Below are 72089 nucleotides of genomic sequence, written 5' to 3'. Positions count from 1 at the left end.
TGCGTTGTACCCATTGAAATTTAGTCTCAAGAAGTGTAGATATTGGGACAATAAAAAACAACTTCTATTAGTTTGAATTTTTGCAGATTTTTTAATTTTAAGTTTGAAAAATAAAATTGAAAAATTTCGAAAAGTTTTTGAACATTAAAAGGATGGGCCTGACAAGACTCTATTTCCGATTTTTTTATTTCAAATTCAAAATTTTTCAAGCATTTTTGAACACTTAAAAGTTATGAACAATTTTTGGAACGTAGAACTTTGTGTCCTACAAAACGGTAATTACAATAGGGATATTCTCTCTGTCTTTCAAAACATTTTTAAACTCTGTTTTCGTTTTATGTTTTAAAATTGGAAAAAAAATTGGAAAAATGTTTCAAGCTTTCTTGAACTCTTAAAAGTTATGAACAACTTTTTGAACGTAAAACTTTATGTCCTACAAAACTGTAATTACAATAGGGATATTCTCTCTGTCGTTCAAAACATTTTTAAACTCTGTTTTCGTTTTATTTTTTAAAATTCGAAAAAAAATTGCAAAAATGTTTCAAACTTTTTTGAACTCTCAAAAGTTATGAACAACTTTTGGAACGTAGAACTTTATGTGTTACAAGACGGTAGTTACAATAGGGGTATTCTCTCTGTCTTTCAAAACGTTTTTAAACATTTAAAAGATTAAGCTAGACAACGCTGTTTTCGTTTTGATTTAAAATTCGAAAAAAAAATTGGAAACATTTTCTAAAATTTTTGAACTCTTAAAATCGATGAACAAAGCTTGTAGAGTATGTACTACAAAACTGTTACAACTGTTTTTTAATAAAAAATTTCGAAATGTTTTTGAACTTTTAAATGATTTAACCAAAGTTTGCGATATAGATTGCTATGTAATTGGATTTCCATAAAAAAAATATTGAAATTAAAACGAAATTATTTGCATGGTTAAAACATGCCAAGCATCAATCGATTTGACATAGTGCAGTATTCGAAAATTTTTAAATCTATGTGTGTAGTATAAGAAATTAAGATGCCAATATTTTACTACTTTCCAGATAAAGCAAATTAAAAATTTCCCGGTTGCAATACAACAAACAAAAAAATCTTGTCCATTTTCTCGTACAGAAGAATTATTCGAACATAATATATATTCGAAATACGTATAGTCCTAGCGATCTAGAAAGCAAAGTATTAAGCACGTACTAAATTTTGAATATTTGTTTTTGTTTTACTGTAACTTTTAATAAAGTCTATCATTACCTAATGAAATAATGCGGACAATTAAAAAAATATATATTTGTAAGATAGAGTATCGGTTTCTTAGTCATACAAATGTTCGGCTCTACAGTCATCCTTCTCTACGAACAGTTTTTTGAATACTAAGCCCTCCCAAGCCTTTGTCAGTATGTTTGTCTCTTTGTAATGCTAGAAGTAACATCTAATATTTTTTTTTTGAACTGTGAACACGCACTCCATTTTGTTCTTGACCTAATATATATTATCCTCTATAAAATCTTCCACATTCTATATTATAAATATACAAAAAAGAAACATTCTCCATTATTTTACTACTTTATTATAGCAAATCAATATTATCATTATACCTATACTTATATATAAAACTTAAAAATACTATGCGAACATAGTAAATAACGAAATAGTTCGCAAAACAAACAAAGAAATAAAGAGAAATACACATATGTAATTTAAAGCATGATTTGAATTTTTTCTTGGGAGGGAAGGGGAGTTGTTTCAAATGAGATCCTTAAGAATGGAGACGAGAATACTACAGGAGAACAGACAAGCAAGGTGAGATCATCCCTATGTTCTAGAACCACTATGGGCACTTGTAGCATATGTGAGGTCCTCACGGACTTGCCAGTGCAACCTAACCATCCCAAGGTTCGAAGAAATGAAAGAAATCCCGCAGCAGTCGGGCTAGTACATGTGTCAGAAATTGGTTTTATTGTAGCCTAGCGAACTCGTATCGGGCAATGCACTGCACTCATCGGTCATGGAAAATAGATAAACAGCGAATTGCTTATATACAAGTTTTAAATTATAAGATCTCGATGCACAGCGATCTATTCCGGATGTTTACTCCATATCCCTGGAGGTTAAGAGTCACGCCACCCAGGCAAGGGCTGCGATACGCAATCCTTTGAATCATTAGAGGTATTTTAGTCGCCTCTTACGACAGGCATACCTGCCGCGGGCATATTCTCAGCCCCCTAACCCACTGGGTTAGGCCTGTCTTTTCCCTGAGCCATCAATCCAGTGTTGTCTGAACTGCTTTCTTTCTCAGTTACTGCTCAAAGATATCAGCCTACGTTTTTCCGTCATCAAATTTTTATACATCCATCAACCAGGCCTCTGCGTCGGGGCCTGCTTATCGAATCCCTTTTTGCCCTGGACACCTCAAAGTTTCGCGAGATTCTGAGCGTATGGAGCATTGTATCACAGCAATGCTGCAAAATTGGATTTCCTATGATTTTTTTTTATTGCCTGCATATGCCCTACCAGCTTTCCCATCCTTAGTTTAAAAATATTTTCAAGGATTAATGCAGCGAGTGTTACCTCTTTCTCTAAGGAACTAAATGGATCAGCAGGAGACGTTCTTATCGCAGTGATTATGATAAACTAGTCGATGCGGTTTGCTTAATTTTATTATTGCTGTTCTTTGCGTGGTCTGCGGCCACCAAACTAAGGCAGCATAGGTGAGTATTGTCTTCACAATAGTATTAAATGTCCCGTATACCATTTTGGGAGATACCATCTATGTATGCAGGCGAAAAAAGCTTTGCTGCTTGGTTTAAGGTAGCATCTAGATGTTCATTCAGTATGAGGGCTCTGTCCAGTGTAACCCCTAGGTATTTTGATGCAATTGAAAATAGGATTTTGGTTCCACCCAGGAATGGCTCGGGTAGCGATAGCTTTCTTCTCCGGGGGGTAAAAGGCGCTGTGACGGTTTTGTTGGAATTGATAGACAGTCCTTTGGTATCACACCACTCTTCTATAATGCGCAGGGCTTGTTGCGTTCGGTTGGATATTGTTTCCTCGTGCATCCCTGTTATGTAGATGGCATAGACATCTGCATTCCCTTTTATATCAAATCCATTGGTAATCAGTAACTGAAGGAGGCCATCTATGACTAGCGTCCACCAAAGAGCAGTGAGTAAACCCCGTTGAAGGCATCCCCTAGTGACCACAATTGACTCAGTTGCCCCTTACAGCTCAATGCGGATTTGTCTTCTCTTTAGCGTGGACAGCACTCAGCAGGCGCGATAACCTCCGAAGTGATTTTAGGCCGAGCTTCTCTTCCAATTTGCGTCGTGCGCCTTTTTAATTTTTGCTACAAATTGGCGGGACAGATGAGTTTTCACTGAGAGCTTTTCATGGCAGAAATACACTCGGAGTGCTTGCCAAACACTGCCGAGGGGCGACCCCGCTTAGAAAAATTTTCTTCTTGCTTGCAATTATTCAAATGATTAATTCATTGACTATTTTAATTACTATTGCACTTCAAACTGTGGTGCAACCCGAATCGATTATTTTTTTTCGAATTTGATGCACATTTCGTTTCAACGATTTCGAACCGCACCACAGAATAACCTCCTGGAATTTAGCTCATTACGTTGATTCGTTTCTGAAAATAAGGTCGAATGTATTAGTTACTTAATTGGCGCTTAAACGTTTAAACGGTTATGGCATTTTAAAAAGGTGCACCAATCGCGAGTGAACTACAAAACAATATATATTATTTTTTGTTTATTATTATTATTTATTATATATTTCACAGTTGTATTGTTTCTCATTCATGATTTCATTATAAGTTGTTGTAATATAAGTGTTCTTCAACATTTTCCTTAATTGTAATTTTTTTTTTCTTTACTTCTAAATACTCCAAATAATTATAAATATGTATGTTGCAATAAATAATATTTTTTTCACTATTTGTATTTAAATTTACTGCTATTGTATGTTGTTTACTGAATTTACAATTTTTAAAAAAAAATTTTTTTTTAATGTTCCTCAATCGATTTTCAATTTTTTGCATATACTCGTACGTCAGCTGTTTGCATAGAATTATTTTTTTATATGTATCTTATCTCTCCTAAACACCAAAATTTCTTTTAAATTAATATAGTGTTTTCTCTTCTGTTTATTTATGTTTATTTAAGTTTGTAATATATTTATAAAAAAAAGTTGAGAAGCAACACAACGCAAAAAAATATTTACATATCGATGGATTTAATTCTTTTATTTAATTTTTGTTTTAATATTTAAGGAACGCACAAAAACAGGACTCTATTTATACACCGAAATATGCTATATAAAAATATAAAAATAAATATATATTGCTTTATATGTGACTAGATATACATGCATATTTAAAATTCATTCTCTTAATTTACTAAATATTTTAACTCTATTAAATTTCAAATAAAATAATTTAAAAAGGTAAAATGAAATAAAGTAATGGATCGAGATATTAAATTTTGAGCATTTGTTTTTTAAATTATGATCTTTTAGTCAAGTTTTAAAACTAGTGAAAAGTAAAGAAAATTATAAAAATGTAAATTATAATGCCTACTCGCAAAAAAGTTTAAATAAATCACCAATTCGGTGTGAAAAATTTAATATAAAAGATTTTATTTAGCTATTAGTTTTTCCATTCACTGCGCAAAATTTTTTTGATTACAAACTTCAATTTTAAAGTTTGAGTTATATATAACTTAACTGCAATTTGTGTTTTTTTGGTATGTTTGTTTTTCTATTCTAAATTTTAATATCAATGTATTGTATATATTATCTATTGTTTTTTTTATTAATTTACTTTTATATAACTACTACAAGGAGTACGACAACATTTAACACAGAATATAAGATTATTTTTATTTATATAATATTTATATATGTAGCAAACTTTTTAGTTACTTATACATTATGCTAATAGCGGAGAGTAATTTATGTTTTTTGCAAAAAATTTAAAAAAAAATTTAGTTTCTGCAAACTTAAAAAGTAATAAAACTAAAACATTTTTTGGCAAGAAACTTTATACACATTTTTAGATACATTTTAAGATAGAAAGCGTCGCATCAGGGTAACTTGTAAAAAACCACAAATACCAGAAAGGGTTGAAAAGGGTTCATAATATTTTTTTTTTTTATCATTTTCAATTTTTTTCAATATTTTAAGTATTTTCAAGGTTTGAAAGTTTCAAAAGGCCGATTTTTCAAAAAATATTTGTTTCTAACACTCACCATTTTTTTAACTTCTAAGTATGTAGTTTCTTTAAAACATATGGCAGCAAAATTTTACAGTTCCATAAAACACTTTCTTAAAGTTTTTCTTCATTTCCACCGTTTTTTGAATTTTAAACATTTTCAACTTTTATTCACCCATTAAAATTATTAAAAGAAAAAAAATTTAGAGATTTTTTTGTTTCTTTCAGAATTATATTTACAAAAACAAAGCGGCGAAAAATTAGAAAATTCCAAAAAAAAGCATTTCATAACCATTTTATGCTAAAAATGTCAAAATAAGCAAACAACTCGGCATACAATTAAAAAAATTTAAATTGAAAAAAACTACTGAATTCAGGAAGAAAACTTATCTGAGCAAAAATCAATCTTGCTTATTTTTTTTAGTTTTTTATACTCAGTTGAGCAGAGCTCACAGAGTATATTAAGTTTGATTGGATAACGGTTGGTTGTACATATATAAAGGAATCGAGATAGATATAGACTTCCATATATCAAAATAATCAGGATCGAAAAAAAATTTGATTGAGCCATGTCCGTCCGTCCGTCCGTCCGTCCGTCCGTCCGTCCGTCCGTCCGTCCGTCCGTTAACACGATAACTTGAGTAAATTTTGAGGTATCTTGATGAAATTTGGTATGTAGGTTCCTGAGCACTCATCTCAGATCGCTATTTAAAATGAACGATATCGGACTATAACCACGCCCACTTTTTCGATACCGAAAATTTCGAAAAACCGAAAAAGTGCGATAATTCATTACAAAAGACCGACAAAGCGACGAAACTTGGTAGATGAGTTGAACTTATGACGCAGAATAGAAAATTAGTAAAATTTTGGACAATGGGCGTGGCACCGCCCACTTTTAAAAGAAGGTAATTTAAAACTTTTGCAAGGTGTAATTTGGCAGTCGTTGAAGATATCATGATGAAATTTGTCAGGAACGTTACTACTATTACTATATGTACGCTTAATAAAAATTAGCAAAATCGGGGAAGGACCACGCCCACTTTTAAAAAAAAATTTTTTTTAAAGTAAAATTTTTACAAAAAATTTAATATCTTTACAGTATATAAGTAAATTCTGTCAACATTCAACTCCAGTAATGATATGGTGCAACAAAATACAAAAATAAAAGAAAATTTCAAAATGGGCGTGGCTCCGCCCTTTTTCATTTAATTTGTCTAGGATACTTTTAACGCCATAAGTCGAACAAAAATTAACCAATCCTTTTGAAATTTGGTAGGGGAGTAGATTTTACGACGTTAACTGTTTTCTGTGAAAATGGGCGAAATCGGTTGATGCCACGCCCAGTTTTTATACACAGTCGTCCGTCCGTCCGTCCGTCTGTCCGTTAACACGATAACTTGAGTAAATTTTGAGGTATCTTCATGAAATTTGGTATATATGTTCCTGGGCACTCATCTCAGATCGCTATTTAAAATGAACGATATCGGACAATAACCACGCCCAATTTTTCGATATCGAAAATTTCGAAAAATCAAAAAAGTGCGATAATTCATTACCAAATACGCATTAAGCGATGAAACTTGGTAGATGAGTTGAGCTTATGACGCAGAATAGAAAACTAGTAAAATTTTGGCCATTGGGCGTGGCACCGCCCACTTTTAAATGAAGGTAATTTAGAAGTTTTGCAAGCTGTAATTTGGCAGTCGTTAAAGATATCATGATGAAATTTGGCAGGAACATTACCCTTATTACTTTATGTCTGCTTAATAAAAATTAGCAAAATCGGAGACCGACCACGCCCACTTTTTAAAAAAAAAAATTTTTTAATTCAAATTTTAAAAGAATGATATGGTGCAACAAAATACAAAAATAAAAGAAAATTTCAAAATGGGCGTGGCTCCGCCCTTTTTCATTTAATTTGTCTAGGATACTTTTAACGCCATAAGTCGAACAAAAATTAACCAATCCTTTTGAAATTTGGTAGGGGAGTAGATTTTACGACGTTAACTGTTTTCTGTGAAAATGGGCGAAATCGGTTGATGCCACGCCCAGTTCTTATACACAGTCGTCCGTCCGTCCGTCCGTCTGTCCGTTAACACGATAACTTGAGTAAATTTTGAGGTATCTTCATGAAATTTGGTATATATGTTCCTGGGCACTCATCTCAGATCGCTATTTAAAATGAACGATATCGGACAATAACCACGCCCAATTTTTCGATATCGAAAATTTCGAAAAATCAAAAAAGTGCGATAATTCATTACCAAATACGCATTAAGCGATGAAACTTGGTAGATGAGTTGAGCTTATGACGCAGAATAGAAAACTAGTAAAATTTTGGCCATTGGGCGTGGCACCGCCCACTTTTAAATGAAGGTAATTTAGAAGTTTTGCAAGCTGTAATTTGGCAGTCGTTAAAGATATCATGATGAAATTTGGCAGGAACATTACCCTTATTACTTTATGTCTGCTTAATAAAAATTAGCAAAATCGGAGACCGACCACGCCCACTTTTTAAAAAAAAATTTTTTTTAATTCAAATTTTAAAAGAAGAGTTAATATCTTTACAGCATATAAGTAAATTATGCCAACATTCAACTCCAGTAATGATGTGGTGCAACAAATTACAAAAATAAAAGAAAATTTCAAAATGGGCGTGGCTCCGCCCTTTTTCATTTAATTTGTCTAGGATGCTTTTAATGCCATATCTCGAACAAAAATTAACCAATCCTTGTGAAATTTGGTAGAGGCTTGGCTCCTAGGGCGGTAACTGTTTTCTGTGAAAAAGGGCGAAATCGCTTGAAGCCACGCCCAGTTTTTATACACAGTCCACCGTCTGTCCTTCCGCTCGGCCGTTAACACAATAACTTGAGCAAAAATCGATATATCTTTACTAAACTTAGCACACGTACTTATCTGAACTCACTTTATCTCGATATAAAAAATGGCCGAAATCCGACCATAACCACGCCCACTTTATCGATATCGAAAATTACGAAAAATAAAAAAATGCCATAATTCTATACCAAATACGAAAAAAGGGATGAAACATTGTAACTGGATTGGTCTATTGACGCAAAATATAACTTTGCAAAAAACTTTGTAAAATGGGTGTGACACCTACCATATTAAGTAGAAGAAAATGAAAAAGTTCTACAAGGCGAAATCAACAGCCCTTGGAATCTTGGCAGGAATACTGTTAGTGGTATTCCATATATAAATAAATTAGCAGTACCCGACAGATGATTTTCTGGATCACCTGGTCCACATTTTGGTCGATATCCCGAGAACGCCTTCACATATACATCTAAGGGCCACTCGCTTTTAAAACCCTCATTAATACCTTTAATTTGATATCCATATCGTACAAACACATTCTAGAGTCACCCCTGGCCCACCCTAATGGCGATATCTCGAAAAGGCGTCCACCTATAGACCTAATGCCCACCCCCTATTAAAATGCTCAGTAACACCTTTCGTTTGATACCCATATCGTACAAACATTCTAGAGTCACCCCTGGCCCACCCTAATAGCGATATCTCGAAAAGGCGTCCACCTATAGACCTAATGCCCACTCCCTATTAAAATGCTCAGTAACACCTTTCGTTTGATACCCATATCGTACAAACATTCTAGAGTCACCCCTGGCCCACCCTAATGGCGGTATCTCGAAAAGGCGTCCACCTATAGACCTAATGTCCACTCCCTCTTAAAATGCTCAGTAACACCTTTCGTTTGATACCCATATCGTACAAACATTCTAGAGTCACCCCTGGCCCACCCTAATGGCGATATCTCGAAAAGGCGTCCACCTATAGACCTAATGTCCACTCCCTCTTAAAATGCTCAGTAACGCCTTTCGTTTCATACCCATATCGTACACACATTCTAGAGTCACCCCTGGCCCACCTTAATGGCGATATCTCGAAAAGGCGTCCACCTATAGACCTAATGCCCACTCTCTCTTGAAATGCTCAGTAACACCTTTCGTTTGATACCCATATCGTACAAACATTCTAGAGTCACCCTTGTTCCACCTTTATGGCGATATCTCGAAAAGGCAACCACCTATTGAACTAAGGATTACTCCCTTTTAAAATACTCATTACCACCTTTCATTTGATACCCATATCGTACAAACACATTCTAGAGTCACCTCTGGCCCACCCTAATGGCGATATCTCGAAAAGGCGTCCACCTATAGACCTAATGCCCACTCCCTCTTAAAATGCTCAGTAACACCTTTCGTTTGATACCCATATCGTACAAACATTCTAGAGTCACCCCTGGCCCACCCTAATGGCGATTTCTCGAAAAGGCGTCCACCTATAGACCTAATGCCCACTCCCTCTTAAAATGCTCAGTAACACCTTTCGTTTGATACCCATATCGTACAAACAACTTCTAGAGTCACCCCTGCCCACCCTAATGACGATATCTCGAAAAGGCGTCCACCTATAGACCTCATGCCCACTCCCTCTTAAAATGCTCAGTAACACCTTTCGTTTGATATGGCGATATCTCGAAACGGCGTCGACCTATGGAACTAAGGATCACTCCTTTTCAAAATACTCATTAACAGCTTTCATTCGATACCCATATCGTACAAACATATTCTAGAGTCACCCCTGGTCCACCTTTATGGCGATTTCTCGAAAAGGCGTTCACCTATAGAACTAAAGCTCATTCCCTTTTAAAATACTCATTACCACCTTTCATTTGATACCCATATCGTACAAACGCATTCTAGAGTCACCCCTAGTCCACCTTAATGGCGATATCTCGAAAACGCGTCCACCGATAGACCTAAGGCCCACTCCCTCTTAAAATGCTCAGTAACACCTTTCATTTGATACCCATATCGTACAAACAAATTCTAGAGTCAGCCCTGGTCCACCTTTATGGCGATATCCCTAAATGGCGTCCATCAATAGAACTATGGCCTACTCTCTCTTAAAATACTCTTTAATACCTTCCATTTGATACACATGTCATACAACCACATTCCAGGGTTACCCTAGGTCCATTTTCCTACATGGTGATTTCCCTTATTTTGTCTCCATAGCTCTCAACTGAGTATGTAATGTTCGGTTGCACCCGAACTTAGCCTTCCTTACTTGTTTTTTTTTAGTTTTCTTTTTAGCTTTTTTACTTCAATTTTTTAATAATTTTTTTGAAATAATTAAAATTTTTTATTATGATATTGATATTAAAGAAATAATATAAATTCACACACGGCAGCGATTACTAGGACATATCTCCGAATTTCATTTCTTCATCAGCCAGCTTTTCGGAAGCTGAGTTTTGAACTTGAAATCTCCAAAACTCATACTTTATGCTGGTGTTGACGCTCAGTCATATGTCTCTAAGTACTTCCTTTTCTGTTGTTTTTCATTTTATACACAATCTGGTGCATACATATGAATACCATATGTTTTTCAATCGAAATTATGTGGAATATGTGTGTCTCGTTAATTAAATGCATATACATTTTTTTCTTTTTTTTCTTCTTAAATTTTTTCACATTTATAAACAAGTAGACAATTTTATGAATAAGTGAAAAATTAAACAAAAAATTTATGAAAAAATAAGCTCGGATGAAGCCGAACATTCTAACATTCTGTACTTAATTAAAGCTTTCCAAGTAAAACGCTGCTATTTTTTTTTCAGTGCCAAATGTTCAATAGAGCATAAATTGGTTGAATAGTCGGGCCGCCCTCAAAAAAAAATATTTACAAAAATAAGTCGTAGCTTTTAACTTGAAGCATAGATTTATTTGAGTAAGATGAGTCGATACCGCTTTATTGTGATTTTTTCAAAACGATTTTGTTATAATATATTCAATCATTTTTCTACATATTTAACATTTATTATTACTATTTCATATTTTATTTCTTAATTTTTTTTTTTTATTTACGCTTATATACAATTTTTCGTTCGACTTACTTAAATATGGATATTCATATGCTTCTCTTCCTTCTTTTTATTTCGCTGTTTACTCTATTTTTCACTTTATAAAATATTATTTATAAAAATTTTTTTGTTTCCAATTTTTATCAAGCGAATATAAAATTTTACATTAGAATAAAGTTAGTTTTTATTTCATTTTTTTTTTTCTTTTTTTTTTTTTTGCAAAATATTTTGTACATTTTTATTGTTAGCCATTGGATTAATAAATTGTTATGAGTTGTGCATATTTAGCATTAAATCTATTAAATTTGCAATATTTGCACATATTTATTTTAAAAAATTATTCAAGTATAAAAAAGTATACGTAAAATAAAATTTTTTTGTTAACTTTTCAGTATATTTATTATTTTTTGAAGTCTTTAATGCGTTTTTGGCTATTATCGTGTATAAAAGATCTCTTAAATATGGTAGGGGGTGGGTAATAACGCAAAATTTTAGGTGGTTGATGCATTGGCGCAAACGCACAGTAACCCTTTAGAGCATTATGAATGGCACAATATGTTATTATCATCACGACGTGATTGCAACTTTTTTTAACTCGAGCAATATTTATGACACTGCTAAATAATTAGAAATATAATAACGCAATTCACGAGTAATTGCGTATAAGGTGACAAAGTTACGCAATTGCATGATATTGCGCCCATACCAACCCGCAAAGAAAAACGGATCTTCAAGACCCGACTAAAGCGATGCCTACTTCAATATTTATAAAGAACTTGTGCATGGCAAACTAACTAAAGGCGGTGACACAATGACATTTTTCATATAGATGCGTTTAACACAAGCTTATGCATTCCAATAACATCGCCAAAATCAACCAAGGTGTTGCGTTTGTAAATATGAAGGGACTTCAAACTTGGCAATTGAAGTTTATTACGCCTTGCCCATTCACATACAAAATTTCGCGAAGCACTCCCTATACAACAAAAATACTTGCTAACATATTTTGTGTCGTATTCGATTGTTATATTGCAGTTTTTAATTGCGAAAAATGTTAGAAAATTTACCAACCAGTGGGAAAAATAATCAAATGTCAAATTCTTCTTCTTATGATTTGCTTGGAACAAAATTGGTGAGTTGGATACTTTTCAATATCAGATGGCGCTAGTGTCGCTCATTCTACCATTCTCCATAAAAATACATGCAATCTACTCATAATGTATAAGGATGCTCAAGAAATTGGTGCTCAAGAAGGATAGAAAAGGAGAGAAGATCACATGCATATACGACGCACACATGCAATTTTTATTAACTCAAGAGAAGCTTCAATGTCACCAGTGGTTACCTTACCGAAAATGTTCCTGCCGGGAATATCAGCTGTTCGAAGCGTAGCTTTGTGCATTGCATTTCAAAAGCAATAGAATTTTAGCATTGCATTCTGAAAAGTTTGTGACAGTTGCATTTGTTGTGTATATTTTACTGTTGCATTACGAATGGTATGCAATGAAAATTTGCAATGCAACGATAAAATATGATTAGTTTTGCAACAACTTGCATAGAGATTTAGATATTAAAACGTTTTGTTTAGATTTGCGCAGATTTACGTATCATACGTACCTTTATATATATATATATATGCAATAATAATAATAATAAACTAGTATCGCCTGTGGTCGAAATTCGACCAATTTGTATTTTTTTCAATTTTCGATTCAGTCAAGTTGCATTTAAATAACAATAAACTAAGTTGAAATAAAAGAATATATAATAAAATAAAATAACAAATAAAATAAATTAGCATAAAAGACAACACACAAAATTTAATGTTATATTTTTGTAGCAAATTTATTATTTCTTGTTCAGTATAAGACGTACTTTATCTAAAATGAGGATTAAATCTGCAAATGCAAAAACATTTTCGGGCAAATTTGCCATTAATTGTATAAATAAATTTAGTTAGTATCAACAAATTTAACTTAATATTTTTGATTTCATGTTCTTTTGAAAGCAACTAAAATAAAAAACAAATAATCTGTTAAATAAAGACCTATGCATTTACGTTTAAGTAAACTTTGTCCAAAAAAATAGGCCGGTTAAGTTATTACGTCTCTTTGAAGTTTTTTTGTGCGCTAACAATTATTTTAGAACAATTTTTTAAGGATTTTGGTACAGACCATATAGGTAAGTGGCAACGATGGGAAACAATATTTTATTTGAACTGAAAATGAGAGAGGCGTTTGGCGCGTACGAATATGTACATATGTAGATGAAATTTTGGGCAACGCGACAATGCAGCTTTTTGAATTTCGAATTCAGTGGGGTTTGTGAACATAATGGGTCCTACAGATGGCAATTTCAATATTTGCACAGATTTTCGAATTTAGAAAAAACTTTTTCTATTAATTATAAACAAATAGAGTAATATTTGTTAACAAAAATAGGCCTATGCACTGTGGCTGATCCATACGAATCGATTGATATAACTTTTATATGATTTTACGTACGCTAACTATGCGAAACAGCCTGTCAATTGATTGTATCGAAATTTTGTTAGCGTATTAATATATAGATTATAAATGTACTGAGTACTTTAGTTCACATATTTCATTAATTCGACTCACCATTCCGAAGCTATTGTGGTTTAGAAAAATATCAAACTCAATTTGTTGTTATTAAAATCCGCAAAACAAAAAAAAATAATAAATAAATAAATAAAAAATAATAACTTAATCAAATACATAACATACTTAATTCTAAATTTTTTTGAAAAAAAAACGGTTTAAGATTTGAAATGTTTGTCCCAAGAGTACATTTCGTAATTAAAAACAAATGTTTCTTATAAAACGCAAAAAAAATGTATACAGTACATATATAATGTTAAAATTATTTATGTGTTTGCACTTTGTATATATGGTGTTAATATTTTAAGTATATACATATGTATACCATTAGTTTTTTGTTGATTAATATAAAATTTGAGTACAAAAACCTTTTTGCGAAATTGTGTAATTATTTGTTTAACTATTTGTTATCATGTGTTTATGTAATTATCTTCTTTATGTGTGTGTAGATAGACTTTTATCAAAAGATTGTAAAAAAAAAATGTAAATAAAAGTTTCGATTAAAAAATTGTATTTACACTTAATCAAGTAGTTTTGTATATTCTACAATAATATCAGTTTATCAATAATTGTATGCGTGTTTTTTATATTAATGTATTTATAAAAACATACATAAAGTATACTATATACAAAAGTAGGTCGTTAATATATTAGCAGTGTTAGGTTTCAGTTACAATTTTAATTAATTGCGATTTTGTAGCGATTTCTCAATGTTTAGCGCTTTACCGTAATTTTTTTGACAGATGATTTAATGAATTCTCTCAATCAAGTGCTGGTAAAGCAAGAACTGTGAGAAAACAGCCATCATTGGTTTTTTCATACATTCGTTTTCTTTGCAATTTATATTTATATTTATATTTTTCGATTCGGCTGTTTCAGGCTTTTAATTTTTTTCTTAATTTTAAGTCTATTTTTGAAGACAAGTTAAACGTTTTGTTTTTTTCTTCTTTCTAAATACATTGGATCTCTGGTACCACTGGAAGACCCGCTGAAACTACTTCAAATATTAACTGCTTTTCATCTCTATACATTTTCACTTCTTTCCATATTGATTTTTAATTTTTCCTACTAAGTCTTACGATACAAAAAAAAAAAAAAAACGTTAAAATAAACCGTTTCATGGACTTCACTTCAAAATTCATTAAAAATGGAATATTTACTTAAACTGTGCTAAGAATTAAGGTTGTTTTATCTGTAGCGTCGGGACGAGTTTATATACCAGGAGGGCGATTCACTGCTCATTTCCTAATTAGAGTTGGCAGATCGCGTGATTTTTGAAGTACACCGTGATCCCTGTACCTTTTAGTCACAGAGGTATTTTCCTTGACTGACAACGCTAGAACGGCAATCTGATCCAAATCCCATTTCAAAGCTAATTTTCATAGCTTTTCAGGAGAACGTTGTAAATGTTCAAATCCTTACTTAGAACCGGAGGATTCAAATGAACTTGAAATTTGTATACATGATGTAAGTAAATATGTTTGAGTCTGTGATTGCTATTATTGGTAAAGCGCGGTATCCAGATCACAAGAAAACGCTCAAAACATTTTTTTTTTTGTTTTTCTCATTAAGCGTAATTGAGAACGGGGAGCAGATGCCGTCCGTCAGTCAGTTTCGGCGACTTCTTCCAAGCGGTCTATGAGACTTACTGCTAGTCGTTGTGACAAAATCACATGCATTTGAATATTTGCCAACTCTATACCTCACATTTCACATTGCCATCAACTTTTCTTTAATTTAGTAAAATTTTTGAATATCTCATATGGTTGCTAATAAAAATATATATAAAACTTGTTACGGAAGATACAAACACGAAAGAATAATTAAGAAGTTGTTTGGACATAGCTTATTTCAGTTCGATATCTTTAAGAACCTTAATGGATACATTGTATTAAATGCGAGATGTTTTTGTAGGGATGCGCAAAATAGTGATTTCCTGCCAAGCACGATTAAGAATAACCTTGGAATACCTGGTAGGGTCACAAAGCAAGAATTGTCAATGGTTATAAAAAAATGAAAATGAAAAAAAACGTATCGAGCACTGCGGTTTTGGTACTTCGTTGGGTACTGAATATCATAACAGTATTTGTTGCACCGTCAGAAATGTGAGCCTAAACTTAAACTCTTCGTCGGCTTTTCGTAATTTTTGAACGATTTTTGTACTAAAACGGCAACTTCACAATTTACTACTGTGGTTTTTAACTTTATTCGATCTATATATTTAAAATTATTTGAACAATAGGGGTATTCTCTCTGTCTAGAAAACCAAGATATGTAGACAATTTTTCGTTTTACTGTTAAAAGTTTTCTGGACGCAACAATAAAGTAATTTTATGAAGAATTTTCTACGCTTTCTACATTTTCAATGCTTTCTATGTATTTTCTCCCTAAAAAGTATAAGATTTAGATACCGGCTTGCAACAATGGGCAAACGATGATGAACAAGCGGATCTCGCACATGAAGAAATCCTACAATCATTCTACGTTGATGACTTCTTGATGAGCTGAGTCAACACCACCGAAGCCGTTGAACTAGCCTTGCACGTGGACACTGTTTTATCCAAGGGTGAATTTAAGTTACAGAAATTGAGCTCCAATGATAGTAAGGTTTCGTAGTAGTCTACTAACCCATTTCTTTTTAGTTATACGTTCACGGCATCTGTGGCGACGGTATTGGGGTTAAAGTGGGACTGAGTTTCAGATCAGATTAATTTATCAACTAATATTATTGCTAAACTTCACACAACAATTTTCTATGAACTCGTTCTATAAACAGTAAATGACAAGACTGACGTACGTCAAAAGAAAAAGATTGGCAAGTATGACACGTGCGACCACTGATACGTTGCCCACGTTAACCATTAAAATGAATTAAGCCAACAAAGGCAAAGAGGATCGATGAAATTTAATTAAAAAATTAACTTATTAGGAATATTTAATTAAAATTTTAATCTACGCTCTTCGACTGAGTCGTGAGTTTCTGCCTTGCCCGCCAAATAACAGAAATATTGTATCTGTTTAAGCCATAAGTACTTTTTGAAAATTTTTGGGTATTAAGTACTTTTGAGAACCAATAATCGATACTTTTAAAAATTTAGTAGATACTCAAACTATTGGCACCGATACTGTTTAGCAATTAAGCAACTCACAAGAGTCTCGCACTCGTTGTAAAGTTATAAATTTTAAATTATGTCCATGGTTTCCAATACAAAATTTTATTGAAACATAAAACATGCCATAAACGACGAATAGGAGACCTCGTGAAATGCCAATATACAATTATTTGCAACATTTTCTATCCCATCACATAGCCCCGTCACATAAGCAGTTTTTGATATAGACTCGTTTAACTCAATCTTATGCATTATGAGTAGATTGCATGTATTTTTATGAAGATTGGTAGATTAAGCGACACTGGCGCCATCTGAGATGAAAAAGTAGCCCACTTGCAACTTTTGTTGCAAACAAAACACAAGAAGAAGAATTTGACGCTTGCTTTGGGTAATGGTGCTGGCACACTTTACAAGTGAAATTACTTTTTCCACGTTTTGGTAACTTTTCTAACATTTTTCGCAATTAAAAACTGCAATATAACAAATAATTACGATACCAAATGTGTGAGCAAGTATTTTAGTTGTATAGGGAGAATGGTTATAACTTCGCAAAATTTTTTATGTGAATGGGCAAGGCGAAATAATCTTCAATTACCAAGTCTGAAGTTCCTTAATATTTATAAACGCAACATCTTGGTTGATTGTTGCGATTTTACTGGAATGCACAAGCTTGTGTTGAACGCATCTATATGAAAAATTTCATTGTGCCGCGGCCTGTAGGAAACAAGTTGAATGGCTCAACATACATACATACTTCGGCATAAAGCCTAATTATTATTAAGAAAATATAATTATGTATTTCTAGTCAAAATAAACAATACATTATTGAATCTGTTATGTTTCATTCCGCCATTGCCATTTAGTAAATTCTGCAATTCAATTTTAACATAGTACATCGACAGTTTTAAACATAAACATAAACAATTCAGTGGACCACACTATATCGGCTGCTAGATCGTAAATGCGCTAGCACAGAAATTGTTTAAAAGAGGCTTCATCTCAAAACCATAGAACATTTTTGAGATAATTTCTAAAATACTGAGTTCTTCAAGCGAATTTGAAGGGAGCTCCTAGGAGTTTGCTGAGATTGGACACTTTCGATAGATTTTTCACCCGACTCATTCACATTTTATATACAACCATAGGTACATACCTACTGAAATGCATCCCACAACTTTTCTTTAAACTTGTAGCCTCATAGTACATCCTAAATTACCCTATTTATGAAAGATCATTAATCTGGTCGCTCATTTTCTGCCCGCTATTATGAGCCGACCTTTATCAATCATTTTATATTTTATGTAAAGTCCTTATAGAGTTCTTTAACATTTAAATGCACCATTAAATCTCAGTAATTTCTATTTAGCTTTTAACTATATACTTGTATTTATTTTATTTACTTTCTATATACCTACATATGTATGTACTTTTATATGCCTATGTAACTTATATAGCTTCCATACATACCAAATGCATGGGCATAGCCATAAGTGTGTCTGCCTATCCAGATTCGTAACAACAACATTAACTGGAGACTTAAAACCTACTACAACTACTATGAAACAACGATGCTAAATGCAGCGACAACGCGTCTTTACTCTACCCGTATCCTAATTCGCAACAATTCGCCAACGTTTCCGCTGCTCCACAATTCAAACCCGCTGCAAATTAGCCTTGCGGCGGTCAAAAGCCGCTCTCCTACCTTCTATTCGAAACTTTTCTTTTCCACTTATTTGGATTTAACTAAGTTTGTTGTTAGTTTTTTTATGTCCTTTTTTGGGTCATTGCCTTTTACAGTTCCGTTACAGCATAATTGGAATCGTCGGTGATTGCGGGTGGCGGTGGTGGCGGTAAATCATCATCATCGTTCATATTATTCGCCGAACTGCCATTGTGTAGTGGTAAAGTTGCGGCACTGCCGCCGCTATTGTTACTGCTACTCGCATTGCTGCTGCTGCCGCCACTATTGTTGCTATTGTTGCTGCTACAAATGCCGTTATTGACGCCATTGTTACTAATATTGCTCTTTGAGTTGATATTATTATTGTTATTGTTAAATCCATGTCCTGGTTTTGGTGGTGAATGTATACCGACAATACAACCCCCACCACCTCCTCCACCACCCCCACTACCATTACCACCCATTGCAATCATATTACCCACATCTGTGGTGGCTTCTAGTGGTGGTGGTGGTAAAGGCAATGAAGAATCGTCATTCATTTGTCGGTTATCGCCTCCTGTTGGTACTATACCATTTGGCATTTGTTGTTGTTGCTGCTGTTGTTGTCCTCCACCCGCATGCTGTGACTCGTTATGTGAATTCGTATTTGGTGGTGGCGACGATGTTGGTGTACCAATGCGTGGCGGTGGTATGGCTTTCATTTGTGGTGGCAGTTTCATGGGTGGCCGTTGTAAAGTTCTAATTACACAATAAATTTTTGTAGGGATAAGTTATTTATAATGAACTGCTAAGATTGAATTAAAGCAGTTATTTGGTTCACGAATCAGTCAAATTCGATGTAAGCCGCAAGTTCAAGCTGTTCTATCTCTGAAGTGATATTATGATAAGGGTATTCAACACCTACGCGTATACCCAAACGGCAATCAAAGTTCTGAGCCCGACTACGGTGTGAAACTCTGGTCTGGGAGAGCCTGATTTCGTAGATTAATTAGAAACCTAATTGGGTTCATATGTATGCGGGACCAAGTTTATTTAAATATTAAATATTCTTTCTTTCAATCACGACGCAATATTTGCAGAAGAGGAAACCCATGCCAATCGGTTGGTTTGTTATTTAGCCTTCCGCACTGTTTCGGGGGAAGCGCAGTTCCCAAATATACCACTATGACCTGGGCCCCGTACTACTGTGACGCACCGAGAGTTCCCTTAATTTAGGGACTCTCTGCAAGTTTTTTCTTGCTTTGATGATGAACTCTGCTTGACTGTCAGAATAAATTAACACGGAGGTGGGGTTCTTAGATAGCAGTCATCGGGCATCATCCTAAAGTCATCGCTTGGCGAATAAAAGTCATCAAACTGATGTATGGTCAGGAATCATAAACGGAGTTGAGAGAAAATGGGCACGCCGCAGGAGGTTTAATTATAGATAAGCTGTAAGAGCTTTACGCAAATATGCGCATAGTGCAAGGAATAAAGCCCTAGTACTATGGTGGCTAGGTTACGTTAGGAAAATGAAAGAAGACGCTCTGAGTGTATTCCTATCGGCATGCATATTTGGAATCAGAGGAAGAGAGAGACCTCCACTAAGTTGAAAAAGATAAGTAGGTTGTTAAGCGCCAATAAGAGTTCTTGGGAAAGTTTGAGTTTAACTTTGAAATTATGAGGATAGCTCTACTCTCAGCAGTTTAAAGTTTAGCTCAAATCCTCCCAAGACTAGTACCGTGAGGTTCTAGGAAAACGAAGTTATGACAGGAAAAGGACTGCCCACATCCGCAACAGTTCTTTTATCTTCGGGACATTTTTTTTTGCGGATACAACAATAATAACTCCTTTTTTACAGAGTTCTGAACAATTTTAATTAACTTATGTGGTTACAGAAAGGCTCCCCGGCTGGAATTAACGCAAACTAGTTTCCGAAATGAACTGCTCTAAGTCACTAAAAAAAATGTTGAAAACATTTCTTTGTTTTCTCTACTTACTTTGAGTAATTTTGCTGTTGTTCATAAATCGATGCAACTTTTGGCGGATCAGCGTCCTTCGGTATCTCAGGCAGTGGACAGTTCAAAATCGATGGCTTATACTTCGGATCAAATTTACCACCTTGACGTAATGTCGAGCACTTGTAAACACCTTTGTCCCGATCATAAATTGCCGTATCCATGCCCGATGTAGCCGGTACTTCACGATGACGTAACCCATCTTGTGGTGACTTAATTTGATTATGTGGCTGATGAATTGGTGGCGGTGGCTGCTGTGGCTGATGTGGCGGTACATGATGTGCCGGAATCTGTGGATGAGCACCCTGTGTATTCTGACGACGCATAGTTGCCATATTCGAAACATAAATTGAACCTTGACTAACAGCCACCAATGGTTGATAAATCGAATGCTGATTACCATTAGGTTGTAAAGCGGCAATGTGTGCCGGTATTTGTTGATAGATTTGACCTTGTTGACCACCAGCCGTCAAATGATGTGGCGGCGTATGTGCAGCTGTGCCATAAGTACCATATTGTTGTGCCGCCGCTGCTGCCGCCGCCTGTTGCTGATGATAGATGGCATGCTGATGTTGTACTGCCGCAGCCACAGCAGCATGTGAATGTGGATGAGGATGATGACAATAGATCGGTTGTCCGCCGGCCAATTGTTGTACTTGCTGTGGTGTGAGTGCGGCTTGTTGTGCGGCTGCTGCTGCTGCTGCTGCTTGCTGTTGCTGGAGTGACGGCTGACTTCGTGCAGGATCGCTACAGGCTACTGATGGTGATTTTCAGTAAAAATCATTGGCTTCCAAAGTTTTGCATTGTTTGCTTAATGTAGCATATTTACCATTATTGGGACCTGCAAACAAAAAATTAGGCAGAGTATGGGTTAATAAGAGCAATCGAGTAGGTCAGTCAGCGATGGGGTATGGAGTGAGTGAGAAGAATATGTGTTTATGTTAGTGAGATGAAAGAGAAATATTAAATTGAAACTTGGAAATGGAATATACTAAGAGTTTGAAGACATGTTTTAAGAATGTTTAGTTGAATAGATGGAGGTCGATGGACTGCACTGTGCAACAACAATTTTAAAGCATATGTGTGGTAGCGGAATTAAGCCAACGCTGAATGGAAATGCCCCCATTTAATGCATCCTTCAAATTGTCCCATAATACCGGCCTAAAATAACTTTATCAAGGAATCTACAAAGCCAGGTGTCGAAGCCTTAGGGTTTGAGAGTTAGTAGATCGCCCACATTCTTCTCTATGTTTATAAAGAAAAAATGGACTACATCTGTCCTATGATAATTTTCGAAAGAAACTATAGGACTAGCTTTCCTTTCTGGGAAAATGGTTTACTTTCTCGAATAAAAAAAAAATATATGCGAAAAGACTTTTGGAGGCATCTTATTCAGCAAGCCTCTGGAATATTTTGTTCACCGAAAAGCTTCTACTATGAAGGAAATTCATTGCTGATTACTGACACCGATGCGATTGCGCATCACAGTATCAGGAGGAGCTCGGGTTGCGAAACGAAAGATGAGTCTGTAGGGTTTCTTTTTATATATTGTAAATTTACTTTAACTTATAATATATTAAAAGAAACCCTACAGAGTCTTTATTTACTTTCGTTGATATAACAGGATTGATTTCCCGATCTCTGTTACGGCGGTTTGGGAGGAGGTCTGGACTTCACCCTAGTGCGTAGGGAAATAGAAAATGGGATATAGGGTTGGGGGGTTAACAATGAGTACCCCTGATCAGCGATATGTTCGCGTCTCTTTAAATAAAGTATGTTCTGGCATGATATTTTCTAAAAGCATTTACCGGGACCTATTTTGTAAGAGACTATTTTGTATCACCCGCTGTGAGTTCGAACTTTTCCGAAACTGCGATGGACTCTCATTGTTTTTGGACAACCATTGAACTTCCAGCAGAAGAGCCCTTCAATATACCCAAGAGGAATAAACTGCCTTCGGATTGCGAGCTCGACAAGATGAGTAAGGTCGGATTTGAAGTATGAAATAAGGACAGTTGAGAAGGATGCAAGAAGAAGCTTCAAAACATCGTGAAAGGCGAAGAAAACTTCGTGTGGCTCAGAAAAACTGTGTTACCTGGAGATAATCTATGGTGGCTGAACAATGAGTAGCGAGGAATCTCTAAAGCTTTTGCTGAGCATAATTTTCCTGGCACGTGTGGGCTAATATTTAATTCAAGCCTTACAAGTCTCTGATCGCTAATGGCATTATTGGCGGATACTCAAGAGCTTCTATTTGGCTTTGGAAACATGCTAATTTAGATAGTGCCCCTTGACTTCGGTATGTACCCATGCTCAAGGCAATTAGTATAAATGGCGGTCAAAAAGCGGCAGGAGGTGAGGTAAGGTTGAACTGGCTGATCAATGAGGATCTAACAAAAACAAAATGCCCTCATAGTGTTACCAGAGGTGTGCTCGATGGCCAAACCAGTGGCAGAAAATGCACAATGAGGTAACAGAAAATTCTCTCCCATTTGAACCCTTGGAAATGTCGAAAGCTTTCCTAACGGGATAAATATATCTCAGGCCGACACAAATTTTAATTTATTTGATATTTTCAAAAACCAATTCAAAGTTTAAGCAATTGCGTACGTTATCTGTTTTACCGCTCACATCCGCAGATGGCTTCATGTCACCCACCACAAAATTGTTGTTGCACTGTGTCATAAAAAAAGTCAAAAGCCTGGCGCTAACCGCAAACACTTACCAGTCATGTGGGTAGGGCTATGATTGTGCGACGGCAAACGACCCAGCGTATGCGTGCCCATAGCCCTCATGTTCTGCTGCATGTGCGCATGTGCCATCATCTCGTGTTGCTGCTGCTGTTGTCGCTTCGATGGATGCTGCAAGGTATGCGAACCACTAATTACCGGTGGACTAAAGTGCCTGAAAAATAATTTCCCAAAAAAACAAACAAATTTAAATCAATCCCACATAAGGCTCATACTCACCCGTTATGATTACGCGGCAATGTACGTGCCGCATTCATCATTTGTTGATGATTTTGTGGTGCCGGATGCGATATGTATGACGGCTCATCGACTTGTGCATAATCATTACGTTTACGTATATAAATCCAAGTATGTGAATCAACCCAAACCATAATGGTCAATAGCAAGGCGGCAATGAAACTCGCTATCAACATGAGCACCAAACCCAAAAGACCACCCTCACACAGACCACGTGCTGCAGCCAAGAAATTATGATGCACGACTTTGCAGTCCACTAAAGCGGTGAGTTGCGTCAACAGACGTTCGCTACTATTCAAGTCGGCATTAACAGCGCCCAATTTTGGTTGTAGGCCAGACGATTTGAAGAGTACCAAAGAAATTTTCATTACTGTCGCCATAGCGCTACGTGCATTATTCAATGAATTTTGTGATTCTCGTAAACGTTGCGTAAAGGGATTGGTATGACCGGGTTCACATTGCGTGTAATGCAACAAAACATTTGTGGGAAGATCGCGCGGAGATGTGGCAACTAAGAAATCCGCTGGATTCATGCAGAGATCACCAACTGCAACTGACGATGAAAGATAAAGACCAGACATCAACCACGAACCAGTGACAGCAAGTAAACCGCAAACGCTGAATAAAATTAGTGCACAACGTGAATGACGTGCCACGCCCACTAGCAAAACGGCGCATAATACTAATAGCAGCGCTAATGTGGCTACAGTACCTGGCCAACGTATGAGCTCCCATTGATCGCCACGCTGTAAAGAGATATGTTAAAACAGGCACTAATTTCTAGAGTAAGACATACCGATAAAAAATGCGTCATAGATATGCCCAACAATGGGCGTCGTATATCACCGGCTGCATTAGTGGCCAACGTCACATTACCTTGCACAATATTTAGTGAGACGAAAAGTATGGAGAGTGCCGTCTGATTGGAAACGGGTTGATCGAATATATCAGCCAACTCAACCAGTTGTGGTCGTATGCGATTCTTTAAAGTATTCTCAAGTATGTGTGTCTGATTGCGTATAGTGGTAACCAAGTTGTCGACCTTGCGTCCAGCAGTTAGTACTTCGAGCAAGCCATTATGCAGATCGTCATTGCCATATAAACCTGCACAATTAAAGAAAGATAAGTAGGTCAAATACTTTCATTTTGATAAGGTAAGCACTTCGATCTATTTCTCCCAAGAAAAGATTCCTAACTCAAATTTATTGGCTTTAGCCGATGTTTATCGAAATCTCATGCTTTTTACCTCCCACTATAACTTTCCTGAGCTACCTTCACGTGAGAAGTCATTATTGATGATTAAAGTGCTTGACTTGAACTTCCTACGTGGTAACAGAAGCTTTAATTTACTCGATGAATGGGTGGGATGTCCAGCGGTCGAGTGATCCTTACTGAAAACGTAAACTACCATGGAAAACGAAATTAATAAAAGTAAAGTTCGTAAAACCAGGGGAAAATGGAATAGATTCCGTAAATTGGCTTAGTACGAACGGGAGTAACGGTCGCGTCAGCGAAAGCCACGCTCGCCAACGTGCGAAGCAGAGTTGAGGACAGCCTACACAACGAAATAATAAGGGACCTTTTCACAATAGGACAGAACTAAATACTCCTTGGGAACTGCAATCAGCCCCAGGTAGAATAGAACAGAAATGTTGAATGGGACAGACGAGTTTCGGGGCAATTTCCATATCCCTATAACTGTCTCAACCGGGAAATATGAGTGGCACTGGGCACACTTCTATGCTTAATCGTATGGTGGAGTTTAGTTCAAGAATTCTATTGTCGTTAGAAGCAGAAAAAGTTCTCAAAAAAGGATTTTGTCACCGACCAGGAAGGTCCGGGGTGGTGAAGTTACACAGAGAACGTTTGGCAAAGTCTCTAAACGGACCAATCACCTCACACTGGCTGTATCAAAGGCATATATGACTGCCGTTAAGGACTTCCAATGATAATAGTCTTTTTTACGACATTAATCTCTCTGCTAGGTAAGGTTTGGAAGGGAGTAAGGCTTGAAGACATGGATAAGAGAAATCTCGGTCAAGGGTCCGGATGTCGCTGCCTGCTGAACTGCCATGACCAGAGGGAATACTTGAGTAGGTGAAATAAGCGACCGGAACTGCCCAGAGTTAAGAAACCCGTGTGTCAGAAGCGGCAAACGCTGATTCTAGTTAACACAGAGTTCATGGGGTTTATTTCAATGGCAGGATTATCTGGCAAGGCATAGAGACGATGTTTGTCAGAGTCTAGCTTGCCAATACCATAGCAGAAAACACCTCTATGCTACAGGTGGTTAAGGAGGGGATCGAGTCCGAGGAAGATAACGAAAGCATGCATGCTGGTAACGTCCTCCTGGACTTCCTCCGATAGGGCCAAGAAAGAGATGCTGCTGGCTCTGGTAGGGAAGTCGCTGAAAAAGTGATAGATTTATACCATGATGACTGCCTGTCATATAAATATTTAGCACTTTAAGGTAGCTTCCGACAATCTATTGTCTTTAGCAAGAGGAGTGGGCTTAATTCAGCAGTCGTGGCTAATTTCTGCGTTGAGTACGGCTGTGTTTTTCTCTTGGCTCACGGAAAGACATGTTGGGCAAGATTCTGTAGCTGAGGCTATAGCTTTTCTTCCGCTTAAATTTAGCAGTGATGAAGGTACAACTATTCGGTGGCGGTTTGCTGTGGAAAGATAAAGCCGACCTTGACTTGCATGGCCCATGTCAATGTCGGAGTCGCTACAGGCTGTCGTCTGCGAGGTAATTTCTGAAACGATGCGGAGAGGACAGGAATGTCTGGGATTAGCTACGGCAATTCTCTTCATCTCGCGTGGAGTTGCGCGTATACCAACACAAGATGAGAATCACTTTTTGCTTGGCAGGGGTGATAACTTCACTTTCGTTGCTACAATGAGGGAACACAGTTTGAACTTCAGCATTCTCCCAGCAAACCTGTTCCAACTGAATTCCTAGACGCCAAATTCTTAAAAAAATTGCTCCCATGTTAAGGAAGATTATCTTGTTATTAAAAGTATTGAGTTTCTCAGCCAAGCCTATCCAACAAGAAAACCAAATTTACGTGCAAAAAGTCATGTCTGCTCATTGCTGATTGACTGTAGAATGGCGTGTGACACGCTTTGCAAGCATATTAAACAACGATTAGGTCAAGCTACGCCTCCAGCGATATCACGAGAAAAGGGTAGAAAATATACTTATGTAGCTATGTATGATTTTTAACGGCATTTTAATAATGGCTTATTTACCTGATTTCCTTCATTGCGAGTAAATACCCAGCAGTGAATAGCATAATGCATTTGAGAGTCTAAGCAAACCTACATACATTTTTTTAAGTTTCCAAACATGCCTTTTCGCAAGAGCCAGCCTCTCACAAACGGGGACAATTTTTCGAAAATTTTAGTAAAAACTTGCATAAATTTTGTAACCGAAACCAATTGTAAAAGGGTTTCAAAAAAATTCGAAAATCCGCCAATGCTTTCCGAAAATTTCGAACTTTTGATCTGGAATTCTTTGAACTTTTTCGAGTGTGAAGTTTTGTATCCAAAACGGCAGAACTCTGTAACTCAGTCTCATCTCTAATCTCTAAATTTGAGATTTTTCATTTTGACAACATTACATTTGTGACTTGAGATGATTTCGGTATTCAGTAAACGAAGGTCACAAAAATAACTCATCACATCATCGACAAATCATATAACACTGCATTTTGGCAACTTATCGTTGTGTGGTGTTGTGGCTGAGCTTGATAAGGCGCTGCTACCATTTTGTGTATGTATTGCACTCAGATCGAGTATATATTTTTTATTTTTTTTTCTTGGCTGATTTTAAATTTTAGAATTGAAACCATAATCTTGAAATCGTTTTTGGCAAATACTTTTCATAATTTGGTAAAATTTTATGTTTGTGATCTGCCCCGGCTCAGCTCACAAATTAGTGACCGCTTTTGTGAGACTGGAGACGCGAGACAGCTTGCAGCAAGTTGTCTCAAAACAGATTTTCTCCCCAAATAGCATTGTGGATAAAACAATTAAGATATCTTATCCGTACACTGCTTGACAGGATGTTCCAGATGGCTACTTTTTAACCTTTTAGCAGGATGTTCAATATGGCGGCGCATATTGCCGGCCATCTTCACCGGATGATAGAAAGAGACACAGAATGAGACCACGATAATCAATTAAAAACCAGGTGATCGGTTCTATTTGTAGTTTTGTCGTCTATGCAGGAGTTATCACACTTGGTTTATCCACAATGCCGAATAGTCTCTAATAGTGACTAGAGACGGCTTAAGCGCCAAATACACGACACGAACATTTCCGCGAACATTCCGCAATCTTGTTAGCAGCTTTGGCCATACACCATACGAACTTTTGGCCGTACATTAGTTCTCTTTCAGACAGCGATGAATACGGACAACAATTGTGCTGCAGCAATATTGCTCGCTGTGGCAATTAAGCGTAAAAAAAGAGAGAAGATTCAATAAATTCACCCAGAAATTTGTTATTGTCCATTTTACTTTCCCACGCACGTCTGTTCCGTTCAGAAATTACTACGATTATGAGCTATTTCGCCATACACGCACGAACAGTTCGCGCAAATGTTCGCCAAAAATTAAAATATTTTGCTTTTTGGCGAACATTTGCGCGAACTGGCAAACACCACCATACACGACAGAAAAGGTCGCAGAAACATGACATAACGGGAATGTTCGCGGAAATGTTCGTGTCGTGTATTTGGCGCTTTACTGAACTCAGCTGTTAGTTTAACAGAGTACAACGTATATTTCTCTCAAAATTCGCATTGATTTTTGAAGAGCTTTACAGATCATATAAATCTCAAATCATAAAAGTTCAGCTTTGTATGGAGAAAAATATAAAAGATCCTTCGAAAATACTTTTTCAAATAAATGCAAATTTTCAAGACCTTTAACTTACTTTTTGCTAGACTAAAAATGCGCACTCAAACAAATTCAGAGAATTACAAATAAACAATTTTAAATTTTCATAAAATTTTCTCGAATTTTCGTATTTTTTCGAAAACGTTTTTGTGATTATTTTGCACAGTTTCAGATACAAAATTTATAGAAGACTTTTCTCAAACTATTGAGAAGAAAAATTTAACTGAAGATTTAAATGTAAGGGCTATATGTAATCCAATTGCCTTTGAACTAGTCTCAAATACCATAAAAGGGGATGATTTCATATACATATATGAATTACAAATAAATTTTTTTTATTGTGTCTACTACACTTATAAACAAGTGTAAGGGAGTGTCAACTTGATCCAGACATATTTAGATAATTTCAAATTCGATTCAAACTAGCCGCTCCCGTCCCAATATAATAAAAAGTACAAAATTTACTGGCCATGACAAATTAATTAATAAATATTCATAAAGCAATAAAAATTGTTGAACTAATAAAGTCTAATATAATTTGCATTTTATAAACTTTAACATATCTATTAAATTACTTATGGTGCCACTAAACAAAGGAGGGCGTTTACCGCAAATTCTAACTTCATCAAATTTTTTTGTTTTTTTATATTTGCCATAAGTGATTCTACATCAACTTTATTGAATTAATTTGAAATAAAATTTTCGTAAAACAACTTACCAAGTCCTATTGCCGCACAACACATTACCGTTACAATGGATAGAGCAACTTTTAAACTTGTAATGGAATGTGCTGGTCTCGGTTTTCTATCACAACATCGTGTCATTAAGTAGAGCAACAATCCAAGTAGGGATATGATGAGGAACGCGGCCGGCACGGAGCCCAATATACCCAAACTCTGAAAAAATTGGAAGAAATTCAAAAGTTGTTTATAAATATATTATATATAAATATGTATGGAAGATTATTAGAGTGCGCTTTATCTCTAAACGCGATATTCACATAGCAAGAAATGAAAAAATTACACATGCACTAATCTACAATAAATCCCCAATAGATAATCTACGCGTGACGTTATTCTTTCAGTTCAGCTTTTTGTCCAGAACTACGCGTAGGAATATGGCCATATAGGTTATATTAGGATCAGGAAGCTGTTTGTTTCCACCGCAATCATTTCACTTTACGATAATTAAGCTCCTGTGTCACAAGATAAAACCTAAAGTCATGTACAGTAGAGATATACGCCGCCGATAAACGCCGCCGCCGATTTTAGGTGCTTTTCGCACGCCGCCGCCGAATGTCAAAAATATCGGCTCGGCGGCGGCGGCGTTCTACTCATTTACGACTGTCTAGGCCATTTATTGTTCATGTCGAAAATTGGTCGATATATGGTCGAAAGGGGTATCAACGGATGAGCATCACTGCCAGTTATAATAATACAATTGAGAAATTTGGCTGTTGTTGTTGTTGTGGCGATAGGGACACTCCCCGAAGACCCTGGGGAGTATTATTGATGTTGATGGTCCTTCGCCGGATGCAGATCCTGTACGTTCCGTTAACAAACAGCATTAAGGTACTAGCCCGACCATCTCGAGAACGACTTAGTATGACCACATGAAACCTTCTAGGCCATACCGCCCTCCCACCCCCTACATCCATGAGGAGCCTGGGGTCGCTAGAGCCTCGGCTGTTAAAGAAACAGGATTCGCCGCGGGTATGTGAGGTTGACAATTGGGTTGGAGAAGCTATATATGGCATAGCAACCCCTTGAGAGGGTTGCGCTACACAACCCCTTGAATCAATTTCACATACCTACGGCGGGTATATTCTAAGCCCCCTAACCCGCTGGGGGAGCGAAATTTAATTATTTCTAACCGTTCAAAAGTTATTTAAGAAACGGGCACATTCAATGCCAGCTTAACACGGATTTTGTATAACCCAATTCACCAAGTTATTAAAACACTAAACGAAAAGTTAAATAAAAAATTTAAATGCCTACTTTGCATAATTTTTTCAAAAGGAAAAATTTATTCAAATAAAATGAACCAAGTCGAACATGTCTTTAAATCGTCTTCCAGTTATTAAAAAAAAGCAAGTTACCCGAAAAAGGTGCCGAAAATTCTATATCCCGATTGGCTAAAAGAATAAGCGAAATCAGTGATGCTACATCCTTTAGTAGGTTTCACTTCTTTGAAGTGATTCTCACCTCATACTTATGATACGTTGGAGAAGGGGTTGAAAAATCACTTGGCCTTATATTCAAACATCTGTTGTTTATTTGCGAAACAGAAAAGTAGCGTCTGAAATTTTAATTTGGATTTTCACCTATCATCTTTCAAGACCCAAGTTTCCCGGTTTGACATTTCCTAAAGTTGGCGGCCCTATCCCAACTAGTCCTTGCAGTGAATCACATTGATTATAGCATATCAACCAAATTTAAATATCACCTACACGTTACGGCTCCTGCTACATATGTGGATACGTAGGAGCACTCAAAGTAATGAAGTAAAAGCTTTCCCAAGACAATCGAACAAATGACGGGTATGCTACTACCCTAACGTAGTGGACAGTCGAACTAGTCTGAAAAGTGAAGCTACGCGGTTATTCATAATAAACTCTTGCATCAAAAGGCCAGAAAACAACAGTTCGGACTAAGCATATAACCTTAACATTTTTCAACTTAAAATCGGTCGACCCGCATTCCAAAATTCGGTTTGGTTTAACGAAGACTATTGAAATCAATGTTTCGAACACAAACGTTCTACATTAAAAAAAAAAAACTTTATCCAGGGTACTTGTAAAATTAAAACTATATATATGCGCCGAGGGTTATACTATTTTCACCCATGAGTTATTACTTGGACTGCCAACGATTTCGAGGGCGGCATCCTTGGCCGAATAGTTACACCCTTACTTTTAAAGGTGTCTGGTAGTGGTAGGCAGCATAGCGCGACAAAAAATCCATTAGAAATTCTTCGGAGCTAGGAAAGTGACGTCGAGTTCGAAGTCGCAGTCCTACAGCTTATGTGCTGGCATATGGTGTGAGGATCAGTAGGCGTGGTGACCATTTTGAGTACTTAAATTTTTTTTGGCAGACGCAGCAGTAAGGGTCCCTTAGGTTAGGTTCGAAGCCTCCCCGGAGTAAGTGAACGCAGGAGCTCTTCCTTAAATTTTTTTGAACGATCCGCGACACTTTGTGGCAAAAACCCCGGATCTTACCGAATTGGCCGAAACGTGGATTTCCGTAAATACATATAGCCAAAACCTTTTCTAAATATAATTTTTTTAATAGAAAAATCAAGCTTTGTAAAGTAAGAAAGCCGGCGTTAGTCGGCGCGCCGGCCCCGCCGCCACCGATAAAGTGAGCGGCGTAAACCTCTAACGTACAGGGACTTTCTAACCACCCAGTCAGTACGGCTCGTGCCAGCAGATGAAGATACAAGTGTGAATTGATGGATTATAAATCAGGAAGATATAAAAATCAAGTGGCCGTTTTGAATTTGGGGCGTTTCGACTGTTCAGGCTTTTCGGTGCAGGACAATAAAGGACGACAAAGATATTAAGTCACGGATTGCAAACACGAGACTTTCAACCGCTTGACTGCACAGAGACTCAGTTCGAGGATAAAGAACGAATTTCAGTTCCATGAGTGGCGACTACATCACGTCACGGATTGCAAACACGAGACTTTCAACCGCTTAACTGCACAGAGACTCAGTTCGAGGATAAAGAACGAATTTCAGTTCCATGAGTGGCGACTACATCCATGTGTATGTAAACACGGGTTTAGTTTGGGTTAGATTCCAACGCTGAAATTAAGGCTTTCGAAGCTTCCTGAAAAGAAACTGATTAAATTTTACAAATGATGCGACTTCAGCAATGGCTGCGAAACTAGCGGAAGTCGACAAAATAATATGAGGTACAAGAGAAATGAGAGATAACGTGGCAACTGTATTCAAGAAATTTGCAGGACGAGCAGAACTAGCAGCCATAAAGGAGGCTTCTCGAAACTACAAGTTTCCTTGAACCCACGTTAGAGGATATTATTGACAATTTCTGATCGGTCGCACCTATTGGATGGGGTGACTCATTGCTACAACAACAACAGGCTTCTCGATGGCTACCATCAAGGAATCCTACGTGCGTTGCAGTCAAACAACGACTAAAGGCCTTCTAGGCAAGATCACTTCCTCAAAAGTTGCAATAAACTGCAAACAGTTGCTAACCGAGCTTGCCTCTCGGTGCACCTCATTGGAATGTGAGTCCCAGGTCACAGTAGTGAACGCATGGGAAGGGTTGGTGTCGAAATTCTGTTTGTACAAAATTCTAAAAACAAAATTCTGCTTTTTAAAATTCAGCGTTTTCAAAATTCTGCTTTCAAAATTTTGTGTTGCAAAATTCTGTATTAAAATATAATGTTAACAATGTTAAAGAGGTCATGCATTCATAATTTTGGAAGTCGAAACACCGGAAATCAATATTATGGTAGTCAATATTCTGGAAAAAGCCGATCCAAGACCGGCTGCGCCATGCACAGTAATTCTGCGTAGAACACCTTTCTGCATAGGCGCTTATAAAAAATAACCCTGGGCTACGCCATGCCAAGTCCTGGTGTGTGGTATAACCGTGGCTACCGCCACGGTGATGTCCTTCTGCGTAGTACACCCTTCTGCGTATGACGAAAATCACAAAACTTGAATAAAGTAGAATTTTTCGCATTAAACATGCAGAATTTTGAAAAAGCAGAATTTTAAAAACGCTGAATTTTAAAAAGCAGAATTTTGTTCAAGCAGAATTTTTTGCAATTTACAGAATTTCGTCACCCAGAATTTTGTAGTACAGAATAATTACACGCTCCTAATGGGAATCCCAACTAAAGATCTCTGTCGATGCTGTCGGGATGCGTAAGAGATCTAAAGTGTTGAACATTTCATCTACAGATTCTGGCTCGGCTCTAGCCACTACACTCTTGGACTCGCTGCACAAGCACTTCATTAGCTGTTTAGCGGAGCTTGGCTCAACTGAAATTGAAGGCATCCCGCACTACTTTAGACGCGCAAATTGGTTGAACTTTTAACATATATAAAAGAGGAAGGGCGTTAGCTCACCCAGTGGAATCACAATGGACCAGCTGGCTTAAGTGTGCCCCACGGGCTTTCTACGGGGCATCCACGATAACCCCAACATTCAATGTTTCCCTTTCCGACTAATCAGGTGATAGTGAAAATATTTGAATGGCACATTCTAACTACATCTCGTTTGTTGCCAGATTTGTGGCGGCTCAATATGCCGTTAGAAACCCTATTTATTATATCTTTCGATAGCTTGAAATCGCCTTATGTGGGTCGGCAATTTCAGATGAAATTTAATTGGCGAAACGTCAAGCTGTATGGTGGGAAAAATTGTTTTATTTGTACTACTCAAGAATAGATCGGAAAAATTTACAAAAAAAAATATATGAAATTTAATTACGTTGGGCTTAATTAATACCGGATCATACGAGAATTCCTGATAATGATTCCTATTCCAGAAACCAGTTCTTGAACTACTTCCATTGACCATCGAATCTCGTCTGTGGTTATATCAAAATTGGATTTTAAGGATGTTTTAAAGGAAGCAATTAAATGATCCGAAAACGAAGCTCTCTGTGTATAATTTCGGGATGCTTCGGACAGCTCACAGAATCTGTTTGGGACTATCTTCGCAAACATTTTGGAGCTATTTCGGAATTAATTTCGGACTAAGAACCAATTTTAGGCTTTTTCGAAAACGTTACGGAATGGATTTTATCGGAAATGTTTTCGCGTTCATTACGGGATATTCTTGGGGTATTTAGTTCTTCTAGTTGTTTTAAGGATAGTTTTGGTAGTATTCCGGGACAGATTTGGTATGATATTAGGAATGTTTCAAGGTTTTCTTCCGGATCGTTTCGCGGATATTTTGAAACCATTTCGGGTGATCAGGTCGGTAGTACTTCTACGGAATTATTGCGATACTATATCTGGGATTATGTTCGGGATTCTTTTGGTACTTTTTGGAGACCGTTTCGGGGTTGTTTTCGGGATCACTTCGGGATTCGAGGAAAGCGACAGGAGGGGGAGTCGAAGAGTGAATGGAAGAGGGAAAGGAGAGGGGACAGAGTTTAAAAGGAAGATAAAGGGTAATGGAAGAGGTTAAGGAAGGATACGATTTAGAGGAATAGAGGGAGAGGGAGAGGAAGGCAACTAAGTAGACGAAAACGAGGACGAGGAGGAAGATGAAACGATAAGTAAGTAGGATCTGCTAGTACCAATTATATTCAACTTAAGATTAGGGTAAGATAATCTTAAAAAATAAAACTTAATTAAGTACATTATAGAACTTACCTCCAAATAGATTTCATCGTGCGGACGAAATGTGCTGTTGATTTTGTGGAAAGTAATATTGTAGTGCGGTAGCGCATGTAGGAGCTTGGCAATAACGGGCACCCTATATTGGTCCGTATACTCATGATGATAATCACCCATTTTCACACAAAAGCCCCAATTAATTAAAAATCCTTTTTCGCAACGTATACTCGTTACGGAGCGTTCTTTGCACTTTGTATTTGCTTTGTATATACTAAGTAAGTTAAATCACTCACAAAACACAACAACACAAACAATACTGGCGATGTCGGCGGCTATACAACTACGACAACTTATCTATCCCAGCGGAGCATACCCACAAGACGACGGCAGAGTAGGACGCACGAGTACACGTGATGTCAGTGAGGTAGCGCTCGTGGGCTAAGGATGCCACTGCTATCTGGTGCCAATATGTTCTAATATGAATTTATCAAAGAGCGAGTTTTTTTACACAATAATGAAGTTTGTGCTGATGGCGTTGTTGATGTTGCGGTGTTGATGATGTCGCGTTTATGTGGTCCTCGTTGTTAGCTGATGTTTAATGGCTGAAGCTTGTTGTTTTTTTTTTTTTTTTGGTTCAAAACAGGGAATGAAGCCACACACCAAAAACACTTTACACTAAAGTCATTGTTGTGGGGTGAAAAAAAGGCAGAAAAATAAGAAAAAATTAAGAAATTTAAGAATTTAACAAAAAAAGAATATGAAGAACTTTTTTGTTTCAATGAATTGGAGCATACAACGAAGAACACACAAAGGCATACAACAACAATAAATCTGTAATACGCCCACACAATTTGAGGTTTATTAAAGCACCGGAAGTGTGTCAAGTATGCAACAACACAATACAATGTAATATAAAAACGAGCAAATACAATAACAAAACTTGAGTTAAATATGTTATGCTTATCACAACAAGAAGAGCAAATAACACCGAACATGATCTCGAGAACAGGCACTTGATGTGTCGGCAGCGTTACTTGACTGCCAGTCAGCAGTCAGCAGTCCGCCGTCAAGTCGTCGGAGGATGTTAGCTGTCTTTTGGTAGATTGCAAATATGAATGTAGTTGTACAGTGTTGTGCAAAATTTGTTCCGCCATCCCTTGTAATTTTTGATTTGGAGATAAACCGGTTTCGGCGTTGTGCCATCTTCAGTCTTTAATTTCGTTCTATCTGAATGAAGGAAGGCCGCAACTAGGGATGACGGAAAATCGTTACAAACTAATTCTAAAAAAATGTGTACCAGCGGTCACGGTAAACCGAACACGGTAAAAATTTTCGGCAGCAGACTTTGAATGGCGGCATTAGCCTCCACTCCAAATACCATCACTAAGTGAACTACTGTGCAAATTAAAGATAAAAAATACAATGTCCAGTAATGATACCAAAGCATAAGTTCATATAGGAAAGTGCATAGTTTAATATCTGTTTGAACGAACGAGCCTCCATCCGCCACTCACTAAGAGCATACACAATTGCTACCATACATAAACCGAATGGACCTATTTCACTGCCACATGCTTTGAGTATCTGACCTTGAAGAGAACCACCGATAGACACGAACCACTTTTTCACAAACCCACATATCCCCAAACTATTGGAATGTTCGGATCGCAAATATGGTGCCTCCTCTTGCTAAGCGCAAATACTGCTTTCGATCTAACTTCACTGCTAAAGCAAATTGCCCATGAGATTAGTTCAGGCAACCTTGGCTGTGCACCAATGCCGTATAGTCTTCTCTTGGTCTGCTTGTTGGAGTATTGCATTACGGGACTCAGTTTAGCAGAGCTGCATGTAGAGATGATGGAGATATATTTCAAACAGAAACAAAGTCTTTGGTTATATTCTTGCTGCAGATTTTAAAAGTGTTTAGCTGTTCCATGGAGAAATTTAATAGGTTCATTGTCTAAGCCAAACGTTTTGACTAAAAAGTCGATGGTGCCGTAACTGGTGGTTAAGTGCAAATCTTTGGATAATATTAGGATTAGTATCAATCTCCTACTTACTATAAAGCCATACAGACGGGGTTTATATCTGAAAGAGCCCAATCTGGATCCCAATCGGACAAAGGTCACGCCATATCGGTAGCATCCTTGAGTATGAGAGGCAATCTTGCAAATTACCATTTTCGCACTACAAGTCGAGTGCCTACCTCCGAACTAGTGCTAGTCGGACGCAGAACAGGAAAGTTGGTAGAAAAACTTGTACCAACAGCGCGGAAGTCTGAGCTATATGTATTAGGATTAAATTTTCAAAGGCTGCATCAATTTCAGACTCCCACTTACGACGATAACACTCCTTAAAATTTTCGGGCCCATCTTAAACGTTAATACAACAACAACTGAACCAGTTAAGACAATTGCTATTTTGTTAGGACATTACAATGACCAAGCAATGTGCCGCCTTTTCTGTTCTGTGGCTGCGAGAGTTATCCGGATGGATAGACAATGCGGATGGCCATGCGGCCATCCTTAAGTATCTGGATTCGCCTTCGTCCGATTATTGCACTCCGACTGTATTTTTCAATATGATGTACGAGGTTATTATCCCGGACCTGATATCCCGCCGGACCTGAGCGACAGGCTGCAGATATATACTGACGGCTCCAAACTAGCTAATAAGGTGGGTAGCGGTGTCCTTGCACCTCAACTAGGGTGAAATCTATCATTTAGCCTACCCGATCATTGTCGCGTCTTTCAAGCGGAGGTGGCTGCTATAAATGAGGCCTCTGATCACCTGGGGAAGATTTCTCAAGGCTATAACCAAATTTGTATTTACTCTGACAGCCAGGCTGCACTAAAAGCACTTGGATCGATCACATGTAAGTACAGGACAGTAGAGAAGTGCCGCAAATCTCTTAACGAGATCGCTGAGCAAACTTCCCTCAGTCTGGTATGGGTCTTTGGTAGTTGGACTTATAACCGGCCACATAGCAATCGGTAGGCACGCGCAATGGCTGGGTACTCCCTTTAATGATTACTGCTGGAGCTGCAAAGACGAAGGGGAGATAGAAACAGTCAAGCATTTTCCGGCTAAGTTGGAACCTAAGAAACTCCTGACGTTTGCTGTATCGACATAACAATGTTAACAGTGTCAGTTGAAAGAATTCCGTTTTTTTAAACGATAGTTCTACGTTAGTTGGGCAGTAGTGCGATTCGCGGCATTACGCTGCATAAAAACGAAAGCGCTTGCACCTGCGTCGGTGAACGGTGCCGATATAAAAATTTAAATATGAAGTTTCGACTTACTTCTATTTTATTGCACAGCATAAGTATGCACGATTATGTAAGTATGTACTATGCACTTGCGTTTCTTGTATTTGGCTCTTCGAATTTGTCTGCTCATGTCTGCTCTACTGACTTCGGCGCCCTCGAGTTTCTTGGTTCAACAAAGGTTTTGGGGTGTTGCAAATTTTTAAATGACACTCACGCGACACTCATTAGCTTCGATTATTACTTCACAAAAACGTGATAATGCATACACGTCCACATTTCGTAACTTTTCAAAAGGGTTTGAGGAGTTATGCAAGAGAATGTTGTTGCTGCTGATGCTGTCAGAGGGTAAGAACATACCATACACATACATATACACATATGTATACTAGTACCTAGATGTTATATTAGGTTTAATCTCCTTAACAACAACTTGGTCATTTCTCAATTCATTTTAATCGCACTTTATTATTTCACATTTTAAGTAGCATAATTTTTTATTCTACTGAGATTGCTTGCGATATAATGACTAAATTTGTATACAACAAAAAGTAAAAGGTCGATTAATAAAGCTAGAATTAACTGAATTTAATCAGCAAATCAAATATGCCCTTGCGCTTTTTTTTTATTTGCTTATAAGGCAGGGGTCGTGAGTATTTACACACATCGTTTTGGCTAAATAAGTATTTGAACTCACAGGCAGATAGTAGTAAAATCGGTTTGTGAGCTAGTCTTGGAAACTAGTCCCAAAATCTAATTGAACATCTGAGCAAAATTATGTGAAGAATCAGTAAGACGACTTAGTAGGAGGTTTAACTGGTTTAAAACAAATCGCTCCCACAACAATCGAGATAATACTTCAAGGGCTGGATTCTTATTCGGCTAAAGATTGCTACGTTCTCAGCATTCCCAAAGCCGATACAAAAACAACATCTATTTCCTCTGAAAAGAAGCCAGTTCTCTTTGGAAACTTTCATTAAAAACAAGTAAAGGTGTCTAAGTTCGGGTGTAACCGAACATTATATACTCAGCGTGAGCTTCAATTGTACATTTCATTTCAGACAAATTACTTTTCTACACAACACGTAGCACCGCCCGTTAAAAAGAAAAATGTCTCCCTATTCCCTCTTACAATAAAACTTGATAAGTGAAATATCAATGATTCAAAACTATTATTTGCTAAGTTATAGCTTATTATTATAGTCTACGAACCTTTTAAATTGTTTTATATCTAAGTTGCCGTGGTCTTTAACCGATCCCGTCCATTTTAACTCGAAATATTTCCTGCTATAAGGAAAATATGTGTACACAATTTCATTACGATACGCTAATTTTTCTTCGATTTATGGGCGAGGGTGGGCGGTGCCACACCCATTTTCAAAAAGTTTAGTGTTTTCCAATTTAATGTTATAATTCAAACTAGAAAGTAAAATTCTATTGATACAAAGCTCTTTTTTGCTACGATATAGCTTATTCTTTTCTTCTACGACCCTTTTAAAAACCTTTTATATAAAAGTGGGCGGGTTCTTTAACCGATCTCGTCCATTTTTTCTAAAAATATTTTTTGCTATAGGGAAAATTTGTGTACCCAATTTTGTTAAGATCCGTTAGTTTTTCTTCGAGTTATGGCTCCCGAAACATAGAAAATTGCTTAGTCATAAAAGGGTTGGTGCCACGCCCATTTTTTTAAATTTGAAGTTTTTCCTTTTTATTGTTATAAATCCATTTGGGAAATGAAATACCATTACTATAAAGCTGTTTTTTGCAAAGATATAGTTTATTTTATTCGTCCACGACCCTTTTAAAAATCTTTTATATAAAAGTGGGCGTGATCCTTAACCGATTTCGTTAATTTTTCTTCACAGCATTCCTCTCTGCAGAATTTTGTTACGATAGGTTTAACGATTTTTGATTTATGATTTATAATATTTGTAAAATTGATTTTGTCACAAGTGGGCGGTGCCACGCCCATTTTAAACATTTTTTTTAATTTTTATCAAGAGTCTCAATATCAGTGCACATGTCAAATTTCAACATTCTAGGTTTATTATTGACTAAATAATCAGGTTTTTGTGTTTTCCAAAATGTTATATATATAAAAAGTGGGCGTGGTTATCATCCGGTTTCGCTCATTTTCAATGCCAAGCTATTATGGGTCCAGATAAGCCCGTGTACCAAATTTGGTGAAGATATCTCAATATTTACTCAAGTTATCGGGTTAACGGACAGACGGACGGACGAACGGACATAGCTCAATCAAATTTTTTTCGATACTGATGATTTTGACATATGGAAGTCTATATCTATCTCGATTCCTTTATTCAGTGTGCAAAGCACGCTGAGTATAAAAAACGTGTTTATGTTGCTCATACACCCCGCCGTACAATGGGGGCGTCCTAATGCTCAAAAGTCTGACACCAAACTTAAGTAGTAAATATGACCATGGTGACAGTTTTAGGTGTAAACATCTTTGCTCACTATATGAGCGAATCAACAATATATTCGTGAGTGTAATGTAAGAGTAAGCGTAGGCTTTAGAAGTGGTATGTGATATGTGGAAATATAGAATTAAAGTGTGAGATTGGCATGCTGTATGAGGGAATCCAAAATACATATAAGCGTGGTTGTGGTCACTTCACTGTAGCGTAATGCATAAACAATGTACGTGGTAGTGTTGATATAGCATTTTCAGGTCAAATGAAACTTTTTTCAAGTCAAATGAAACTTTTTTCATTTTAAATGAAACTTTTTTCATTTCAAATGAAACTTTTTTCAAGTCAAATGAAACCATACTACTAAGGTAATTGTCAATATATTTATATCGTACTTTATAACGCTAAGTATTTATCAAATTTTTCTTTAAGACACTATTTCTAATTAGCCACATTGAACGCAAAATGTTTGCTTAAATTTTCTTTGTGAATTTAAGCTGCAGTTAAGGTCGGCTTAGTTTAGCCTTGCCTTTTGATCGTTTCAATTTTTAATAGATAAAGTAGCAGGGTTATAAGCTAGGCAACTTATATATTACAGTTTAACGACCCACTTAAAATAAGCACCTATATTTTATACTTGTATCTTGTTAAAAACGTATACTTTGTTAATAACGTAGGAATAGAGCAACGTAGAGAACAAATGGAAGGAACCAAAGAGTATGATGTGAGCGTATTTCCTATTCACTGTCTGACACCAACTAACACATCGATTGAATCCTCTGTATTATGCTTTTCTCTTTGACCAACGTCTTACCAAACAACATAGAACGATAGCAAGGTATTGAGAGAAACATTACTTTTACCAACTATATAGTAGAGCATGTGGACTGTGGAGAGATCCTTTTTAACTATGCTGAAAAACATAACGGTAAAAAGTGATCTTTTCTACTCTATGGCGTAGTTACATTGCACTTCACTCGTTTGGGCCTTTGAAAACATATATATTTGTTTTTATTCCATTATTTTTCATTGTATATTGTATTTAAATGTAATACTTAGAATATATATGTATATAGGAATGGTTTGGTTTATTAACCGATATCGCGCCATCCATTTTTCGATAGGATTTGGGGTCAGGAAAAAAAGTTTCACTACGCATACCCAAACAAATAATTTTCGAGCCTGCGAAATTTCACTTTTTTTTTTTACTTTTGTTGACTTTGATTTTTAAGGGTTTTTTCATGATCTACTAAAACAAATTTCATACGTCCGACCCAAAAGCGTCCGCTAAAAACATTGGTATACATGAAAATTATACAATCAAATGAAAATTTTATTGTGTTCATAGTGTTTAATGTGACAAAGTGTACCACAAATCGATGGTAACGATTTTCTATGTAATTAATAGTGTAATTATTGTAAATTTTATTTAGTTTTCATATGTAATTTTGTCAACCGCCACATCTAAAAATATTACGCCCCTGATGATGTCAAGGAAATTTGGCGAAACGGCATTATTTAATTTCTGGTCCTTCAAAATGTTAGAAATTAAAAATCCGATAGGCGGGCAGATTAATATTGCTCAATAGATTGAGCCCATCTTTCGGATAGTTACGGTGTACTTAGGCCCTGTTTTTTCGTGGTAGGTTGAGCTAAGCAGATACTGACGCCATTGCTGATAAAAAAAACGCTGTGATCCGAAAAAATAGAATTAAATTATCTGTTCGTTTATCTCAGCATCCCTACTTACTTTTGAATATACTCAAAACAAACGAACGCAAACAGCTACCAGGTTAACTAGAGTTTAACCCTGCCGAATCGGACTCTTAAGCTCAGCTTAAACTTCAGTTGAAGATGACTGAAAAACTGTATAATAAGTTTAAGCGTAGTTTAATTGCATAAGGCCCGGTTTTTCAGTAGTTGGTTAAGCTAAGCTTAAACTAAATTTACTTAAACTCTAGCCAAATTTAAACTCCAGTTAAACTACTGAGCAGTTTTTGAGTCACAGTTTAAAGCCGCCTTGGGGTTGGCTTTTTTGTCGGCAACATTGGTTTTTATAATCTAGATAATTTGTAGATACGGCAACAGCGAAATATATATTGTAACGAATTTTACTTGCAAATCCTCTTATTTGCAATCCTCTGCTAAGTTCGAATCACTATACTGTTGAATAAATAACTCCAATTTGTAATAATGCAAAATGGCCTTTATTAAAGTACTTCACAATAACACTCAGACTGTGCAACGAATAGCTTGTTTAATAGCCACACTGATTGATAGCTCAATGAAACTCTACTATTCAAAATAATACTGCTATTGCTCGCTAGATATCGTCTTAATCGAAACTGCTTGACAACTCAAATCAAACTGAATTACAGCGTCTCTATATCTGTCGCCTTTTATACTCTTTGGTTTCCTCGTTCGCATTTTCTAGAATTTACTAGCATTGTCCATGAGCTCTCAAACTTCTCAGCTATAACTAAAATTGCACAATTTTATACATCTTCTAGGCGCTTCCAGAATCTACTATTCCTCTCTCTCAAACTTCTCAGCTGTAACTACAATTGCACAATTTTATAGTTTTTCTCATTGCATACTTATAGGAGTATCTCAGATATATGCATGTGTTAGTGCATTGACTCTCCGCTGCTCGTATACGTACATGGTACATATATGTAGACGCAATGATTGATTCGTTTATGTAGATACAAGTGACTGTCTGCTTTATTGTTGTTGTGACTTTATTTACTTAGCATCAGACTAGGTATGTGAATATCACTTAGTGTCACTCATAGTCGTCACAATGCCCTCCACCTCAGTCTGATCGTCCCGATCAGACAAATCTCCCGATCTAAACGCTGCTAATCTCTCCAAATGAACCACTTTCATTTTGGTTCGTGGTTTGGTAGTGGTTTGTATGCGGTACACTACATCATTGATCCGTTTTACAACTTTGTATGGGCCTTCCCAGTTACACTGCAATTTCGGGGACAAACCTTTTTTTCGTTGAGGGTTGTATAGCAGCACCAAATCTCCTTCCTGAAACCCTTCCGAAATAATTGCTTTATCGTACCTCGCTTTCATCTTGAGACTCATAATCTTTGCTCGTTGCCTTACCAAATCGTGTATCTCTTTCAGCTCTTCTTCCAAGACACCAGTGGATTTCTTGACATTCCTCTCCGCATCGGCATCTATCCCATACTTCAAATCAGCTGGCAGTCGAAGGTCATTGCCAAAAATTACCTTTGCGGGAGTTTGGCCCGTTGTGTCATGTACTGCCGATCGGTAGGCCATCAAGAGTAATGATATGTGTGTATCCCAGTCCTTATGGTACTTGTCTACTACTTTCCTTAAATGCTCCTCCAATGTTCTATTGAAACGTTCCACCATATCATCGGACTGAGGATGCAATGCAGTTGTCCGTGTTTTTCGAATGCCCAACTTCTTGCACATTTCTTGGAACACAGCTGATTCAAAATTCCTGCCTTGGTCAGAATGTAACTCCATTGGTACACCATACCTTGCAACCCATTCGTTTTTAACCACTTCTGCTACTGTTTCTGCTTCTTTGGTTTGGAATTGGGTATACCTCTGGCCATTTACTGAAATAATCCATAACCACCAGTACGTATTTGCTTCCGCGGTTGCTAGTAGGACATGGACCTGCGACATCCATGGCGATCCTTTCAAATGGTGCACCTGAAATATACTGCTTCATCTGGCCATGACTTCGGGTTCTGGGCCCTTTCGCTCTGCTGCAAACCTCGCAGTTCGCAATCCACTCTGTGACCGACTGACGGCAACCAACCCAATAGAATCTTTGTTTAATCTTCTCGAGTGTCTTCGTGATTCCAAGATACCCTCCGCTTGGACCATTATGCAGCTCACTGAGCACGTCAGGAATCCTCTTTCTGGGAACAACTATCAGTTTCTTCTTGCATTTACCATCCTCACTCTCCCATACTCGATGAAGGCAACCGGATATCAATTCTAAACTGTTCCACTGTGCCCAATATGACTTCGCAATGGGACTCTCTGCTGACATCTCTTCTCTGTTTGGTCTTTCGTTTCGTTCGAGCCCTTGCGTAACACGTGACAGATCTGTATCTTCTAACTGACACTTTCTTAGCTGTTCCTTGTCCCATTCATCTGTACATATTATAGTCATTAGCCGGACATCTATAATGTCTTCTTTAGCCTCGGCTTTTGAACAGTGCTTGCATTTCAAATTACATGGTATTCGTGACATTGCATCGGCATTTCCATGGGTACTACCTTTTCGATGCTCAATGGAAAAGTCATAACTTTGTAGTCGCTCGATCCACCGTGCCAATTATCCTTCCGGATTACGGAACTGCAGAAGCCATTTTAAAGCTGCGTGATCTGTCCTGACACGGAATCACTGGCCGTAGAGGTATTTGTGAAAATGTTTAATGCACTCTACCAATGCCAACAGCTCTCTCCGCGTAACGCAGTAGTTCCTCTCTGGTTTTCCAATCGAACGGCTGTAATATGCAACTACCTTCTCCTGTCCATCGGCTAATTGTGATAAAACGCCTCCTATAGCATATCCGCTCGCATCTGAATCTAGAATAAACGTTGCTCCTAGAATTGGATATGCCAACATTGGGGCAGTGCACAAACGCTCTTTCAACGTTTGAAAGCTACTTCCTGCTCCTTCTTCCATTCAAAAGCTTTATTTTTTCTTGTTAGCTCGTGGAGACTATGGGCTACGCTGGCAAAATTTTGTACGAATCGGCGGTAATATGTGCACAGCCCAAGGAAACTTCTCAATTCATGCAGATTCTGTGATTTTGGCCAATCCTTTACTGCCTCTATCTTTCATTCGCTGTACGGATACCTTCTCTCGTTACCTTGTGACCCAAATAATTTACTTCCTTTTTAAACAGCGCACACTTTTTGGGACTTAACTTCAGACCAGCGCCAGCTATTCTCTGGAAAACTTCATCTAAGTTTTTAAGATGTTCATCAAAGTTCTTGCCCAATACGATGATGTCGTCCAGGTACACCAAGCATGTTTTCCAATGTAGTTCTTTCAGTACCTGGTCAATGAGTCTCTCAAAAGTAGCTGGTGCATTACAAAGTCCAAAAGGCATCACTGTAAATTGCCAAAGACCATCACCGACACTGAAGGCTGTTTTCTCTTTATCTTCCTCCTTCACCTCAACTTGCCAGTAGCCGCTTTTCAAGTCCAGTGTGGAAAACCATTTCGTACCCGATAGCGAGTCCAGAGTGTCGTCAATTCTTGGCAACGGGTAGCTATCCTTTTTCGTAACGTCATTCAACTTCCGGTAGTCCACGCAAAACCTCATTTTTCTATCCTTCTTCTTTACAAGTACTACCGGTGAGCTCCATGGACTAGCTGATGGTTCGATGACGCCGCTGTCACTCATTTCTTGTATGATTTGACTCACCACTTCCCGCTTCGCCAGTGGAACACTACGTGGAGCTTGACGGATCGGCCTCGCATCTCCAGTGTCAATTTGATGTTTCACAACATTGGTGCGGCCTGGTTTGGAACCATCCTGGTCAAATATGTTCGCGTATTTTATGAGCAGTTGTTTTGCCTTACTCTGATATGCTTCCTCTAGCCCATGCGTCCATGCCGTGATATCATTTGTAAGATCAGTATTACTAGATGAAACGTGTTCCTGGAGCTGTAGCCTCTCTCGTAGCCGAAATTAAGTGGCACATCCATGTTCTTATATCGCATCGGTTGCTTTGCATATCGATTTTGATGCCTTGGTAGATTAAGAAGTCCATTCCAATTATGATTTCATCAACAATACCTGCCACTATAAAATTGTGTAATACCGTGACGTTCCCAATTGCTACTTCACATTCTACTTCTCCAATTACCTGGGGGTCCTCTCCATTGGCTGTACGCAATCTTGCTCCATGCAATGGTCTTATCTTCTTATTGACTAAATCCGCTCGAATGATGGAATGAGATGCACCCGTATCTACAGTCAGTAAACGTTCCTTTCCATCCACATGTCCTCCGACAGTAAGATTGTTTGACCTTCTTCCAATTTGTGAGATAGAGATTATGGGGCATTCAATTGAGGGAGCCAGCTGTCGCCCCTTGCGGCTGACTCGCTTTAGTTTAACGATTGAGTGGACTTGGAGATTTGCTCATCTCCTTCAGCTCTGCGCTACGGCCACCCAAAATGTCGTGCAATATGACCTGGGTTGCCGCACTTGAAACATTTAATAACTCAGGCATTTTTCTGTTGTGATCCCTTCAGTGCTTCCAAAATTGTGTCTACCCAATCTGGTCTTTCCACTTCCACACGATGAGCTTTGTATGCTGGTTTACTCAATAGTGAGGCCGTTTCCTGAGTCAATGCATGTGATACCGTTTCAGCAAATGTTTGCTTTGGGCTTGCGTATGTAGCTCGCTTCGTTTCCATATCCCGTATGCCATTTTTAAAACTATGGATTTTTACCCTCTCGGTGTATTCCACGGGTGCGTCCGCATTTGCGAGATGAGCCAACCTTTCAACATCCGAGGCAAACTCCTGCAAAGTCTCATTAGCTCTTTGGTGACGGTTTTGCAATTCTATTTGAAATATCTGTTTCCTGTGTTCGCTTCCGTATCGCCGTTCTACAGGAGCCATCAATGCGTCATAACTGTTCCGTTCGTACTCTGGAATAGTCTATAAGATTTCGGCAGCTGGTCCTTTCAATGCTACGAAGAGTGCGGCAACTTTATCTTCCACATTCCAGTTGTTCACTGCTGCGGTCTTCTCAAACTGTAGCTTAAAGACCTGGAAAGGAACAGAACCGTCAAAGGATGGTGTTTTTACCTTCGTATTGCTTGCTGAAATAACTGCGCGATTTAGTTGCAGCTCCTGTATACGACCTTTTAAAGCATCTACCTCAGCCTCGATTTTGTTCTCAAACTGCATTATTTTTTCGTCCATACGGGCTTCTAGTTGTACAGAGATCTGCGATGATACCTGTGCTGAAATTTGTCCCGACATTTCGGATATACGTGCCTCCTGTGCTTCAATCTTCGCTGTTATACGGTTCTCCTGCGATTCTAGTTGTGATGCCATATATGTCTTCTGCTCTTCCATCTTGGATGTTATACGGTTCTCCTGCGATTCCATATATGTCTGCTGTTCTGCCAGTTGAGATGACACTGTCGATGTTTGAGCAGATATTGCAGCTAAAATCATGTTCAAGTCTGTACTGGTAACCGCCTGAGATGTTTCGTTTTTCTCTTCAATTTTTGTTGTCTCCTCGCCATCAAGATGAAAGACATACTCTTCCACATCAACCTTCCATTGCCTCTCGTAGCCGTACCTGAAGTTCGAGTTTAACGCCGTTTGTAGTCAATCCACGGCTCTCCAACTCCTACTTCAGTTGCTGGATCCTCAATTCACTGAACTTTTCCATATCCTTGTTGTCCTCCGGAATTTATTCAACAATTCCTCTTCTGACACCAATTGTAACGAATTTTACTTGCAAATCCTCTTATTTGCAATCCTCTGCTAAGTTCGAATCACTAAACTGTTGAATAAATAACTCCAATTTGTAATAATGCGAAATGGCCTTTATTAAAGTACTTCACAATAACACTCAGACTGTGCAACGAATAGCTTGTTTAATAACCACACTGATTGATAGCTCAATGAAACTCTACTATTCAAAATAATACTGCTATTGCTCGCTAGATATCGTCTTAATCGAAACTGCTTGACAACTCAAATCAAATTAAATTACAGCGCCTGTCGCCTTTTATACTCTTTGGTTTCCTCGTTCGCATTTTCTAAATCTACTAGCTTTGTCCATTAGCTCTCAAACTTCTCAGCTATAACTAAAATTGCACAATTTTATACATCTTCTAGGCGCTTCCAGAATCTACTAGTCCAGTAGCTCTCAAACTTCTCAGCTGTAACTACAATTGCACAATTTTATAGTTTTTCTCATTGCATACTTATAGGAGTATCTCAGATATATGCATGTGTTAGTGCATTGACTCTCCGCTGCTCGTATACGTACACGGTACATATATGTAGACGCAATGATTGATTCGTGACTGTCTGCTTTATTGTTGTTGTGACTTTATTTACTTAGCATCAGACTAGGGATGTGAGTATCACTTAGTGTCACTCATAGTGGTCACAATATCTAGTTCTGGAAGTCACATCCAACATCATTATTTAATTATTCTTAAACCAGATAGTTCTCGAGTTGATATCCAACTTCATTCTACAATCACTATCCAACCTTTGAGAAATTTCGTAAAATTAAAAGTTTTCCAGTTGATCTCCAATTATATTAATAATTAATTAATATTTTCCAATTATTATCTTAATTTCGAGAGATTTTGAGAAATGTACATTGCATATGGAGTTGAGGTTGAGCTGAAAAAGATATCCAAGGTGGTACCGCCAAAACCAACAGCTGTTTATTGTGAGAAATAAACACCTGGTTGATAGCAGTAATGAAGCGTAATTAATCAAAAATAAATTATAAAGGGGGTCGCCGTGGTGTGATGGTAGCTCTGCCTACCACACCGAAGATTCTGGGTTCACGCCCCAGGCATCTGTATTCTTACATTTGAGTCCATTCAGAGAACCCAAGTTTTTACTTAAATTTTTTCAACTTAAGTATAGCATTTTTTGCTTTATAAAAAATTGCCTCCTTTGCTGAGTACGCTATGATTCTCGAGTTGCTTCGAAACAACTCTTGAGATTTTAGAAGTATGCCTAGTTATCAACATGAGCTCTTATAGTACTCAAGCCTAAATGCTTGGTGGGTATATTCTACGCCATTTCGTACGAACGGAAATAACTGATATCTTAACAAGAGTTTAACCCTGCCAGAGCGGCCGCCTAAACTCAGCTTAAACTACATTAAAGTAGACTGAAAAACTGCAGAATAAGGTTAAGCGTAGTTTAACTGGCAAACTGAGTTGAACTTGTACTAAAAAACCGGCCCTAAGTTGAACGTGTGCTGAAAAGCCAAATATGCATATGAATAACAAGTAAGGAAGGCTAAGTTCGGGTGTAACCGAAGATTACATACTCAGCTGAGAGCTTTGGAGACTAAATAAGGGAAAATCACCAGGTAGGAAAGTGAACCTAGGGTAACCTTGGAATGTATTTGTATGGCATGGGTATCAAATGGAAAGTGTTAAAGAGTATTTTAAAAGGGAGTGGGCCTTAGTTCTATAGGTGAACGGCTTTTCGAGACATCGCCGTAAAGGCGGACCAGGGGTGATTCTAGAATGTGTTTGTACGATATGGGTATCAAATTAAAGGTATTAATGAGGGTTTTAAAAGGGAGTGGCCCTTAGGTTTATTTATCGACCAAAATGTGGACCAGGGTAGCCCAGAACATCATCTGTCGGGTACCGCTAATTTATTTATATATGTAATACCACGAACAGTATTCCTGCCAAGTTTCCAAGGGCTTTTGATTTAGCCCTGCAGAACTTTTTCATTTTCTTCTGCTTAATATGGTAGGTGTCACACCCATTTTACAAAGTTTTTTCTCAAGTCATATTTTGCGAAATAAACCAATCCAATTGCATTTTTTCATCCCTTTTTTCATATTTGGTATAGAATTATGGCATTTTTTTCATTTTTCGTAATTTTCGATATCGAAAAAGTGGGCGTGGTCATAGTCGGATTTCGGCCACTTTTTATACCAAGATAAAGTGAGTTCAAATAAGTACGTGAGCTAAGTTTAGTAAAGATATATCGATTTTTGCTCAAGTTATCGTGTTAACGGCCGAGAGGAAGGACAGACGGTCGGCTGTGTATAAAAACTGGGCGTGGATTCAAACGATTTCGCCCATTTTTACTGAAAACAGTTATCCTCCTAGAATCTATGCCCTACCAAATTTCACAAGGATTGGTAAATTTTTGTTCGACTTATGGCATTAAAAGTAATTTAGACAAATTAAATAAAAAGAGTGGAGGCACGCCCATTGTGAAATTTTCTTTTATTTTTGTATTTTGGTGCACCATATCATTGCTGGGGTTGAATGTTGACATAATTTACCTATACACTGTAAAGATATTCAATTTTTTGTTAAAATTTGTTTTAAAAAAATTTTTTTTTTTGAAGTGGGCGTGTTCGTCATCTGATTTTGTATTTTCATTGAGCACACATATAGTACAGGAGTAACGTTCCTGCCAAATTTCATCAAAATATCTCAACGACTGCCAAATTACAGCTTGGAAAACTTTTAAATTACCATCTTTTAAAAGTGGGCGGTGCCACGCCCATTGTACAAAATTCATCATAAGGTCAACCCACCTACCAAGTTTCATCGCTTTATCCGTCTGTGGTAATGAATTATCGCACTTTTTCGGTTTTTCGAAATTTTCGATATCGAAAAAGTGGGCGTGGGGCGATTTCGTTCAATTTAAATAGCGATCTGAAATGATTCCCAGAACCTACATACCAAATTTCATCAAGATACCTCAAAACTTACTCAAGTTATCGTGTTAACAGACAGACGGACGGACGGACATGGCTGAATCAAATTTTTTATCGATACTGCTGATTTTGATATATGGAAGTCTATATCTATTTCGATTCCTTTATACCTGTACAGCCAACCGTTATACAATCAAAGTTAATATACTCTGCGTGCAAAGCAGGCTGAGTATAAAAAGTGAAACCCAGATGATACAGGCTGACACCTTAAGTCTTAAAATTTCTTAACGATACTAAAAATGTTTTTATCTATTTTTTCCTACTAATTTTACATAAAAAAATATTAAAAATTATTTTAATTTAATACAACCTTTAACTGTAACTACGGACCTATATGCATTCAAATTTATTTATGTATGTATGTAGGTACATATAGATAGGTTATGTATAAATATGTACGCCTAGTCTCGTTTGAATAAATCTTTATCGAAAGATATGAGTATAAAAGGGTAAAATTATTATAGTAAGGACTTAAAGCTGCATAAGGGCACTCTATGTTTACATATAAGCACATATATACACGTCCATATGTATATATTTATGCTTGTACAATTTGAACCCGGAATCTACAAATAAATATTATTTCAGCTTTAGGTACAAGCAAAGAGTAAAAATTCATAGGAAAAACAGTTCTTTATCTCTCTCTCTCTCTCTATCATGTCCTTTACGGTGTCACTGAGAGCACTTACAAAAGAAGTTTGTTTTTACTTTATTTTTATCCCGCCCATATGTTTGTTTACATTTACTCTAAAACATAATATTGTATTGGCCTTATGTCTGTATGTTTGTACAGGGTAAAAGTATACGTTAAATCAATTCGCCGTAAACTCGAATGCACATAAATGAGCGTAACTTCGTAAGAGCGCAGGAAATGCAGTTAACAGAAGTGTTCAGAGTTCTACTACTACAGTAGAACATCTACTACTATTTTTCGATTATTTTGTTTGGTCATGTTATGCAAATGTTTTAATATGCTCAGTCCCAGAAGGTATTTTTATCTGCACCTATATATAGAAGGGTGTGGCCTGCACTCCGTTCAAAAGGCCAGGCGGAAAATTACTTGAGATCCCTTGATTTTTCCAAGTGAAGATGTAGCTGCCACGCTTTTTGGGAATGCAGTTAGTTTCTGATTTATTTGTTGTGCTAATATAATTTAGGATCAGTCCACTACTTCGTATACGCCCTCCCTCTCAATACAGTCGAACGTATTTCAATGATATGGGAAGAGGAAAATTACCTAATTGCACGGACTATACATACATATGTCTTACTACAGAATATATGGTTACTTTCGAGAAGGGAATGGCAGAAGAATTAGACAATTGAAGGGTTATTACAGTCTACCCATCCGACTTCAAAATTCAAAAGGGAACTTGGGCTCGAAAATCAGGAAATAGAATATTAGGGCAACAAAGATCCTTATGCCCATATTTACATAGGAAAGACACGAGCTTGCTTCTCAAACAAATCTTCAGTGAGAGTACTTACAGGTTTCATCACAGTTCCCTGTGCTATTGCATCGATGCTTTGAAGTAGGCACATGGCAACAAGCTCCCTCTGCAGAAGCCTTCAGGATGAAAAAGAAAGGGAGAAGTTTCATCACATTCCTTGTCAATGTTCAAAACTGCAGACAACATGACTCACACTTTTTGGGCCATAATTTTTCGACAGTCTGGTAGAGGTACAGAAAGTTTATCTTTCGTCGCCACTTAAGTTCATACAGAGAGATAAACTCTTGTTGGACGCGGCGCCCCTTCTAGCATCCGCCAGGGACATTCACAATGTACAAAAATGTCTCTGAATTGAAGTGAGGGACGTTCGTATGTCCCCATTTATATGTAACCTAAGGTAACCCAAACACCTTCATATCGTACTAGAAGCATGTAGGCTTTACCGACCAGTGGAATGTGTAAAAATCGTCTGGACCACCATTTGAAACGAAAAACGGAAAGTGAGGAGAATGCCAAAAAGAAGGTGAGGAGGAAAGGAAAGGGAAAGAGTGAGTAGGAGAGGTGAGAAGAAGAGAAGTTAGAGAAAGCAGAGGAGGAACATGAAGAGAGGATAATATAATAATATCGGCCTTATCAAAATTGGAAAAGGGTAGAGGTGAGGATGGGCAAAATAAAGTGAACAAGTAAAGGTGTCTAAGCTCGGGTGTAACTGAACATTATATACTCAGCGTGAGCTACAATTGTACATTTAATTTCAGATAAATTACTTTTCTACACAACACGTGGCACCGCCCGTTTAAAAAAAATATGTCTCCCCATTTTTTCTTACAATAAAACTTGATTCAAAACTATTTTTTGCTAAGTTATAGCTTATAATTCTAGGCTACGAACCTTTTAAAAATCTTTTATATAAAAGTGGGCGTGGTCTTTAACCGATCTCGTCCATTTTTTTCTAGAAATATTTCTTGCTATAGGGAAAATTTGTGTACCCAATTTTATTAAGATTCGTTTATTTTTCTTCGAGTTATGGCTCCCGAAACATAGAAAATTGCTTAGTCATAAAAGGGGCGCTGCCACGCCCATTTTTTTTTAAATTTGAAGGTTTTCCTATTAATTATTATAAATTCACTTGGGAAATGAAAATGCCATTGATATAAAGCTCTTTTTTACAAAAATATGGCTTATTTTATTGGTCCACGACCCTTTTAGAAATCTTTTATATAGAAGTGGGCGTGGTACTTAACCGATTTCGTTAATTTTTCTTCAAAGCATTCCTTATAGTAAAGGCAACCTTTCTGCCGAATTTTGTTATGATACGTTTAACGATTTTTGATTTATGATTAATGATATTTGTAAAATTGATTTTATCACAAGTGGGCGGTGCGACACCCATTTTAAAAACTTTTTTCAAATTTTTATCAAGAGTCTCAATATCATTCCACACGTCAAATTTCAACATTCCACGTATATTATTTACTAAATAATCAGGTTTTTTGTGTTTTCCAAAATGTTATATATATAAAAAGTGGGCGTGGTTATCATCCGATTTCGCTCATTTTCAATACCAATCTATTCTGGGTCCAGGTAAGCTCGTGTACCAAATTTGGTGAAGATATCTCGATATTTACTCATGTTATCGTGTTAACGGACAGACGGACATGGCTCAAAAAAATTTTTTTTCGATACTGATGATTTTGATATATGGAAGTCTATATCCATCTCGATTCCTTTATACCTGTGCAACCAACCGTTATCCAATCACAGTTAATATACTCTTTGAGTATAAAAAGGAACTGGTAGGGGTAGGGAAAGATGAATTGGCAGATAAATGTACATAAAAAGCGGGGAATAATAGAAAGAGTGAGAGAAAAGGAAGTAACTAAAAAGAAGAAAGGGAAAAAAGAGACAAAAGTATAGGAAGAACAAATATACTAGACGAAGTGGAAGAAAGGAGGTAGAGGAGGAAAACGAGAACACAAGGAAGAGAAGCAAGAAAGAGAAGGGTGTAAAACAATAAACAGAAAGGGACAAAATAAAATGAGACAGAGATGGCCGAAGAGATAAGACGATAATGATACGGGATAAGTAGACGGATATGTGACAACAAAAGTATAAGTAAAAATAAGAAATAGGGGATGAGAGGGAGAGACAGAGAAAAAAAGAAAAAGCGATGACGAGTGGAATAAATTTTTTTAAATGTAGGCAAATATAAATTTGAAATTCTAGCAAACCTGGCTGCACTTATAAATCTACCAATATTTTTTAGCATTCATTCCACAAGTTTGTAAGCCCGAACACTGATTAGCTGGATATTCTCAGGAATAAAATAACTATTGTATTTCTGTTGAACCAATATTCGCTCTCTATTATTTTCCCTTTCTCTTTCTTAATCTGTTTTTACACTCGCTCTCTATCTCTCACTTGACTCCATTTCATCGCCCGCTTGACAAATCCGCTCACTTGCATATCGTATCCTGTGGCTTTCTCTCTCAATATTATAACGGTACAACGAGGACATTGGAGACAACAACAACAGTACCGACGACTTGTTATCCCATTATGTGTAGTTTCTATATTAGTTAGCCAGTCAGCAATGAGCACACTGTATGAAGTGTATTGATTAAAAATTTGTTGTTGCTATTTTTTCATATTTCTTTTTTAGGAAGTTAGAAACAATAACAAAATAATAGAGTACGCGAAAATGCTGCTGTGCTGCCGTTTGAATTCCTGTTTCCCGTTTCAGTACCTCTTCCTATTGTGGCTTGCATGAGTGTCGCCTTGACTTACGCCAAATAAACACTTACACACACATATCCACATACTACATTTTCATACATAGACACAGAACTATTAATATGTCAATAAGGGCATGTTTGCGACTGGCAAGGATATTCTGACTCTCGTAAAATGCAACCAACGATGGTTGACAGAGGCGATGTACGTCGGCGGTTTAGAAAACTCAGATATGAACGGAGAAGGGGTGGTTAGGTTGACTGACTGCATGCCTACAAGATGTTGACTACGACTGCGACAGGCGCGGCGATAGTAACTATTGTATTTGTTTGGTTGGACTCAATGTCTGATGGTAACGGCGGTGTTTGATGGATGAGGGAAGAATATGCGGACTAAGGTTTTACTGGTTGAGTAATTGCAATTGCTTTTGTGGCTGTGTCTGGGTGTGTGAGTGTGTGTAGGTGTCTTGTTAGCATGGATGCTGTTTGGGTTAGCGCAACCCAATGTCTATACACTTTACCGTTGCAAATACGCTCACAAATATACACTGAGTTGAAGCCAAAGTGGGACAACCTTTCTTTTGGGAAAAATTCTTATTTTTGGGTAAATTTTTATTTGGGATTTGTTTAACTGCACAACGAACAATATTTCGATGTAATGTTACGAATTTTTTTAAACAAAAATATATCCATTCTAATGTCTTCACAATCATCAAATCGACATATTTTCTAATTTGCACAAAAAAACTTATTTGTATTTTTGGGAAAACCCATTCGACATGCTAAGTCCGAATTTGAGATATGTTAAACTTGTTTATCATTTTTTAAAACTTTGTAACGGTTTTTAGCAATTCACGCGAAATTTCGCAGTTGCTGGGCGGACTACACAATTTGGTAATGTATGGGTCTAGTGAAATATAAAGAACAGCTTTTTTAGGTGGTAGTGTTATGTTAGAAAATTTAATATCGAAACCTACCATTTTAAACTGAAACTGGAAAACTGAAAATAATAATAAAAAATGAAATGTTTGGTATATATTTCGATCTCATTCTGAGATCATCCTCAGGAAACAATTGAATATGTTTTATCGACCAAATAAAATTGAAATATAAAAATTTAAACTGTGTTTCAATTTTTTAAACTGCCTCGAGCTCATTAAAATTTAATAAATTATAATATTTGAAGGCAAATAAAAATATATTTTTAAAAAATGAAATGTTTAAAACTACAAAATTAAAAGAGCTCAGATAGCGAAAAAAAGCTTAAATAAATATGACAATTGCGGGATCGAAGATTCGAAAAGAAATTTTTAGACAACTGCCATAGCTGGGTATATGGACCGTTTCGACTGTTTTTGGTTCAATTAGAACCCGCAGTCTTTGCAAATCAATAGGCCGATAAACAACCAATGAGGGCGTTCCAATGATACGGATTATTACTATGAGATTTGGCAGCAGTCAACTCATATGTACACATAATAGGTTTAAAAAATTAAAACGAATCACCAAAAACTGGATGGGATTTTGTACTTAAAAAAAGCTACAGTACTTAACTTAACACAAGGGTTGGCAGTTTTGAACCTAATAACGATCGTCCAATGGCTGATATTAAAATTCCTGATCCTGCCAGGAGCTTTGTGCAAGAAACAATCGCACATTTTGCTGTATTTCTTGCATTTTTTAAATTTTGTTGTAGATACGCAAATGAAAAATTTATTGTTTTTATATCATGACTTAAAGTGAATATAATAGCCGTGTTTTTTTACACGTATATACGTTTACGTTTCCGCGTAAGAAACTCTTATCGTATAGCGGCAACTAACTACAGAACATGTTGTACCGAAAGGCGCAGACACAAACCTCTGGATGCCCATAGTGTATAACATATAACTGAATCGCTTGCGATGAATAGTGGACACACACCATTTGTAGAGATGATACATAGAATTAGTGTAGAGTTAAAACATAGACACATATTTCAATTGCATCTGAGTATAATGCGTATTGAAATTTAGGAGTACTAATTTTATGCGCAGCAACTTCAGAAGAGTAGATAAAGTTTAACGCTTAGCAGTCCATGTAAAGGTTAAGCGTAAACGTACATAGATGTAAAAAAACATAGCTAATGTAACTATTTATTGTATTCAGACTTAAAGTAAAAATGTATGGGTTGTGAATTGGAAAAAGTTGTATAGATATCTGATACCCTAGTGTGGATACATATATATCTGTAAGTGCTACCAAGCAAAAAGGGTTTGGAGACAAAAATTTCCCACAAAAAACTAAATCATAAGAACCACCCTGTAGATCCGAAATTGATCCAAATATATATCAGACTCACGTATCAGGATCTGGATCAGTGTTCATTGAAACTCAGCTAGTATGTATCCAACAAAAAATATTTTATTTTCACCAAAAAGACGAAGAAATTAACAAGTCTAATATTTTAATAAACAAATTTGAAATTTTTAAATCAAAATAAATGTAAAAAGATGTCAAACACAAAAATTTAAAAAAAAAATTTGGGAATAAGTTTAAATATATCGCATGTTTTATTGTAAACTGATATAATGCAAAATTTTTATTTTTTCAGATATTACGATATATTTTAATAACCGACTGGTGTCATTATATTCATTCTCGTATTGTTTTCAGTGAGACAAAAATGGCGAAAATATATGTTTTTACATTTTTATTTAAGAAATTTTTGTCATTGAAAATGCTTCTATTTTTTAATGTAAAGTGAATCAGCTCGAAAGAATCTGTATTACACTGTAAAAAATTATTTTTTTATGCTACACTAATGTTTTCAGAAATACTTCGTATGAACTCACTATGAAAGTTGTATTTGGTTGAGTAATTTTTTTATAGTGAAGTGAATAAACAAAAATTGCAAAGCCAACATCAGCGAGTTGTGCAAAGTAATATCAAAATGGTTTTAACAATATTATCACCAAATAATTGAAGTTTGTACTGCAACATTTTAAATTGTCGTAACTCTTTCGGTGCCCTAGAAATTAGCCGAAGAACTCAGCTACTAAAGTGACAAAACTCGAATGCGCTTTCCCAAAAAACTAAAATTTTGCTAACAATAAAATTGTTATTTGCAATAGATGGTGCGATATATGTACATACAAAAATGCCTAAAATATAAAAAATACGAAATTTCGCAAAAATAATATTATTTTTGGAATAATTAAAAGAAATATGTTAAAAATGTTTTCCAAATAATTGAAATAAACGATTTAACTTTAAAAAATATGTACGAATTGTAACAAACGAACCCTAATATTTTATTAAACATATTTTAAATCAAAATAAATGTTAAAAATATATAAACACAAAAATCAAAACTCGAAATAAATATATAGAAACAAAAATACTCATGACAAAAACATTATTGACGTTATTCCGCAATGAAAAATTTTCAATTTATTTAATATTTTAGGAAAAATGCAAACAACGTGATATCAGGACGGATAAGGCGACAGCTGTTTCGATTATACCTTGTAAATCTCTTTTTTTCCACATTTGTAAATAAATTATAAATTAAAAATTGCTTCAAATAAATGTTTTCAAACATTTAAAAGCAATGATGGCATTCCCTGCTTAATTCACACAAAATTTTCAAATTTGTCAATTGCACAAAATAATATTTATGTTTTTTCTCAAGCAAGAACAAATTGGAATATATTATTTTGTTTATTTCCTTTTGTTTGGAGACTGATTTTTAAATATTAAATTTCGCAAAAACTTCAAAAAACAAATCATGGCCGACAAAAGAGCGAACGGTTATAGCTTGTAAGTATTTTTATTAGCTGTGGTTTTTTACATCTATAGACGTTTACGTTGAAATTTTATATGGACTGCTAAGCGTCAAACTTTAAATACTCCTCTGAAATTGCTGCGCATAAAATTAATACTACGAAATTTCAATACGCATTTTACTCAGATGGAACTGAAATTAGAAGCTAGTACCTGAATGGTGCTTTGTTACCGGAACGTGCCGGATCTATATCCGGCAAAGGACCATCAGCATCGATAACACTCCCCAAAGCCTTCGGGGAGTATCTTTATCCTTAATACAACAACATGTAACTGAAATATGTGTCTATATTTCACCTCTACACTAATTCTATGTTTCGCTTCTACAAATGGTGCATGTCCACTATTCATCGCAAACGATTCAGCTATGTTATACATTATGGCCACCAGAGTTTTGTGTCTCCGATTTTAGGCACAGGGTGTAGCTAGTTATTTAACCACTGCCGCTAGATGTGTCTCCTAAGCATTATCTAAGCGAGGATAAGCGTTTTTTACGCGCAAACGCAGACGTATATGCGTGTAAAAAAACACGGCTATTATATTAATACATAAAAAATATAAAATTTCACAAAAAAAAATGTTTTCTCAAAGTAATTAATATAAATAAATTAAAAATTTTACTTAAAAAGATTGTACTCAATCTTTATTCTTAATAAAAATATTTCAATTATATTTTTTATAATTGCATGTGCCATTTCGCATCTCAGTCGCTGTTACTTTTAACGTAGCATTAGATGTTCACATTTGTGTGCGTACGTATATATGTATCTTTTGTGTGTGTGTGTGTGGTATACTTTGCGTGTAGCTGAGTTACACAAATATTAGAAAAATATCCTGCATACACAAGCAGACAGGGAGTGACTTGAAGTTGTTGCAATTTAATTAAAAACGAAAAAATAACAATGACAATTAAAAAGTTTGCGTTTTTCGGGAAGTGTTATCGCAGCAATTCAGAATGAACTTTAAACTGCATGCTATTTTTTTTCACTTCTAAAAGCTTTTTAGATAAATATTTTCATTAAAGGTAGATTTGATTTAAAAAAATTTATTTACGCAATTTGATGAATTTTGTTATAACTTTAGATGCCTTAGATCTTTCGCACAAGTTTTTTTTAAATTAATTTTTTAAATATTTCTTTTTTTTAATTTTTCAAAACTTATTTTTTTCAATAAACTCTATTTAGTTTCACTATAATTTTAATTTGAAAACTCTTTTGTACTTTTGCATTCGCAAAACTTTTATGGATACATAATTTTCGCCCCCAAATGCACTTAGGGCGACTACGGCAGCAGCTCACATAAACTCTGTACTATAAATTCGCATAAGTATGAAAAAAGTAAGTATTCACAGGCACTAACGACTTTCTTTCATAAACTTACTTTTCCACAATTCACATTGAAAATTTTCTCACTTATTCATTAATTAATTAATTTACAAATTGAATTAATTCAATTAATATCTTTTTTCATTCATTATTTCACATATAAATTTTTCATCAAATATTTTATAGTATATATATATATATATTTGCTTCCTATCCGACGGTCAATTTCAAACGGCAGCCGAAACGCATGAACCACACATTTTGAGCATTGAACTAAGTATGATATTTTTTTTCTTTTAACCCGGTCACACCCTCTATCGCTGGGTATACGAGCACTCAAATACAAGTATTCGTTGATTTTATCTACAATTTGTGGGAAAATCAAATATATACCGACAGGATTCAGGACTCTGAGGGAGCATATACACAGTGAGTAATAGGGTATAGCTTATGGTGGTACAAAGAAAGAGAGAGAGAGCGAAATAGAGCGAGTTTGAGCGTAAAACTATTTGTGCATAAAACATTTTCGCCGTCGGATTGACCTGAGAGCGACTTCATTGCAAACAAATCAACTCATTGTGCACAATAAAGGCAATCCATTTCTAATTCTCGAAATTATTTACTCTCTTAAAATTCAATTTGCCACTTTTGCACTTTTGCTAAGAATTTTCTCACAAAATTTCTACTTCTACAAAATCGTACTATACCGTTAGTGGTTTGTTGCTCTTTTCATACATTCCTGTTATTTTCACACACAAAAAATAATACACATACTCGCACTCACAACTCTTGCACTGATGACAGGAAGGAAACGTTGGCAATGCCGGAAGTATGAATTTCTTTATCTCATCGTTCTTTGACTTATTGTATGCCACTTTTGCTGACCTGAAAACTAGAAGTAATTATTTGAAGTTTTCTCATTGTGTTGGAAATTGTGTGATTTAATGCTCCGAGTTAAAACACAATATCGAATGAAATATATCGAGTTAGTAGATAATCCCCCCTATTGCGAGTGTCGATCGGAATAGAATCGACAATTTGTCGATTCCATTTTTTGCATTTAATATTATTACTATACAAATTAATCGCCAAATCTTTGGACCATTATAAACAGTTATTTTATACAAGAGAGATTTTGCTATTTTTTCAACTTTTCGATGTATATAACATAATTTGTATAAATTATAAAGATAATCTATTATCGCTCAGATATCTACTATCTACTGCAATCGACACTCGCAATAGGGGGGAATCTTTTCAAATATACATATCGTCGCTCCGCTCACAAAAACAATTATGTGTTTTTCAGTAACTTTTCAGGAGATCAAAAAAACTTATTTCTGGTGTCCATTTGCAAAATTTTGTAAATGTCGCATTTTGGAAATATTTTGTGGAAAGTACGTTACTGATGTGTGAAGGAAAAAATCGTTTTTGTTTTAACCCATTACGACGTGATAAGTATTTGCCAGAGCTGTAAAAGTGTGCAATCATTTGAAATCTTAAATGATTGATTTAAGAATGCTGTTTCTTCATTCTTTCATTCCTTGTTAAGGAATGTGGCTTAAAAGTCAACCCATTCTTCATTCAGTAGCGGGAAAAAAAATGCACTCTTGTTGCTGAGAGTGCACACACTTTTCTAGTACCAATCAATTATGAAAAATGTCGTACAAGCACAAAACCCGCTCAAATATCACATGGTTGCATTTAATTAAAGCCACTTCAAAATATCAACACAAAAATTTAGTTATTGACAGTGATGACCCGTTTCTTCGTTATTTAAATGGTAATAAAGCACAAAGAAGTTAATTGAAAAAGCATTTTTATTAAGATTGTTCTAAAAATTTAATAATAAAAAAAGCAAATGACAAATATTTCAACATCCCTGTTCCGAAAACTCGAAATCATCGTTCTAAATAAGTGTTGCCAATGTGGCATATAAAAGGCTTGCAGGAAAAAGTACTAATCTACATTTGAACGTCCTCAATTGGTGTTTAAACAATTGAAGAAAAGGCAATTCATTATAAAAAGTCTTAGTACAAGTTCCTTCATGTATTCTTCATAGCGGTATATGGTCAATAGTAATATCCGATTTTTCTCTATGTATTTAAAACTTGTAAAATATAAAATTGGCTCCAAAGTGCCATTGGTTTTTGGGACAGAATGATACCAACTTCAGATGAAAAATTCAGGTTAACCGCTTTTCTGGTCAACGCGTGCCTTACATGTGGATCACCACAAAAATTATCTTTTTAAAAGCTAAACAGAAACATCTATTGGCACAGAAATTTCCTGGGATTTCCGTTGATAATTGCCTCAGTGGACGTGTCGAGTGTGCTTGACGAAGTACTGGTAACGTAAATAGAGAAACCAAGAACCTATTTAAAAGTTTTCAAGTTTGAAAACTGGAAAAAAATTTTAATTGAAAATTGTTCATTTATTACATTTCTTGTGTTTCTTGGCGGGTCGAATTAAAACGATTACATCGGTATGGGAAATTACGACAGCGAACCAGCGGAAGTTAATTTTGAAGAGTTCTTCGAAATTGTCGGGGATTTTGTGTTTGAAGAGAGCCGTGATATGGTACATGAAGCGAACGATGAAAACAATACAACAACTGAAGTAGGCATTGAAAGAGAAATGGACGAAACCTCAGTTTTCTCGTAGACAATATTTGCTGCAAAATATGATTTGGCGGAAACGAAATCCTGTTCACTAAATATTTTGAAATTTTGCAAAAGGCTCGTATGCTCGCGACAATTTTTTTTTTTTTTTTGGAGTTTAGGGGTTATTTATCTGAAGAGCTACTGTCGCTCGCCCTGAGGGAACAATTTATCACAGAAATAGGATTGACCCAATAAATTATTATATCCACTGAAATTTTTAAATAATTTTATGTCTACTGTCAGATTGATAGGGATTTAAAAAGGATACGATAGTATATTGATACATTTCTCTCGATATTTCCAAGAATGAAGTATCCAGATCGAAATGTATCGAATTGGGCGAACAAATATATATAAATTATTATTATCCACAATGCTAGGCATCACCAGATTTTTTCATACATTTAAAGTATTGTGTTTAATTCATCAGACTTAACTTTGTTTCAAATAATTTTACTCATATGTATAGCTTGATATGACCGTTTATCATAAACAGCGTGGTGGCATACTCGTCATCTGCCGTTTCGATTAAAAAATTACATATTGGTCACATAGATTTATTACCTTTTAAAGAAAGCATTCCTTTAACATACCTGTAAAGCTACTGAAGTATAAAAATTCAACTCTGGTATAAGAAAATTAGTACTGAATGGTAAAAAAGTGTGCATTCATTTCAAGTCTACATTCAATAAAGAGTGGTAATGGCTCCTACATTCACACTCTATATTGAATTATATTTTACCATTCAGTAAAACTCACACTTAAGATTTGAGTTAAAGTATATTAAGCCATTCAGGAATGGGAATTTATAATATGCAACCAAAAAATCACAAATTTTTAAAAGAATGCTGAGAAAATGCACACTCAATTGATTCAATCTTTTTACAGGTCTGGTATTTGCGTCGTTTTATAGCACATAGCTGCTTGCAAACCTGATTCAAATTTGCTTTTGGCGGTAGGGAAATGCATGAAATGTTTGCCGTTATTCCTCATAATGCTTACGGAGATTACCCCTTAAGTCCCTGAGAGGTATAGCTTCATCTATCAGATGTCTGTTGGGATGCCCAGGTTTCTGGGTATTCAACAGAAACTGTTTGTTTGGCATTTTATTTATCTCCCTAATGGGGAGTGGGGGTGGGACAGACGTCGTCAAGTCGTCACTCAGGGGATAAGTGATGGGTTGCTACGTCTGAGTTGAGGAAGGCCAGGACGCAATTGCTGTTATGGCCCTGGGACTAGACGTCCCTTGGTAAGCATTTGGGTACCCGGTGTAGTTGCGTTTGCGGCATGGTAGTATGGCGCGATGAAACCCGTCGGGGGTTGCCGTCGCTGAGATCAGAACATCTAGGAAAGTGGCATCGTACAAGGCAGGAGCTGCATTGGGCAGATGTTGCAAACATATACATATGTACATACATTTCATTAGATTGTAAAAATTTCAAAAATTTTCAAAAAATATTTTTTTTTTTTTTTAAAAACTGTTATCGACAACGTTTTTAGCGGATATTTTTGGGTAGGACAGGGTATACATATGAAAATTTTTTTAGTAGATCATGAAAAAAACCTTAAAAATCAAAGTCGAAAAAAAGTCAAAAAAATGTAAGACTACGGGACGCCCTTTGGCGTAAACAGCAAGGAGCCACAAACAATTTATAAAAGTTACGAGGACTTCGGGTTTTGGGCTCTAGCCCAGAACATCCTGTCGGATTCAACCATATCTTGCACGTGACACACTGACAAGAGTGTGACCGTCCTAAAAAGATTATTTTCCGGTAAACGCAGCAACACCAATTCTCTGGACCGGCGCCAGATACAGGTCTTGGATTGGTTCGATACCCTCCCTGAGCAGGAGAATATTGCGCAGTCACGCCGCAAGGATCTGCTGGAGGGATGACAATTTGTGGGAGGGAAGCAACAAATTAAAAGGGGGTTACACTAAAATGACAGCCCTTGGTCGGGAAAAATCCTGAGTCGCTCCGGTTCATAGAACCGGCTGCCTTGCGAAGCGAAATGGTTTGTAATTATTTTTTACATTGAAATCAAAGAACTTTGGCCAGCGATTAAAAAATGTTAAGTGTGTGTTTTCGAAAACCGATCCGAATACCTTTCCAATGGTACCAAGATCTTTGAAATCGGTTGGGCCATTCCGAAGTTATCACAACTATACAAGAATACAAAATCCATATAAAAATTAAAAATACACGTATAGGATAACATACTAATTCTGCCGTTTCTTTCCAAATATTTAGCGATGAAAAAATTTACAATGCTTATAAAAATAAATTTACACAGCGATTTCAGATATTAATTCATGGTGTGAGGGAGATCGACTGACTTATTTTCTGAAATATTATCATATGCGGCTCTATGTTTAAACATTGAAAGATCCAAAAAGCTGCATAGCTCTCACAAGATATAAAAATGCGACACCGAGTATAGACAAAAGGTTACCAAAAATTCGCCGGAAGACAGGAGGTTTCTAGCCCGGGTAAAATTTCTGTCAGAACGAAGTAGGCGACCAATATTCAGAGAGTGCTGAGATTCTGGAAAGAAGTCTTCCTTGTCCTCTCTAACGGAGGCAGCGATGAAGCACCGAATGAAGATGATAATGTTACACCCGCTCTACACAATAATTGCTACTGGATCATTCCAAGGTTGGTGCGGGACAAATCGTATTTAATTTTTAATTTTTGAACCTTAACTAAAGAAAAAATATAAATTTTTCAGACAATCTTTTTAGTGCATTTCTATTGTGTGGTACATGTCTCCATAAAAATAGAAATCTGCTCTTGAAGAATTTGTCTATGTGTGTGAAAAATCCAAAATACCATGCATTTTCGAGACAGCAAAAATTTTCGGATTTTGTAATTACAGTCAGTCAGGTGAAATTTCAGCGAAACAATATTTAAACAAGTAAGGAAGGCTAAGTTCGGGTGTAACCGAACATTACATACTCAGTTGAGAGTTATGGAGACAAAATAAGGAAAATCACCATGTAGGAAAATGAACCTAGGGTAACCCTGGAATGTGGTTGTATGACATGTGTATCAAATGGAAGGTATTAAAGAGTATTTTAAGAGAGAGTAGGCCATAGTTCTATGGATGGACGCCATTTAGGGATATCGCCATAAAGGTGGACCAGGGCTGACTCTAGAATTTGTTTGTACGATATGGGTATCAAATGAAAGGTGTTACTGACTATTTTAAGAGGGAGTGGGCCTTAGGTCTATCGGTGGACGCCTTTTCGAGATATCGCCATTAAGGCGGGCCAGGGGTGACTCTAGAATGTGTTTGTACGATATGGGTATCAGTTTTGATGAACATCTTAAAAACTTGGAGGAAGTTTTCCAGAGAATAGCTGGCGCTGGTCTGAAGTTAAGTCCCAAAAAGTGTACGCTGTTTAAAAAGGAAGTAAATTATTTGGGCCACAAGGTAACGACAGAAGGTGTCTGTACAGCAAATGAAAAGATAGAGGCAGTAAAGGATTGGCCAAGACCACAGAATCTGCATAAATTGAGAAGTTTCCTTGGGCTGTGCACATATTACCGCCGATTTGTACCAAATTTTGCCAGCTTAGCCCATAGTCTCCACGAGCTAACAAGGAAAAATAAAGCTTTTGAATGGAAGAAGGAGCAAGAAGTAGCTTTCCAAACATTGAAAGAGCGGTTGTGCACTGCCCCAATGTTGGCATACCCGATTCCAGGAGCAACGTTTATTCTAGATACAGATGCGAGCGGATATGCTATAGGAGGCGTTTTATCACAACTGGTCGATGGACAAGAGAAGGTAGTTGCATATTACAGTCGTTCAATTGGAAAACCAGAGAGGAACTATTGCGTTACACGGAGAGAGCTGTTGGCATTGGTAGAGTGCATTAAACATTTTCACAAATACCTCTACGGCCAACGATTCCGTGCCAGGACAGATCACGCAGCGTTGAAATGGCTTCTGCAGTTCCGTAATTCGGAAGGACAATTGGCACGGTGGATCGAGCGACTACAAAGCTACGACTTTTCCATTGAGCATCGAAAAGGTAGTACCCATGGAAATGCTGATGCAATATCACGAAGACCATGTAGTTTGGAATGCAAGCACTGTTCAAAAGCCGAGGCTAAAGAAGACATTATAGATGTGCGGCAAATGAATATAACATGTACAGATGAATGGGACAAGGAACAGCTAAGAAAGTGCCAGCTAGAAGATGCAGATCTGTCACGTGTTATGCAAGGGCTCGAGCGAAATGAAAGACCAAACAGAGAAGAGATGTCAGCAGAGAGTCCCATTGCGAAGTCATATTGGGCACAGTGGAACAGTTTAGAATTGATATCCGGTTGCCTTCATCGAGTATGGGAGAGTGAGGATGGTAAATACAAGAATAAACTGATAGTTGTTCCCAGAAAGAGGATTCCTGACGTGCTCAGCGAGCTGCACAATGGTCCAAGTGGAGGTCATCTTGGAATCACAAAGACACTCGAGAAAATTAAGCAGAGATTCTATTGGGTTGGTTGCCGTCAGTCGGTCACTGAGTGGATTGCGAACTGCGAGGTTTGCAGCAGAGCGAAAGGGCCCAGAACACGAAGTCATGGCCAGATGAAGCAATATAACTCAGGTGCGCCATTTGAAAGGATCGCCATGGATGTCGCAGGTCCATTTCCTACTAGCAACCGCGGAAACAAATACGTACTGGTGGTTATGGATTATTTCAGTAAATGGCCAGAGGTATACCCAATCCCAAACCAAGAAGCAGAAACAGTAGCAGAAGTGGTTAAAAACGAATGGGTTGCAAGGTATGGTGTACCAATGGAGTTACATTCTGATCAAGGCAGGAATTTCGAATCAGCTGTGTTCCAGGAAATGTGTAAGTCATTGGGCATTCGAAAAACACGGACAACTGCATTGCATTCTCAATCCGATGGTATGGTAGAACGATTCAATAGAACATTGGAGGAGCACTTAAGGAAAGTAGTGGACAAGTACCATAAAGAATGGGATACCCGCATACCATTATTCTTGATGGCTTACCGATCAGCAGTGCATGAGACAACGGGCCAAACCCCTGCAAAAGTAATTTTTGGCAATGACCTTAGACTGCCAGCTGATTTGAAGTTTGGGATAGATGCCAATCCGGAGAGAAATGTCAGGAAATCCACTAGTGATTGGGAAGAAGAGCTAAGAGAAATACATGATGTGATAAGGCAACGAACAAAGATTATGAGTGACAAGATGAAAGCCAGATATGATAAAGCAATTAATTCAGAAGGTTTTCAGGAAGGAGATTTGGTGCTGTTATACAACCCGCAACGAAAAAAAGGTTTGTCCCCGAAATTGCAGTGTAATTGGGAAGGCCCATACAAAGTTGTAAAACGGATTACATCGTTGATCCGTACCGCATACAAACCATCGGTAAACCACGAACCAAAATGAAAGTGGTCCATTTGGAAAGGCTGGCAACGTTTAGATCGGGAGATTTGTCTGATCGGGACGATCAGACTTAGGTGGAGGGCAGTGTAACGAATGTTAGCAGCACTGAGCGATGCTATCGTCTCTAAGCCGATGCTAACCAGTGACGTGAATGCACATCAATAATTCAATCATTATGTATCTACATAAACGATACAATAACTGCGTCTACATATATGTACCATGTACGTATACGAGCAGCGGAGCGGCAATGCACAAACACATGCATATATCTTATCTGAGTTGTCACAAGAGAGAGCAATAATTTGTGCACGTAGTTGTGGCTGGCGATTTTGTAGCCGAAAGTAACTAGTAAGTTCTGGAAATCGAAGAGCCTAGAAGTATGCAGCGTAAACTATAAAAGCGGGGCAGGCGAGTAAGAAGTAATTCAGTTTGATTTGAGATTTGGATTAAGCGCTATCTAGCGAGCTATAGCAGTATTATTTTGAATAGTAGAGTTTCATTTGAGCTGTCAATCAGTTTGGTTATTAAGTAAGCTATTCGTTGCAAAGTACAAGTGTTATTCTGAAGTACTTGAATAAAGGCCATTTTGCATTATTACATATTGGAGTTATTTATTCAACAGTTTAGCGATACGAACTTAGCAGAAGATTGCAAATAAGAGGATTTGCAAGTAAATTCGTTACAATATGTTTGTACGATATGGGTATCAAATGAAAGGTGCTAATGAGTATTTTGAAAAGGAGTGATCTTTAGTTCCATAGGTGGACGCCGTTTCGAGATATCGCCATAAAGGTGGACCAGGGGTGACTCTAGAATGTGTTTGTACGATATGGGAATCAAATGAAAGGTGTTACTGAGCATTTTAAGAGGGAGTGGGCATTAGGTCTATAGGTGGACGCCTTTTCGAGATATCGCCATTAGGATGGGCCAGGGGTGACTCTAGAATGTTTGTACGATATGGGTATCAAACGAAAAGTGTTACTGAGCATTTTAAGAGGGAGTGGGCATTAGGTCTATAGGTGGACGCCTTTTCGAAATATCGCCATTAGGGTGGGCCAGGGGTGACTCTAGAATGTGTTTGTACGATATGGGTATCAAAGGAAAGGTGTTACTGAGCATTTTAAGAGGGAGTGGGCATTAGGTCTATAGGTGGAAGCCTTTTCGAGATATCGACATTAGGGTGGGCCAGGGGTGACTCTAGAATGTTTGTACGATATGGGTATCAAACGAAAGGTGTTACTGAGCATTTTAAGAGGGAGTGGGCATTAGGTCTATAGGTGGACGCCTTTTCGAGATATCGCCATTAGGGTGGGCCAGGGGTGACTCTAGAATGTGTTTGTACGATATGGGTATCAAATGAAAGGTGGTAATGAGTATTTTAAAAGGGAGTAATCCTTAGTTCTATAGGTGGACGCCTTTTCGAGATATCGCCATAAAGGTGGACCAAGGGTGACTCTAGAATGTTTGTACGATATGGGTATCAAACGAAAGGTGTTACTGAGCATTTTAAGAGGGAGTGGGCATTAGGTATATAGGTGGACGCCTTTTCGAGATATCGCCATTAGGGTGGGCCAGGGTGACTCTAGAATGTGTTTGTACGATATGGGTATCAAATGAAAGGTGGTAATGGGTATTTTAAAAGGGAGTAATCCTTAGTTCTATAGGTGAACGCCTTTTCGAGATATCGCCATAAAGGTGGACCAAGGGTGACTCTAGAATGTTTGTACGATATGGGTATCAGACGAAAGGTGTTACTGAGCATTTTAAGAGGGAGTGGGCATTAGGTCTATAGGTGGACGCCTTTGCGAGATATCGCCATTAGGGTGGGCCAGGGGCGACTCTAGAATGTTTGTACGATATGGGTATCAAACGAAAGGTGTTACTGAGCATTTTAAGAGGGAGTGGGCATTAGGTCTATAGGTGGACGCCTTTTCGAGATATCGCCATTAGGGTGGACCAGGGGTGACTCTAGAATGTTTGTACGATATGGGTATCAAACGAAAGGTGTTACTGAGCATTTTAAGAGGGAGTGGACATTAGGTCTATAGGCGGACACCTTTTCGAGATATCGCCATTAGGATGGGCCAGGGGTGACTCTAGAATGTTTGTACGATATGGGTATCAAACGAAAAGTGTTACTGAACATTTTAAGAGGGAGTGGGCATTAGGTCTATAGGTGGACGCCTTTTCGAAATATCGCCATTAGGGTGGGCCAGGGGTGACTCTAGAATGTGTTTGTACGATATGGGTATCAAACGAAAGGTGTTACTGAGGATTTTAAGAGGGAGTGGACATTAGGTCTATAGGTGGACGCCTTTTCGAGATATCGCCATTAGGGTGGGCCAGGGGTGACTCCAGAATGTTTGTACGATATGGGTATCAAACGAAAGGTGTTACTGAGCATTTTAAGAGGGAGTGGGCATTAGGTCTATAGGTGGACGCCTTTTCGAGATATCGCCATTAGGGTGGGCCAGGGGTGACTCTAGAATGTGTTTGTACGATATGGATATCAAATTAAAGGTATTAATGATGATTTTAAAAGCGAGTGGCCCTTAGACGTATATGTGAAGGCGTTCTCGCGATATCGACCAAAATGTGGACCAGGTGATCCAGAAAATCATCTGTCGGGTACTGCTAATTTATTTATATATGCAATACCACTGACAGTATTCCTGGCAAGATTCCAAGGGCTGTTGATTTCGCCTTGTAGAACTTTTTCATTTTCTTCTATTTAATATGGTAGGTGTCACACCCATTTTACAAAGTTTTTTCCAAAGTTATATTTTGCGTCAATAACCCAATCCAGTTACCATGTTTCATCCCTTTTTTCGTATTTGGTATAGAATTATGGCATTTTTTTCATTTTTCGTAATTTTCGATATCGATAAAGTGGGCGTGGTTATGGTCGGATTTCGGCCATTTTTTATACCAAGATAAAGTTAGTTCAGATAAGTACGTGGACTCAGTTTAGTATAGATATATCGGTTTTTGCTCAAGTTATTGTGTTAACGGCCGAGCGGAAGGACAGACGGTGGACTGTGTATAAAAACTGGGCGTGGCTTCCACCGATTTCGCCGATTTTCACAGAGAACAGTTACCGTCATAGAATCTATGCCCCTACCAAATTTGAGAAGGATTGGTAAATCTTTGTTCGACTTATGGCATTAAAAGTATTCTAGACAAACTAAATGAAAATGGGCGGAGCCATTTTTGTATTTTGTTGCATCATATCATTACTGGAGTTGAATTTTGACTTAATTTACTTATATACAGTAAAGATATTAAATTTTTTGTTAAAATTTGAATTTAAAAAAAATTTTTTTTTAAAAAGTGGGCGTGTTCTTCATCCAATTTTGCTAATTTTTATTTAGCACATATATAGTAATAGTAGTAACGTTCCTGCCAAATTTCATCATGATATCTTAAACGACTGCCAAATTACAGCTTGCAAAACTTTTAAATTACCTTCTTGTAAAAGTGGGCGGTGCCACGCCCATTGTCCAAAATCTTACTAGTTTTCTGTTCTGCGTCATAACGTCAACCCATCTACCAAGTTTCATCGCTTTATCCGCCTTTGGCAATGAATTATCGCATTTTTTCGGTTTTTCGAAATTTTCGATATCGAAAAAGTGGGCGTGGTTATAGTCCGATATCGTTCATTTTAAATAACGATCTGAGATGAGTGCCCAGGAATCTACATACCAAATTTCATCAAGATACCTCAAAA

The 72089-nt window shown here is 36.9% G+C and overlaps 2 protein-coding genes across 2 annotated transcripts in view; one reads left to right on the top strand and one right to left on the bottom strand.

Moving 5' to 3' along the window:
• LOC137251300 (pyridoxal-dependent decarboxylase domain-containing protein 1) overlaps nt 1–1699 on the top strand; it is a 13358-nt gene extending 11659 nt beyond the window's left edge. Inside the window, exon 9 of the mRNA XM_067785640.1 lies at nt 1–1699. This exon is cut by the window's left edge and continues 2960 nt beyond it. The gene's annotated coding sequence lies outside the window, so the exon portion shown is untranslated.
• A 15094-nt stretch (nt 1700–16793) lies between these two features.
• Nucleotides 16794–60419, bottom strand: tty (tweety). The gene is made up of 9 exons (XM_067780809.1): nt 60331–60419; nt 34799–35022; nt 29154–29331; nt 24328–24635; nt 23514–24277; nt 23270–23448; nt 21374–21385; nt 20527–21298; nt 16794–19285 (listed from the first exon to the last, which is right to left on the bottom strand). Exons 2-9 carry the CDS (start codon nt 34937–34939, stop codon nt 18658–18660), a joined length of 2982 nt encoding a protein of 993 aa, XP_067636910.1. The 5' UTR covers nt 34940–35022; nt 60331–60419; the 3' UTR covers nt 16794–18657.
• Between the last annotated feature and the right edge of the window lie 11670 nt (nt 60420–72089).

Source organism: Eurosta solidaginis, chromosome 4 (genome assembly GCF_040869045.1).
Source record: "Eurosta solidaginis isolate ZX-2024a chromosome 4, ASM4086904v1, whole genome shotgun sequence".
In the NCBI taxonomy this organism is placed as follows: Eukaryota; Metazoa; Arthropoda; class Insecta; order Diptera; family Tephritidae; genus Eurosta; species Eurosta solidaginis.
This window is presented reverse-complemented; position numbering and strand designations above follow the sequence as displayed.

Coding starts and splice junctions, on each gene's coding strand:
- tty (XM_067780809.1), bottom strand. CDS start 34,939: ATGGGTGATTATCATCATGAGTATACGGACCAATATAGGGTGCCCGTT. Junction 23,449..23,513: donor TTGCCGCGTAATCATAACGG/GTGAGTATGAGC, acceptor ATTATTTTTCAG/GCACTTTAGTCCACCGGTAA. Junction 19,286..20,526: donor CAACAGCAAAATTACTCAAA/GTAAGTAGAGAA, acceptor TTGTGTAATTAG/AACTTTACAACGGCCACCCA.